The sequence below is a fragment of the Orcinus orca genome, chromosome 21 (genome assembly GCF_937001465.1).
Source record: "Orcinus orca chromosome 21, mOrcOrc1.1, whole genome shotgun sequence".
Taxonomy (NCBI): Eukaryota; Metazoa; Chordata; class Mammalia; order Artiodactyla; family Delphinidae; genus Orcinus; species Orcinus orca.
Genome location: NC_064579.1, coordinates 15,635,680 through 15,707,768, shown reverse-complemented (window position 1 = coordinate 15,707,768; position 72,089 = coordinate 15,635,680). Strand labels below are relative to the sequence as shown.

The window sequence follows — 72,089 nt, the reverse complement described above, 5'->3', positions numbered from 1 at the left end:
GAAGGAGGAATGGAAAGAAACATTCTTGATCTGACATCTTGGAAGGAACTAGTTTACCCCAATGCTGGCTACTTCTCTTCCCAGTCAGTTTGATTTTGAGGGTCTCCTGCAGATATCAGGTGGGACCTTCTTCATTTGTGAAATATGTACCTAAGGTTTGAAACATTGTAATTTGGTAGTGGGGTCAATGATCAAGTGTAGGTAATTTGGTAGGGTCCTTTTCATGAAATTTACTTTCATGCAAAAGCATCAAAGTAAACTTTTAACAGTCTGTAAATAACAGAAGACTTAAAAATGCCCAGTTAAAGATCTGATGAGAGTTCATTATAATGAAATTGACAAGGAAATTTGGCTATTTCTGTGACACAAATTTTAAGTTAATAACTGGAATTATGACCAATAGTATACCGGGATATATAAGATTTTTAGGAATTTCATATAATTTCTGAAACACTTATATTAATAACATATACCTATACAAATACAAACTAAGAAGCTTAAACATCACTTCTTATTTGACAGTGTTTCCTCTGTAATTTGGCATATCAAAAATGCCTAATAAGTTTAATATTTCTCTTTGTATAAAGGTTAGTGAACAAATGATTTGAGATGCTCCAGGGCCCTCTGGAAAATCCCAAATTTAGCTCCAGGTCAAAAAGCTCTCATTTAGAATTTGATTTATGTGAAGTTTCTCAAAAAATATCCATTTAATCAAAGTGACAAGTTAAGATTTTGAAGGCAAATATAGAACATCACATAGTTAATAGAACAAAAACAAAAAAAAACCCTTAGCTCTCTTGATTTTTAGAACAGATTTATTTATTTATTTTTTTAAGTAATGAAAAGCCTGCTAAAGACAAGGTGAAGTACAGTAAATTATTCTGGTAAGACACAAAATCTTTGCTTTCCAGGCAGATTACTTAAAAGATAAAGAAAAAACATTACTTACAATTTTTTATTAAGAGCAGACCAATAATCTAAGAGAACTTTGTCCTTTTAACACAGAGAGACCAACATCTAATTTTGCACCAGTGTCCTTTTGATATTAAAACTCTTTTTTTTGTAAAGTTAAATAATCTTAGCCAGCTTGACCACAGGTAAACTTCCTTTCCCAAGATTCATTCTTCACAAACCTTCTACAATTCTTTTATATCCATTCAGGTTTGTCCTTTTTTTCTTTCTTTCTTTCTTTTCTCATTCTGGAACAGTCATTTCACTGTAGGACAAAAACCACTTTATTTTTTTCCTTCAAAACAGAGCACAACACAACAAAACAAACAAACGAACACTTATTTTCCATGCCTTTCCTACGTAAAACCCACAATCTACTTTCCTTACCTACTTTTCATACACAGTTGTCTTATTTCACCCTTTTTTATTTCTAAGTAGCTTTAAATCATTAGAATTCTTAACCCTTAAGATACTTAATTTCTTTTGAAAACTAAGATATAAGCAATTGTGGACCCTGTTACACTAGCATTCTGTGAACTGAAAAATTTATAAATACCTTTCATAATTTCTAGAAATATATTCTTCCTCATAATAAAATTTTTAATGTGGCACAAAGCATGTTCTTTAGTTCCTCTGTAAAAGGAAGCCAAAAGTGGATAAATCTATGTTCATTAAATAGTGTTTCAGTATTTTATCTTATTTAGAAATAATCTAGATATTCAATCAGTATCTATCATTTAACTTATTTCAGTATAACTTTAAGGTTTTAAGTTATCAAAAAGATTTGGGGAACTATTTTTTTTTTTTTTTTTTTGCGGTACGCGGGCCTCTCACTGTTGTGGCCTCTCCCGCTGCGGGGCACAGGCTCCGGACGCGCAGGCTCAGCGGCCATGGCTCACGGGCCCAGCTGCTCCGCACCATGTGGGATCTTCCCGGACCGGGGCACGAACCTGTGTCCCCTGCATCGGCAGGTGGACTCTCAACCACTGCGCCACCAGGGAAGCCCTGGGGAACTATTTTTAAGTAGACATACCATAGAGTATAATTATTGTTGAAATGTTCATTTGTAAACTTATATCTTACTTACAGCCACTTAATTTACTTGTTTTTAACAATTATGTTTATATTACTCATAAAAATTTCACAAGACATTAAACAGCTAACCATCATCTTAAGTCATCTTCCTTGCTGACAAATTCTGTAACAGAAATAACATGAGCTTATATGACTTTTAATAAACATTGGTAGAATAAAAGTATCATTTGATGCTGATAACTCTAAAGACATGTTTGGTTTAGTTAAACCAACAAACATAGACTAACTTTTATTTACCAAAGATTATCGTAGATCATGTTGATCTCCAGTGGCCTCGGCCGGCAGCGGCTTGAAGTAAGATTTCAGTTCCCTGGCCAGAGATTGAAGTCAGGCCACGGCAGTGAGAATGCTAAATCCTAGCCACGACCAGTGGCCAGTGACAAGGCCCTGGCCCATCAGCTGTGTAGAAACGAATTTCCACAGAGAGAAAGTAGTGAAACAAGTAAAGTGTTTATTAGGAGGAAAAAGGGTATGTGTGGGTAGACACACGGGCATGCTCAGAGAAAGAGTAGTGCCCTTGTGGTAGTTTGAATCACTTATATGGGGCATTACTTCCAGGTTTCCTTTGGCCAGTCATCTTGCTTTGCCTGGTTCTGAGTCCGTATTTGGTTTATCTCAGGGTCCTCCCATGTACGTGCACATCTCTTAGCCAAGATGGATTCTAGCGATGAGGCCTATGGGTAGGTTGACATCGCTCCCTTTTTGACCACCAAGGAACCTTTCTACACATGTATAGTCAGGAAGGTCTCCTTGACCTCAAGAATAAGAAATATGTTGTCTCTTATCTGGGCGGGGCTCAGCTGCTCCCCCTCTTCATCTTGGAGTATCTGTCCACAGGGGACAAACTCCAGCAGCTCAGCCAGGGGCCCATCTGTCTCCTGCCTCAATGTAAGCATTTGAGTTAGATTCTATATTTCTGAGACTTTAAACTCTTTTAAATGTTTGTCTGTCTTTAAGCAAATTAAATACAACTCTTTACACATTAATTTTGGCAATACCATCATGGGGCAGAAAATGGCACACATCTGTAACATACATACATACACATACATAAACATACAGCCATGAGACAGGTACAATAATGCAAAACTAGTCTATAAATAGAAGTGTTGGATCTAAATTGTGTTTCTGACAAATGGAATAAGTTAAGGTTACTTGCCCAGATGGCTTAAACTTTTCACTAATATTTATGTTGAAGATTTTTAAGATTTTTCCTTCACCTAGTTTCCAAATAACTTTTCTTTTTTTCTTTCTTTTTTCCTTCTGATAAGAATTACCTTTGTGGTTTGCATTTCAAAGGGATGCCCCTCAGTTCTTAGAAAAGACAGGATAGATCATTTACATCTCAAAAGACACAGAGAAAGAATGTAAGTTCCACCAAGAAGGACTTTCTTCCCTATATCCAGATCTTTGACAATATCTACAAGCCTTTTGAGATGAACAGGGAAGGTTTTGGAGACTGGTAAAAAAAAAAAAAAAAAAAAAATAGGTGTGCTTCTTCTGTTCTTGTAAAGACTCATTTTGTAAGACAAGTTGTACAAATTGTCCTCAGTTTGTAGGACAGTTATTTTTACTCTCTCAAGGAATTGGGATGCAACCTAAATGATAATCAAGTGGCTGATCTATTGATACTTATCCCACAATATTATCTTCAGTGTGCTTTTTTATATAAGGAGAAGATCTTCAACTAAGATAGAAATCCAAAGATTCCTATGTCTTAGATTAGAGCTGTTTGTCTTTGAAATTTTTACCCTTTTGTGTGCATAGTTTCATTTAGCTTAGGGGAGAAAGCCTAGGAATAGTTGCTGTCAGGCTCTGAATATCAGCTTTCAGTTCGGCCAACTTCCGACCATAGAGCTACTTAAACAAACAAAATCCTTTCAAATATCTTGTCAAGTTTCGGCTGGGACAGACAGTAAATATTCCTGGTAGTATTGACCAACCCCAGAAGTTGCTACCCTCCCAAGATCTAGAGCCACACTCTAAGATAGCCAAAAGAAAGGAGGACTTAGACAATTCCCCTGAGACCTGGCAACAGTTGGTAGGACCCTAACCACAAATGGAGTGAAACCCACCTTTCTGTCCAGCCATACTTTGGGGTCTCCAGCCTGAGAGTTGAGCTGCCTGTGTATACAAATGTCGACAACCTGTGTGTCCCAGGCAGGAAGAAAGCTAAGCCAAGTTCTCAGGACAGAAAAGGAGACAAACAAGAAGGAAAGAGCTGCCCCTGGGAGAGAAAAGATTGACCACCAATGGGTACCCCAAACCAAATTCACAGGAGTCTGAATTCAGAAAGAAAGGGACAATGTGAAATATTACCTTCCTTTCTTGACTGGGCACTGCAGAGATCCAGGAGAGCTGACTCTTGTAAGGATTCTCACCCTTCCCCAGCTTCTGCTGGTTTTACCAGGATCTCATCTTCAAGGTCCTGAGCAAATGGAGTTTAAAGTAGATAATGTAGCTCTGGTATCTACCAGAATTTGGCAAGGCTGAGCTAGTGTGAATCTGACCCACTCTGTGACCAACTTATTTAAGACATGAGAGTCTTAGAGTTAGGTGGTGAGTCCTCTGACAGCTTTTAAGTGCTCTGTCTTTGCCCATCAATTCTGTGGCTTGGATTCCAATTCCCATTAGCAAAAGACCTATTTTTTCATTTCAAGAGATTTCTTTATGGTGGTGGACACCCTAATGGCACCCTCAAGTCCCCCAGTGGTTTATGCTATGGACTTAGCTTGAGGCTTTGTGAGTCCCGTAACAGCTACCACTCATTGGGAACTCTTAATAGAACTACCACAGAAACTTTCTAGAACCCACAACATTTCTGGGAACTTTAACAAAGCACAGAGCCTTTCTAGGATCCCAGAACAGTTCTGGGAACAATTTTTATTTAAAAAATCAAGTTTGCTTGGATCCAAGAACTGTATGCAAAGGAGCAGAGTTGAAATCTGAGCGGCTTACCCTAGGCCCTCCATTATGGGGAGCGGAAGAGTGGAGCAGTGAAGTCAGAGGGTTCAGTTAAGTGTCTCACCTGTGAGTCTCCTTGTCCCAAAGGCCATTAGCCATCAGCTCTTGATCCCATTCCTCATCACCAAGAGCTCAAAAGAATGTTTGAAGAAGACAATTTAGGTGATACAGACAAACTTTGACACTTCGTGAAGCGGACAGTCTTCTTGTGGAGAACTGCAAAATGAGGTAGAAGGTAAGCTTTTATAGGATAATGAATGAAGAACAAGGAAGAGAATAATAGGAAATACCTGATTGGCTGGGTCCACATAGTCAATCTTATTTGGGATGAGAAGAAAGCCCAGCACTGGCTTGGCATTTGGGGATTGGCTGACTGGATATATTGCCTTTCTAGTCAAGCAGAGAATTTACAGGGACATGAAAGTTATTTAAGTTTTTATTTACTGATGTAGTACCCTGAATAGGAGTTGCATCATCTTGGGTCTAGAAAGTTATTTTAAGAAGGTAAATTTCATTATTCTTCCCATCTCTCTACCACCACCTGCCTTCCTGAGGAGCAGACCCTCTTCTTTTCATCAGGAAAAGTGTTTATCTTCTTTGTTACAAGTCTAATAGATACTACAAAATGATAAAAAATAGATGCTAAATGATGGGTAATATTAAATTCTCTCAACCGAATATGTTTCTATCTCAGGGATAACTAGGGCATTATATTTTTTCATGTTCATTTTCCCTTTTTGAATGGCCAACCTCTGATAGATTACATCTTACAAAAATTGGTAAAGCACTCTGACTCTAAGGGTAATATTATTTTCCACCCTGCCATGTCCCTCAAAAACTCTCAGTGGATCTGCAATTCACAGAATTCAAAATACACATAATCCCTGGATGAGAAAACACTGTATTCTTTGGTCCATGCATGACTTTTTAAAATCAAATTAAACGTAATTATTAATAATTCAGTGATCAACTATGAAAGCACTACTCATTAGAACATTGCTGATACATTTCTTCTATTTATGTGCTCCTCAACTGTTCAATCCCATTTCCTTTGCACACAAAAAGTAAACATTATTCTTAATTTTTGATGTTATTAAAACAGTCTTACAGGATATGTATATATGTTTAGCATATATTGTTTAGCAGTTGATTTTGAGCTTTATAAAATTTTACCATAATTTAATTGGCATTAGGTATTTATTTCTGCTTATTGAGTACCTCTAAAACTTAGTGGATTAAAACAATAATTTATTGTTTCCTGGTTTCTGTGGGTCGCGAGTTGGGAAGCAGACGTCATGCCTTGTAAATAGTTTAGTGCATGTTTCTTGTGAACATGGATATGCATGTGTCCTAAGTACCACATTGCAACTATTAAAAGGCTAATGAAGCATTTCAGAATATATAAGATTAAAGATATGTGAGGACTAAATGCAGTACACAATTCTTGACTGGATCTTCAACTAAAAGAAAGAAATTCTTTTAAAGATATTAAGGAAAGTGATTTTAATATTTTTAAATTAAGCTGTGGTAATTTCTCCAATGGATTGCATTAGTCATTTAAAATCAAAGTACTTTTTTCCTCCGTGAACTGTGTAGAAAATACTGACACATTCTTTGTTATCCCAGTGTCTCTTTAAAAAAACTGAATATGTCATTTATTTGATCAGCTGATCATATCTGTAATTATAATATTGCTATATATTATGGCTTCTGAAATAAGGGCATATTTCTTATTTTACTGCTCTAATTCATGTCTTAGTAATGAAATTTTTAGTGAAATGCTCTAGCTTCTATTAGGGTGTATTAATTCTAAATTTAAATTAAATTTATTAATTCTAAATAAACTTCCATGTATTTCAAATGCTACATCCTTAAGCATTTGCTAAATTTAAGTCACAATGACATAATCTGATAGTCTACATTCACTGTGGAGATTCACCACACTTGAGACACATATCTTCCTCCTTGCAGGCCTAATACATGCAAGACTGCATCTGGCTCTCTCCAAAGCTGTCTAAACATTGGGTATTATTTAGTAAAGTGAAAATTGTATTTTATTCCACTGTCTTTTCTCTAAGGTGCACATCAAGTGATTGTGCTTTTCTGAGGCTAATCTACTAGTTACTCTACAACTTGACATTTAATTAATTTCAGTGTTTTAACAAAATGAAGAGTATAGCCATTTTCACTTTCTAGATATTTTCTTTGAAAAGTAAATTAAAAAGCATAAAATAGGCCTTAATCTACCATATTAAAAATTCTGTAAAGTAAGAGTTTGGAGTTCACTTTTTTTCTCCTCCAGTCCCGCTATCTATCAGCTTTTAAATGCTTCAGTTTGTTTCCATATGCATCCCTTTAATGATATCGTTGTATACAAATTATGTTTCTATTTTCCCACGATGGACTTAGTTGGGGAAAGCCCATATGCAAGAGAATCCATCTTCCTTTCTCTCCCACCATCCTGCATCCTTCCATTACTGAAGCTGTAACCAGCTGAGGTCCATTGCCCTTTTTGCACATGTTTAGTGTAATTGTCTTCACAATTTAGTACATTATAGTTGTGAATATTTGTTTACATATTTGAATATTTTCATTGTAAGCATGTTTTTCTTCACGTGGTGTTTGAGTCAAAGTCACTACAGTGATAATTTTCGTAGACTATCGGAATGAAACCTTCAGAGATTCTTAGTATAACCATTACCTACATGTAAGGTAATTAAATGAGTACTTAATAGATAATCATTTGATTAAAGAAGTAATTAGGGAGCAAATCGGTAAGGATAATAAGAGATTAGGGAACCTTTTGAAAGCTTAGTAATACTTGTTCATGTTGGCTTACTTATATCGCCTTCATGCTAACAAGGATCATTGGTTCAGTTAATGACATCTCAGGCTAATGATTTTTAAATACTTTGCACAAAGTCATATCCAGGATGTCCTCCAAACCTGGAGTTGATGAGGGCATCTATGGCAAGGAGAAATAATCATATATTATTCATTTTAATACAGGTATCTTTTTAAAGTTGTGTTCATAGACCATGTGGATTGATTCAGTTAATCAAACACTAAGCTCCTACCATGTGCCAGACATTTTTGTGGAACTAGCCATAAAGGCAGCAAAATGTGGTTCCTATCTTAAAAGATTTATTATTTAGTCAGGGAGGGAGGCATGGGCAACCCTTCACCTTAACTGAAAAGAGTATGAGCTAAGTTCCAGATGGCAATAGCATGTTGTGGGGTGTTTAATCAGGGTTCTCCAGAGGAAAAAAAAACAATAGGTTGTGTATGAGTACATCCACATAAATCTCCTATATACAGATGTATTTTTAAAAATTGGCTTGTAGAATTCTGGTGGTTGGCAAATTCAAACTCTGCTGATTAACCTGGCAGGCTGGAGGCTCAGAGAAGAACCAAATCAAGAGTGCAAGTCTGAACTTGGTCAGGCTGCAGAATTCCTTCTTGCTTGAGGGAGGTCAGTCTTTTGTGCTATTAAGACTTTCAACTGATTGGTTGAGGCCCACCCTCATTTTAGAGGACACTGATTTAAATGTCAATCTCATGCAAAAATACCCTCACAGAAACATCCAGAATAATGTTTGATGATATATCTGGATACTACGGCCCAGACAAGTTGACACATAATATTAAACATCACGTGGAGTGAATGTGAGATGATTGTGTTCTCTCCTCTTCAGGAAGATTGTGACATTTCAATTCAGATTTTAATAATGAAAAGGGTTAAAAAAAACAAGGATGGAGGCATTCTGTGTTGAGAGATGTTACCTGATGAATGAAAGCACAAAGTCAGGGAAGTATCTGTGGGTTGGTAGGTTGTGAGTTGACCAAAGAAGGTTGTTTGGAGGAAAATTCATTAGAAAGTAAACCTAGAGCCAATTTTGCAGCCTGATTACAATGTACAAAACTCGTGCTAAAGAGAATGGACCACAGTGAGGTTTCTGAGAAGGGGAGTGATACTACCTGAGTTTTGGAAGGATCAGTCTGTCTGCATTAAGAGGGCAGAGGTTAAAGTAGATGAGAAAAGGGAGGAAACCAACAAGCTAGTATACAATGGCAACAGTGGAGGTAAAATAAAGTGAGGCTCTGAGCAAGGGCAATAACAAGGGGGGTGGAAGAGAGCAAGGGTATAAGAAGGAGATAGCAATTTTCAGATCTCTGACTTTGACGGGATGTGATGACGTCGTGATGAAGTGTAAGGAAATCCTATGCCAGGATCCTGTGTACCTGTTTCTCATTGAAAACCAGAAGAAACTAGAAGTGGTTTTCAATCAGTTCTTCCTTTCAATTTGTGCAGAATATATAGAAGTTAAAACTAAACAAAAACAACTATAGAAACAAAACACTATTTCATCTGAGTTAAAATGTTGAGCTAGCTCTTTATGTTAACATGTAAAATGTAATCATTTTTACAGACTAATTGGTGGAAATATTCTTAGCTCTGTAGACTACTGTGAAGGTTATATGCTCACCAGGTCCACGCTAATTTAACTTTGGCTACAATAAGAGAGGCAGTCACTTAGGAGAGACAGCCTTCAGTTGCCTGTTTCAATTAATACTGTCAGGTATTTAAAATTAATATTAAATACCTTCTTTCTTTAAACATAACATCCCACTTCCTTTCTTGCCTTTTTCCAATTTTTAGAGAAATTGAGGCAATTGTGTGTGGAGTGTTCTCTTCCTTCTTTGTTTAAGGGGCTCTGCTGTGACTTATGGACCTTCACTCACCTTGTCAGTCTTACAGCTTTATATGGTGTGTGTTGCTTTTCCGCTTTTGTTCAGGAGCAGAAAGGATGCATTGTAGTGTTGGCAATATAGAGGAAGATTAGAAGTAATTTGATTTTTATCATTGTGTCTATTCTAAAAAATGCTTGTGTTACAGTGGAAGGGCATGACCCTTTCTAAAAAGAAAGTGCACTCTGTCCCCTGAATGGCAGGAATTAGGCAGGCAACCAGAAGAGTTTGAAATGTTGATCACATGGCTTAGCTTCTCCCATCTGGATATATAATGGTATCATTAATCTTGATAGAAAACCCAAGAGCAGGAACAACAGGGTTTTGTTGTTCCCTTTGTTTGGGCATAGAGGGCAAATATGAATCAATATTACATATGAAAACTTGCAAGGGGGAATGTGCAAGAAGTTATGGTCCAGAAAAAATTTAGAGCACATTGAAAAGTCCATCTTATTCTTTGAAATATTAGGAGCCACGTGTATTTTTTTTTAATTAAGATTGATGAAAATATGCAAATATTTATGTTCTTTTAAAACAATGTTTATAGTATATTATATGAAATATATATCTAAGATGTTAAAAGTATTCCCAGTTATGACAATATTATGTTGATTCAAGTTGAAACCACTTGCATGAAAATCTCTCTAGAAAAAAATAACTTTTCCCTATGTACTGTTCTAATACAAATAATTCATCATTAATGTATCTTTGGTTTGAATAATGGAAGTCTTTTTCTCCTTAAGTAATGGAATATGAAACTTATGTTTTTCCTGAGCCTGTCTGTCTTGGCAAAAAGAACAGAACATGTCACTGCTTCACAAATGCATTTGATTGCAAACATATTTAGATAACTTGATGAATTAAAATAATATATCTTAACTAATATTTTACAGTGCATCACTTTCAATATATATATACTGATATTGAATCAATATTCTTTTATGTTCTACAGAAGTTAAAAAAAAAGGGTTTAACTCAGAAACTTGGATTGAGTTGACATAGTAAATGTGACATGAAAAACTGAAACATTAATATGGTAATTCTAGAAAATCTAAAATGAGTTCACTTCACTCCATGAACATAAACTTGCCTGGCTTAATTTTCAAATTTCCTATGTGATATTCAATATTATACACATTACTCTAAATTTTAAAAGAAGCATCTCAATCTTCTCCCTCCATAATATATGTAATATATATATATAACATCATATATTATTTTATATTTACATTATATATACTATGTATTATTACATTTATATTTATATAATTTATATTATATGTATCTATTGCATTTTAATATATAATTATATATCATATTGATAATATATATATCATTTAATATTATATTATGTATACACAATATGATATATGCTATTAAACATTGTTTATTATATTATTAAATATAAATATACATTTTAATGTAATTAGATGTATATAATATTGGTAATGACTATGAATATATAGTTTCATTTAGGTTTTTTTCTCTTTGCTGAGAGAAAAAAACATTGCAGTTAACATTTTACTGCATTTCTTTTCAGTGTAAAAACACACATAAACTTTATAGACTTGTATCTATAACTTTTCACTTAAAATTATATTGTCTTTTGCTGACCACTTTCCACTTCAAAATTTTGTCTATTCTATGAATTTTTAAACTGTGTAGTTACTGTCTTATTCAGTTTTACATTGTAATAGTTCTCACCCCAGCATGACCATGAATTTTCTGTAGGTGTACGCCATGCCTCTTCTTTATTCTGTGACTCCCACAGCAGAAAGATAGGCAAAGAGAATGACAGAAATGGAGAATTTATTCTATAATCGGCCCTGCACCAGGCATTTTATAGACACCATCTCACTTATTTTATAATGGCTCAATAAAGCAGGTAGAATCTTTCTTTTATAGATGAAGAAATTAAAGATAAAGGCTACTTCTTAAAAAACAGCCCCAGAGAGGGTCATACCTTGTCCAAGTCACATAGCAATAAGGCCTGGTCTCACTGGCTCCAAAGTGTGTGCTCCTTTTTCATTTACACTACAATTCATTTGTGATTCAACTTAATTTAGAGGTAATTATTAAATCAATATGAAATAAAGAGCAGAGTGCATCTAGGCTGTCCTGTATATGAGCTATGTTATGTCTAAATGATTCACTAGGTGTAAATGTTTTGCGGATGTCCTCTGGTCATTTGAATGTAACACAGTTCTATTGAATACCTTCCCTTTTTCTCATTCACTAGGTTATCTTCTGTTTTTCCCCTCTTTCCTTATCTTTGAGTAGTCCCAGAAGACTACTCAAAGGTACTACTCCTTTGCCGGTTCACCATTGATATGTGATTTAGACTTGCCTGCCTCTCCTTTTGCCCTGAGTCCTTCTTCTTGGGTACCAAAGTGTGTTCTCTTCTGAAAATCCTTATGATTTCTATGTGTCAAATCCTTATCATGAAATACCATACATCCATGATTGGAACTTCCACCTTCAGCTTCATCTTAACCTCTCCCTCACACTTTTTGGTTTTTGTTTTGACTTTTTGGTCTGAAAAAGCAAAGCTGCTGAATGCACTTGTGTTCCTGTAAAAGATGTTCCTCTTCCTGGAAAACTCATCTGTCAGTCTGACACATTCTATTTATCTTCAATACTTCTTTCAATTTTCAACTTACTTATTTACAAAAATATATTTTTTGATGAGTTCCCTGGATTCCCTGGATACACGATGCACATGTTCAATTACTTCTGCCTTTTTTGCCCCCAAAATGGCACTTTTTGCATTTTATTGATATCATTAGTTTATGTGTCTATCTTAACTGCAGAACTGTGAACTTTTTGGGGTAGATACCATGTCTTATTCTTTCTTTTTTTTTTTTTAATAAATCTATTTATTTACTTATTTTTGGCTGCATTGGGTCTTCGTTGCTGCATGCGAGCTTTCTCTGGTTGCGGCGAGCGGGGGTTACTCTTCGTTGCAGTGTGCGGGCTTCTCACTGCGGTGGCTTCTCTTGTTGTGGAGCACGGGCTTTAGGCGCACGGGCTTCAGTAGTTGCAGCACACGGGCTCAGTAGTTGTGGCTCCTGTGCTCTAGAGCGCAGGCTCAGTAGCTGTGGCGCATGGGCTTAGTTGCTCCGTGGCATGTGGCATTTTCCCGGACCAGGGCTCAAACCCATGTCCCCTGCACTGGCAGGCAGATTCTTATCCGCTGCGCCACCGGGGAAGTCCCCATGTCTTACTCTTTATTTTAACAATATATCTGACATAGAATGCACATTCAGTGGAAGTTTCCTGAATTAGTGAACAAATAATGGATATCTGTGCTCATGATGGTCATCTGTGCCTACTCAAACAAATAATGAAAATGCAAAAATACCATGGGTATATTTTTAAAAACCTTTATAATATTTAACTATGTAAATTGTACATGAGTTTACCTCTTGACCATCCCCCTCCCAATATACTGACCACTGGAGGAAAGAATAGAAAATAGTTAAATTTTAAATGCATTCATTCAACACAAAAAGTACTCTGAGCACCACTTATGTATCAGGTTCTATATTAGACAAACTGAAGATAAAATTTTGCCAAGTATAATTTTTCAAAACGTTCTCATTTTCAACTACCAATGTGTTTAGAGCTCTTTTCAAATCTAGGTTAGCGTCATTGAACTATATAAACTACATTTTTAAGCATGCTTCAAAATGATTCTGTTATATATGGACAATTATTGTTTTCATTTTGTTTTTAACAAAGAAAAAAAAAACAAGCTTAAATGTTTTTAAAGGTCACAGTACAGTCACGGTTGGAACTTGCATTCAACCCTAGTAAGTCTGACTCCAGAATCTATGTTCTTAACCACTACGTATTTGTGAGCTGATATTTTCAAGGAATTCAGTTTTGAAGAAATGGTAGCTTGGAGAAAGGCAATATAAACAACAAAGTACTATAAAATAAGGCAAAGGAGTACCTGGCCTTGGAGTGTATTAGGGACAATTTCACAAATCAATATTTGTTTGAATTAGGGATCAGCAAACTGCCCTCCATGGGTCAAATATGGCTAACCATTTGTTCTTGTACTGCCTACTGTCCCAGAATGTTTTTTACACTTTTCAAATGGTTATTAGAAAAACAAAAAAAAAATAATATTTTTTGACATGCAAAATCATATGAAATTTAAACTTTGATGTCTGGAAATAAAGCTTTATTGGAACACAGACACACTCATTTGTTTATGTGTTATGGACAGCTCCCTTCCTGCTACAATAGAGTTGAATGATGGCAACAGAGATCACATGGCCTGTAAGGCCTAAAATATTTACTATCTGGCTCTTTACAGAAAGGTTCTGTTGGTACTGGTCTAGAGACTTGTTATTTTTCAAGTGAACTTTGGGAGGAAGAGTATGAGCAAATACAAAGTCATGGAGACATGAAGGAGTAAGATGTGTTCAGGAAACCACAGGTAGTTGACCATAGTTAATGTGACCAGCCAATTGAGTTGCAGCTTATGGAAAGAAATTTGATTTTTTTTTCAGCAGAGAGTGGGAACTATTGAATTGCTTTAATGGGCCAGTCCTTCCTTTCCTAAGTACATATAAATAAAAGTAGATTTGCTTTTTAAGCTTAACCCATGTTGGTTTTCTATCTTTTTAAAAAGAGTTCTTCCTTTCTTCTCATCTTTCTATCTTATAAACTGTGCTTCCTACCATTATCCACAAAATTTTCCCACATGATGATGGTTTATCTGCAATCTGTTTGTCATATGCTAAGCCCCTTGTGAGTTTCTTAGATGAGACATATCATAAAAAGGTATGTTCATTATTCTCATTATTTTTTTATTTACATAATTGTCATTATCATTACTAGCATAATTTGTCTTTCTCCATCTGTTTTTCCCTGTTCCCTAAGGTTTTTCTGCTATACTTTATTCCTTATTAGGAATTTATTTGGTAGATTTATCTTCTTTATTTTCTTACTGCCTTGTTTCCACCTACCCGGTGAGTGGGGTGTGTGTGTGCATATATATCAGAGGGGGTCCAAGCATGTTAAATAATTCATCCAGTATCTGCATCTGTGTATAATGGTCAGGACTTAAGATCCATTATGCTGCCAGTGAAGTTTCTGGATATTCATCTGATTTATAAGAAATATTTTGGCATTATTCCATCAGTTAAGTGAATGCTCTGTTAATGATCTCCTCACTGGTATCATGAACAATGGCCACAATGGGACAAGCAGAGACTCATTTCAAATGGGAGTTCTGTGAAGGATCAACATAGTTCTGTTCCCTTCCTCCCTCCCCAAGTGTCCTGTGATGCTGTATTACAAAAAGAGTAAATCATATTCAAGGGTCTCTTTATGTAAGGTGAATGAATTTGATGGGACAGCTTGGTTCTGGATCCTGATGGGGAAGGGATACTGGCTGATATGAGGTCATAGTCAAGAAACTACATAATGTTAACTGGCATTTATGATTATTGTTCTTGAACAGATATTTATTTAAATATCAAAACAAAATTTTAGGTTTGGAGAAATACTTTTAGATAGATAAAATATTATTTTCTTTCTTTCTTTTCCCCACAATGCTTAAGTCATTCCTTGGTGTTGGGGTAAGCAATGAAAAGGAAGAATTATTTCAGTTCAGTTTCACTATAGGACACTACACAGGAGCTCAGTCAGTAGAAAAAATTATTGCAATTCACAAAGTCTCTAAATACATTTTTCTGAATAGTTCAGTCTTGGAAGAACACAGCCTCTTCTTCATTCAGTGTTTTCCTTTAGAGAACATTTGAAGGTCACATGTGAAAGCATTTTATAGAATCAGAAATTTCACACAGATGTCATAAATCCCCATAATGTATAGGTAGGCATAGTTAAAAATCATATGGACTTTGTTACTACTATTTTGTTGTTCTCTAGCTTTTTTCTCTGTATTCACTTGTCAGATAGCAACCAAGGATCTGTGTCACACAAAGCATTGTTCTGGTAGTGAGGAAGAATCTAAATATGAATTAGATCATCTCTACTCTCATAGAGCCTTTAGCTGTTTTCACAGTGCCTTGCACAGCATTCAGAACTGCAGAGGTGTCTCAGAAACAGCCCGAGGCTGTGTGCTGCACCAGGACTGCTTGTTGACACCCTTTCCTCTACTGTGACTCTAGACATTCCATTCATGCCTAACTTCTGTATTAAGATGCTGAATAACGTTCATTTGAAATAAGGGTGCAAAAAAAATTCTGCTAGAAAGTAGAGAGGCAGATTTCAGAATTACCTTCATCCCTCTGCTACTGGGGAGCTCATTATACATTCTCAGTCACATTCCTTTGTCTAACTAGTTAAATTATTCAGTTTCTTTCCCCAAAACGCTAGCGTAAATTTGATGGTGAGTGATTGTAAAAGTGAGAAAATGTGATGTTAATGCTACAGTCATGGTGTTGTACTGGCGTTGTTCCTGGGTCCACTAAAACCGTTTCTGCATTGTTGACGATAATAGCTTCCTTATTTAAATTTACTTTGGTCTAGAACTAAGCAGACTATGTATAAACTAAAACACACATCCCACAATACTAGCCTGGGTTTCCTTAAATGGCTGCACCAAGAGGGTACTGCAGGGTCTTGGAGGCCTAAGCTTTAGAACTTGAGCAGTGTCACTTTTGCCATAGCTCATCATCTCATGGGACAGAGTGGTGAAAAGCTAGCCCAGATTCAAGGGTAGGAGTAGCTTCTAAGTATTATGAAGGAAGATTAAGAGAAGTGTTTAAAAATACAACACTATATAATAGAATTTATATAATTCTACACCTTATTGTTAAGCGTAGGGTTTTTTTGTTTGTTTCAAAATTAGCCTCTGCAAGAATTTTATATTCTTCTCAAGATATTTCTTTTCTAATGTGCTTCTCTGTAAAACTCCCTTTGATGTTAAACCAAGTCGAGCTTAATGAAAACTATATTAAAATGGATTATTGTTATTGTCCTAACTAAACATATCTATTGAGTTTATATAAGCCAGGAATTTTCTTATATGCTGGGCTAAAATTGAGAAGATACAGTTCAAACCTTAAGAAGTTCATCATTCAGGAAAAAAGTCCAATACATGAACAAATAAATATATTGTTTTGAATTACAACATTTCTCTAGGTCATATATAACCCTGTTAAACTATACCACAAGTAAGCCTAAGAATAATTTTTATTTTTCCATACTTAATGGGATTTCTTTAAAAATAGGAATATTGTACATGAGTTGGTCGAAAAATAATTGGTGAATATGGCAATGATGATGGTGTACCTAGCATCTTATCTCCTCCAAGATTAAATGCCTCCTTTAAATGTTTCTATTTTATTTTTTACCTTGATTTTACTTTTTGCAGGATAAGTCATGGGCATAATTTGAACCGTCTTATAGCAAAAGAATTTGATGACTGATCTTTACCAAGGCTTTTTCCCCCCACTTTGTCTCACCATTTCTGTTAGCTTTTGTCATGCTATAAAATGCACTTGTTTACTGAGGCTTTTAGATAATTGTAATTTTATGTCTCCTGCTTAATAGTTTTATGTGTAACTAGTACTTTATTGTTGCACAACATTCTTCCCTGCAGTATATATAGTAGGGTGATATATTCATCCTGTCTACATATCTGCCTTTCCATTCTGTGGGAGTTTCTGCCAGAAGACAGTGTGCACTTGTCTATGAATGGATAAAGGGTGAAATTTATTTAGCTTCATAGCAATAGAATTAAATTTTATTTCAGGCTTCCAGTTATGAGTCTGTATAGGCCTCATCTCTATAGCGTATGAGAAAATAAAATGTTTTATATATTAATATTTTATATAACGGAGGCTTGCCCTTTCAAAAAATTTCAAAATATAATCACTTTGATGGAAAATTTTATTTACTTAATTTATATTTCTATCATAAAATAAGGTTATTAAATATATTTGAAACTTCTTTTTTGATGACTCTGGGAGGGTATAGGAGAATATACATCAGGTCTCTAAAATAGGTTAGGGGCATCATTTATTGAGGTTGTAGGGAAGGCTGATTCATAGAAACTTGTCAGAAACTATGAGACCCAGGACATCATACCAGATGTGAAATCTTGTGTACTTGGTATGTATCTAGCACTTTGCTAGGCATTTTACATATTATTTTTATTTCCATCTTGTGTTTTTTTTTCTTTTTTTTATTGAGATATAATGGACATACAACACTGTATAAGTTGAAGGTGTACAGCACAATGGTTTAATTTACATTCATCATGAAATGATAAGATTAGTTAATATCCATCATACCATATAGATACAAAATTAAAGACATAAGAAAACAAAACTTTTTTCTTATGATGAGAACTCTTGGATTTATCTCTTAACAACTTTCATATATAACATACAGCAATGTTAATTACATTTATTATGTTTTACATTACATATCTTTTACTTGTTTATCTTATAACTGGAAGTTTGTACTATTTGACAACCTTCATCCAATTCCCCCTCCCCCATCCCCTCTCCATCTTGTTTTGAAAACATTTTAAAGTTCTAGGAAAATTAAAAGAATAGTATAGTACAATGACCACCCTTCACCAGCTGGCAACATTTTACCACATTTTCTGTTGTCAAACCATTTGAAAGTAATGGTTCATACATTACTACATACATCATGATTCTGCATGCATAAATATTATCCTAAGTATTTCTTAAGAAAAAGGATATTTTCCTATATATTAGTAGCATGATTATCATTCTCCAATATGTAGTAGTGTCTCAATATTACCTAATTTTTAGTCCATGTTCACATTTTTCAAATTGTTCTCAATTTTTTAAAAAATTTGGTCCAGGATCCAATCAAGGGGCAAGCATTACATTTGTTCATGTGTCTTTAGTCTCCTTTAACCTAGAAGAGCTGCCCTTACTCCCATGATGTTTGTCTTTCTTGACAGTGACATTTTTGATGAGTTGAGGCCAGTTGCTGTTTAAAATATCTCGTATTTGGATGTAGCTTATGGTTTCTTCATGTGTAGATTCATTTTGGCAAGAATACTACATTGGTGTTGATTTAGACTTATTTTTGCACCACATCAGGAGAAATTATGTCTGTTTACTCCATTATTGAGGAAACTGTGTGATCACTTGTTTAATGTGTTAACCATTGGATTTCCTCATTTTAAGGATGTGCATTTCCACCTGTAATGAAGAAGTAATCTCTTAGGTAATACTTTGAGATTGTGTATCAGTCTTTTTTCCCAATAATCCATTGGTGTTTTATCTGAGTTCTAGTATTACATCTGTGTTCAGTATCTGAAATTCTTTTGTGAAGAAGTGCTTTACTCCCCCCAAATCTCAAGTTTGGTTAGGGAGAATTCTTTAATGTGGCTCCTGCGTGCTTTATGATATGTTCCATTTTTAAGCATCTACTCACTTTCCCATTTAAGCATTTACTCATTTTCTGGTAAAACAAAATGTTTTTCTTATACTTCCCCTGCACCGACCTGGAATTAGCCATTTCTCCAAGAACACTTGATAAAGGAATGGTATTTAGAAATTAATATCCGGACACTAGATATACTCATTGCTGCTTGAGTGTCATTTCTTCAAGTTACTTTAATGGGTGGTTTTAGGATGACTATATTCTAAGAGTGAAAACAACTTCAAAGAACTCTTGAGCTGTATAGAAATGACTGTGCATTATACTTGCTGAAATTCAAATCCAGCATTTATAGGGTTTTTCTTCACCTTTCCCATGCTGTATTTTTTTCTTCCAAAGTGAAACCCATATTTCCCAGCTATCTTTGTGTATACTCATTTATAATACTCAAAGTATTTTCAGTATTAAATACTTCTTTGCAGGGGCTACATAGAACTAAGGTTATATGGAACTATTAGGTAATTCTCTCCTTTTGTGATTTAAATCTTACTTATTGTGGGTAGGTATTAAGCCATCACCGAATTTTCTTTATACCTGCCCTGTGGTATTAGTACATCTCCAGGTATTTACCAGTGTTCTCCATACTTACGTATTTGGTGAGCAGATATCAACTGGGTTGGGAATTATTCTTCAAAGTTTTTTGGTCTACAACACGGTGTCTCCTCTGTAGACATTAAAAGAGCTAAGAACATCAAGTGCTTACTATCCAGAAGGAAGAGAGTTTCTGAGATAAAAGCGCAGTAGGGGGGCTTCCCTGGTGGCGCAGTGGTTGAGAGTCCGCCTGCCGATGCAGGGGACACGGGTTCGTGCTCCGGTCCGGGAAGATCCCACATGCCGCAGAGCGGCTGGACCCGTGAGCCATGGCCGCTGAGCCTGCGCGTCCGGAGCCTGTGCTCGGCAACGGGAGAGGCCGCAACAGTGAGAGGCCCGCGTACTGCTAAAAAAATAAAAAATAAAAAAGCTCAGTAGGATGCAGAGCTGAACGTTATGAAGGCCTGGAGAAGAAAGGGACAGTGAATTCAGCTGTGCTTGTAAGTGAGCAGATGTGAGGGATTTGGAGGCTCTGTGGCTTGTTTCAGCAACCCTGGAGAATGAACTTTTCCACACTATTAGGTTGGAAAGACACTGAGCTTCTTTTTGGTTCAAAATTTGACTGCATTGAATCATATTTCACAGGCTTGTAATAGCATAAAATGCTTCTAAAAGGCTGAAAGCCAGGGCTTTCCTAAGAACTTGACAAGCAGAGCAGTCTCAGAGACTGTGTTAACCAGTATCTGACTGTAGAGGAGAACCAAACATATAAATGACATTTTGAAGAACTTAGGAAATATCAGTAACTAGCTTAAATAACTTTTTTAAACTAATAAAGGTGGTTATTATTTTTAACATTTACTATGTTGGAGATATGTGATTTTATCTAACCTATATACTAGATTACGAATTAAATGTTATTAATCCTGTTTTGTAAATGTGGATACTGATGATCAGAGAGGTTCAGCAAGTTTTGTAAGGTCACACAGCTAATAATGTCACAGATTAAATCTGAATTTAACATTATCTGACTTCAAACCCCATGACTTCTCCACCATACTCACTGATTGTTCTTTAGAATAGCGAAATATCTCTGTGCAAAACCCACTGATGTTTACTTCCTCTATGATAACTTATACATATAGTTCATTATTTATAAAAGGATCAAAGTAAACTGAGTATCCATTTATCCAGCAAATAAGCATAATGAACTTTAAAAGACAGAGAGAACACAGAGTTCAGTGAATCATAGGGTAGGAAATCCCTGCTTTTTTTTTTCGTATTTTTGGTTTGCCTTGAATTTATCATGATACTAACAACTAGTTATGGAATCTGATTTTAGTTGTATTAAGATAGCTCTCAGATTTTTGTGTGATATTCCTCCTTACTCATTCAGCACTTATACTAGGCACTGTACTAATTACTTTGTATAAATTAACTCATTAACCTCACAGCAAACCTGTAATATGTGAATTATTATTTCCAGTTTACATATGAGGAAACTGAGGCATGGTGAAGTTAAATGACTTTCTATCAAATAGCACTGTAAGTATCTGATCCTGTGCTCTTTACTACTCATTTTATACAGCCCTCCTCTGTGAGATTTTACTGCTTTCTGGTCAATATAATTTTTTAAAAATTGCTATTCTTTTAAAAATGGGAAGTTGCATTGTATAATTAGATGATTCAAAGTACTTATTTTCAAATATATACTCTTAGCTGTGATCTGAATCAAAATATTATGATAATTTGGGAAGATAAAAGAGGCAAAAAATTCATTTTGCTTCTGGACAGTAGTTCAAATCAGATACATTGGTTTATGATATATTACTCTATTGAATCATACTACTCTGTTCTATCAGCAAAGATTCATAATTTGTCTATTCTGTGCCTGGCACTGCTCTAGGCCCTGGAAAGGAGGAAAGCAGATAAAACACCTTCCCTCATGGAGCTTACACACTTGTATGTTGTGTAACACTGATCTATAAGCAAGAAACCTGGAGATTCAGTAGATGTGATTTAGTCTTGATGTGGGTGTTGATGTGGAGCTTTTTAGGTTATAGGTATTGACCCAAAGAAATTACACAACTGACCTCTAAAGAGGACTCTCTTTTAAACTATTTACTCTAATTAGAAAAAAGGATTTAACACCCCTTGGAATACATTGATAAGCTCTGACAATACTTCCTATCACTATATTCAAGGTATCATGGTTGTACCTTGCCAAAAATCGTAAAAAGTCTGAGACTTTGCCTTCTTGCAAGCAAACATGTTGGCCTGCCACAGTTTCATACATGATGGTAGAAGATCAAGACTCCTGGGTTGGAGACAAAGTGCTTTATGACTGGCAAACAGCAAGCAGCATGACCTTTATGTTCACATCCATTCCCTGTGCCTCCCAAGTCCCGTGGGGGCCATAGGGAAGCAGCCCCAGGAGGAGGACTGATGGATTTTCATTACAGTCAAGGGATCTTGAGTTTAAGAAATTCGATGATCCTCTAGAAGAGATAGCAAGCTGCATATGTCCCAGAGGGAATTATTTCTTTATTATACTGGACAGTAAAAAAAATCCTGCCCCAGAGGGGAGGGAGACACTATCTCTATCTTCCAGGGTTGACTGATATACAAATGTCTTTAAATACTTAATCTTCAAGAGAGGACATCAGTGTTTATGCCCACAAAATGAGCAGAAATGAAAGGGATCCATAGAGAATTGTCTTCCAATATTTCCCTCTCTGTATTACCAGTTTGTCATGACTTGAAAATGACCTATCACTAAAAGTAATTACTTGTATATATTACATATAGGCAAGAATGACATATTTAGATCATGTATGTGATGGGATTGGTCATCATGTGTCTAATTTACAGGTGAGGAAAGAGAGGCTCATAGAGATACATTTATGACTCATCCCATGTTTAATAAATCTCAATGCCAGGATTTAATCCCAGATGTTTTCAATAATCAAAAGAACTCAATATCCAGGATGTAAATATATCTCTGCAATCTCTAGCATAAATAGAACGGTTCGGTGCTGCAAAACAAGGCTTTCAAAATTTCATGTCATTGTGACATCCACATCTATTTGACATTCACCAACATCATCAGCTTTCACCTGAGGAAAACTTTCCATTATGTAGTTCAGTCTATTGAAAATGTGCTGGCATGAACCTCCTCTCACAGCTTCTTAGAGAAATTGGTGCAGTTCTGGGCTCTATGCAGCTGGAAAGGTGGTCTCTTCAGGGCAACCCACTGATGGACATTTTAGCCCTAGAGTTGTAAATGTGTTTAGATGAGAAACATCTACAATTCATTCAAGAGTCGTAGATCAAAGCAGGATATAATAACAACTTGTGGGTGTTGTGGAAGAAGAGCTTTTTTTTCCCAACACAATAAGGTTTGTTTTATAGAGTTTAGTAAACGTTTAAGTGTCCTTAGTGAGCATATCAGTGTTACTTTAAATATCAATATGATATATCAACTGGGAGCAATTCAATATAATATTTACGGCCATCACAAATAAACTTTTAGGAATTGGCTTTGTTAGAGTAATTTTTTGTGTGTGAATTCTTTTTTTTTTTTAAATTAATTAATTAATTTTGGCTGCATTGGGTCTTCATTGCTTCGTGTGGGCTTTCTCTAGTTGCCGCGAGCGGGGGGCTACTCTTTGTTGCGGTGTGTGGGCTTCTCATTGCGGTGGCTTCTTTTGCTGTGGAGCACGAGCTCTAGGCGTGTAGGCTTCAGTAGTTGTGGCTGTCAGGCTCCAAAGTGCAGGCTCAGTCGTTGCAGCGTGTGGGTTCAGTATTTGTGGCTCTCGGGCTCTAGAGCACAGGCTTAGTTGCTCTGCAGCATGTGGGATCTTCCCGGATCAGGGATCGAACCCGTGTCCCCTACACTGGCAGGCGGATTCTTAACCACTGCGCCACCAGGGAAGTCCCTGTGTGTGAATTCTTAAATCTCCCTTTTCCAGCTGACCAAATGCAATTATATATTTGAATTAATGAAGACCATGAAAGCACTGTGACAGAATAATTATCTTTAATTATACTAATTACATAAATGGATAAAAATTGATGATTAGGGCATTACTCTGTGAAAATAATAGCTTTATATTAATGATTGGATCTTCCTGCAACTTATCTTCACCATCCCCCTTACTTCTTATAACCTACATTTGACATTTAAAAGTTTAAGAAAAACTTTGAACTAAAAGTCCTCCAAATATACCCTGAGTTTCTATGCTTTTTTGAATTCACTAAGATGACTCAGGTTGCCAGATTTAGCAAATAAGAATACAGAACCCTCAGTTAAACTTGAATTTCAGATGAACAGTGAATGAGCTTTGTAGTATAAATAAGTCCCAAATATTGCAACATTAGAGATGATTCCTGTAAGGCAATACACTCAGTAACTGTTGGTTGGATGTGTTTTTAGAGGATATATATAACTAGTACTGTATCCACTATCCCCACAGAATATAGGAAGTGTTTACAAATTTTATTGAAATTTGAATTAGTCCCACAGGTAAATATTTATTGTTTAACTTTAAGCTATAAAAATAATTTGCCAGTCGCACACTACAAACAGGTTAAATGAGGGTTACATGTCATTCTCTGGTTATGAGATCCACTCCTAACATTTTTTGTTAAATGATGTTTGTATTCTAGTGCATACATTATTAAGGCCAGCAAATGCGTCTGAAGATATATACTTTCCCCCAATCTAGTTTTAAAAGAAGGACAGATATTTTCATGATTTTCATTGATTAACACAAGTTAAATCCCCACAAGTCTTTATCAAACAGCAGTTCTTCCATCGTGTTGTTAATTGACAGTGTCTTTGAATTATTTATCAAATAGTATTATTTAGTGATTTCCTCCTTTATTTACTTACTGAGTATAAATGAATATGCAGGGATTACCTTATTCCTATCATGCTCTGGTTATTCGGTGAAGCTAACAAAGCCACAAGTAATATCACTGTTTCTGGGCATAAGGATGAATTGTTTGCATATGGGGTCTGAAATCTTGAAACACAAAACTATACATCTCCCCCTCAATTTGAGAGCAGTTGTGCTTGTCATGAAAAGAGAAGTTAAACTCGATGCATTGTGCAATGAAAATATACTTGAAACTCTACTGCAGACTTTAAAACGCCACTCAAGAGCTAATGATTTTCTTAGAAAACTGTTTCTAATTACAAGTTTTTAAATAAAAAGGAGATTTGTCCCAGAGTCAAGTCTTCATGACTGCTTTGCTCTTTTGATCCTGGGACCTGGCCCTCATTGTGGAGTTCTAACCTTTCTGCCTTTTAAAATAGCCCTGAAGCAGTTGTATTAAGACGTCTTTGTGGACTTTCACTAATGTGAGTTTAAATACTGTGGTGTCCTTTATGAAGGAGAGTTGACACACTTCCAAAGCTGTCACAACTGGTCCGATTCGTAAGGGATTAATTGGCCATGGATGCTTGTGGGCTGAAATACTGTCACAGTGGCTGTAGATCTGTCACTTTGATACACAAGGTAATCAAGTCCAGTTAACGTTCCGGACTCTCCCAGAATGTTAACAGCTTACCTGTTACCTTCTTAAGCAAGAAGTCCTTAGAGGCTGTTTACTCCATGTCATGTGGAAGAGCATAGTCTGGACTTTTAGTTAAAGATCATTTGATATTTTGTGGGATAAACTTTGTTTCCAAAACTGTACTAAAATATAAAATATACTCTGGTTGTCTTGAGACTGACTCCAAAGGGAAATGAAGCTTTAAGAACCTAAGCTTCAGAAAACAACCTCAAACAGAAAAATAAAATAGAATTTTTTCTAAGTTCTTTTTTACTTTTTTTCTTTTTTTGGTAAGGGTTCAAACAATCAGAAAAAAATAGTTTACTTTTCACTTGTCTCCAGTTTTCTTCCTGGAGGCAACCTGGTTTCTCAGGTATGAAATCCTTCCAGAACACTTACTGTTCATTTACAAATAGAGTTTTACATACACACACACGGAAATAGATCTATGTATTTTTTTATGTGAATGTGATTATAGTATACTTTTTTGGGCAGCATTTTGGTTGTCAGTATATGTAAGTATACAGTCTTCTAACAGATGCATAATATTCCCCAAAGAGGTGTACTTTAATTTTTAAAAATACTAATTGCATTTCAACTGTAAAAATTTTTTCTAAGAAAATAAAGAAATGATAAATAAATTATTTAATGTTTAGGTTAGTTATCTGAAATATTATTTGCCTGTGCACCTATCACATATTTTAATGTGTAAGGCAGAGTTTACTGCAGCATTGCACAATGTCCAAGGCACTGAATTTTTAATATGAAATTTCACACTTTGATTGGTATCCTAGATTTCTCAGGAATGATTAAACTTCTAACTGGATACCACTTGAGAATATTTGTCTGTGGCTTCTGTCCTTAGCAGTAATTGTCTTATGTTAGGAAATTATTGAAGAGAGGGGAGAATGCTAAAACCTATAAAGTGATCAGACAAGAAGCTGACTTGACTGAAAAAGGAATTTCAGCACTTACAATGGAGTTGAAGAATATGGGCAATCCCAAAGTGCAGGGAGGAAGCTGTGAGGACTGCCAAAGGATTCCTGAGACTAACCCCCATGGGTGTCACTCGCTTAAGCACCACACCGTACAGGAAGAACTTATTACAAGACGTTGGCACATATTCTACATACAAGCTTTTGTAAGCCAGGTGAATGACTGTATATGCTTCTGTAAAGTTAGCATATCCGAATATGTGCATAGGGAGAGAAATAAACACAGTTACACTTTATCAGCCATATAAGTAAAAAAAAGTAGCTACAGTAAACAATAATGTAGAAAAAAATTAAAGCTACTGGATTTTAAAATTCTAAAATCTTTAAATGGAACATATAATTGACTTATGAAATTTTGTTATCATTGTATTTAGACTCTTGTTAGTAATGAAGAATCCTAGTAGTTTCTTATTACTCCTAATGTGAAAAATCAGCTGGGCATTCCATATGTTTAAAAACAATTCAATTTGGAACACCTGTACTATAATAAATTGAAGAATTTAAGACAATATATAAAACTGTTGTGTGAAAACAATAACAAAGTTACTGGAAGTGGGCATAATGGGATATATAGAAATATTTCTATATACTCCATAGAAAGAGAACATTCCTAGAGTTACCGGGAGAATCGACACTTTTAAAGCATCTTCACACTTAAATCAAATTTAACACGTTTAAAGCAATTAGTATGGAAAGTTTTAGTTGTATTTGCTTACTAAATTGTGATTTCCATATTACAGTTACCACTCAGTTGGTAGATCCTTATAAATGGGCACATATGTTCATAAAATAATAGTAAAATCAAATCTGTGACCGTTTGCTAGGGATCTTAAGGTTTATTAACAAAATGATATTTATTTTTAGGTTCTGATTATGTTTTGACATGCAGTTGTTTTAGCTGGTTAGTTTTGTTATGGAACCAAAAGTATACTTCATTCTCTCTATTGTACTCAAAACAGAGGTTGGTCTGGAAAGTTATTTCTGCCACATTTTTATGTAACAGGCAATGACTGTTTAATTTTAAAGAAAAGATTTATATTGCAAGAGTCCAGACTACTCTGAGATATATATTCCATGAACCCTCAGGTATAAGTGAGAAGAAGAAAGAATGTCTATACTGGTTCCATCCATACCTCTCTTTCAGAAAGCCAGGCAGCCCTGGAAGTAGCCTTAAAAAATGGTGGCACCTGGATAGAAAGAACTATAGTTGAAAAAGCAGATGACATAATGAATTGGTTGGTGAGTTAAGTGCAGAAGGAGAAAAAGACTTAGATGTGCTTGGGACATGTGGATATTTCCAGAAATAATTCCATTATCTCAAACAGATAAAGTAACTATTCTGCAATTTTACAAGTTTGTAATAGCAACATTTTGTTGGAGTGTTATACTTAACCAGTGTGATACTCTTTATTCTCAGCTTTTTACAACTTGTGAGATTTCATGAAATAGTATTAACATCAGAACAATTCCAGATACATCTCCTGAATGTTGAAAAAGTATATTAGTTATGTTTTCACCCATCTGAGTCAAAGGTTTATTATTTTTGGACACAAAGGATAATTCTTTCCATCATCATTTACTGATCACCTTGCATATGTAGACAATGAAGACAGCTCTGAGAATAAAGAAAATGAATTAGACAAATGACTAGAGTAGAGACATAGGTAGTATTGTGAGAAAGGAGAAAGCAGCATATGGAAGGCCTCTGAAAGTTGGCTCTTCCACTACAATAATTTCTAATAGAATCTTGCATGCCTATCACAACTTAGTCCAGCCTGTATGTCTCTCACAGTGATGCCAGTCTCCACAGATAAATAGTTACTAAAATATGACCATGAGAAACTCCTTTCTGAATAGTTAGGTCAGAGTTTAACTCTTCTTAGTAAAATTATCTTAGAATTTATGTGATGATTTTCCTTGACCTACACATTTATGTGATTATCTTGAGCTTGGTCTTAATGCACTAAAATGGAATTATCCTGAATTTGCCCCCAGTGTAATGTTCATCTCCTTTTTTCTCTCTTATTTATGCCCTATACACTGCAGAGTACCTGTTTTCCATGTCTGTAGAGGACACAGACTGCATCTGTAATTTTGTTTGTAAAGCATTCATCCCAGTTATGTGTAGTCAGGGCCCTTGGCAGAGCTATATTGGAGATGAATTTTACTAACAGAGGTCATGGACCTGATGTAGAAGTTTATGTGAACCTCATTCAATACTAAATTATTCCTTTGTATATATTTTCCTGCATGGTCCTATCACTTACAAATAAGGGCTTATCAAGAGTCATTACTCTTAAAATTGAGGGCTTAAAAATTGCTGTTAAGAGCGTATAACAAGAAGACTCTCACAGACAGTTATAAAATATTGCTCCTTTGCACTTCCTGCTTGTGAGGAGACATGTGAACCTTCCCAAGAGTTTTATGAAAAAAGTAGGGAACACTTAAAAAAGCCAATCAGTAGAGCTACTTAATTGTTCATTTGGATTTATGCCCCCAAGTCAGTTTGTTTGCTAATGTTTTCAATAACAACAAATAGGAAGTGCAGTTTAATGTGAAAATAAATACACAGTAGAGATCACCAAAACCATAGCCACAAATGAACAGCAACCTAGTTTTTTTTTTAATCAGTTCAAACAACAGTTTGAATTCTATTATACTGAATCCATCCAAAGAAAGATTTTGAAAAAAAATGAGTCAATGGTACAAGTGAGACAAGACCAAACAAAAAATGCAGGAAATATATTCTCAAATGTACTTTGAATTGTGAATAAGACATAGAAACATTAAAACTCATTTTGAGATCCAACATAATATTAAGGTTTATAAATGTAAATTTCTTAAATGCAATCTTTGAGTATTCGGCAATTGAAGAACTGTAGCTGAAAAACTCTTGACTAATAATTCTTTCTACAAGTATTTATTGGGCACCTATAACGGGCCAGACATTATTCTAGATTTCTAGAGTGCATCTGTAAATAAAACAAAGAACTCCCCCTCATGGAACTTAGATTTAATGGAAGGAGAGATTAAAAAAATAAGCAATATATATTATATAGCATTATATATATATATAATGTTAATTGTGGTATCTGTTATGAAAAAAAAGTGTGGAGCAGGTTAAAACAATCAGTAATGACAGTGGTGAGAAGGGGAAGGTTGTAATTCTACATGGGGTAACCACTGCAGCCCTCATTGGGACCTGTTGTTTCAAATATTAGAAGTACATGAGGGTCTTCTTAAAGTCATATATTTGTCAAGGCGATATAAGGGTAATCAGATTTAGCTATTGGCCAGAACTGCTTCTTTCTCTCTTTGAGGCCCCTAAGATATAATCAAGGACAGAATGTCAGTTATATTAGCTAGAACTGTGGCTTCAAAATTTAATACAGAACTCTACTGACATGAGCTGATCTCAGAAAAAAAAAACGTTTCCCCTATGTTAGGTCATCCTGAATGGAAAGTGTAGATAAGGTCTGCTTCATCTATTTCTGTTTTGAAGATAACCAGCCTTAGAGCAGCCCATTTGTATGCAAGGACAGTGCACTCACGTGTATGCCTTCCTGTGCCAGAGCAGCACACATACCAGGGGAAGTGATCGCCCCATTGCAGCTGGTACAAGTTGTCTGCCTTGAACCTCTCCATCTGGAACCATAAAGCCAGGCTTAGCTCTCACTCAGGGGCAAGAGAGAGAAAGAGAGACCACTCAGACAATGAGTCCTCTCTACGTTTTCACTTTGGATCATGAGAAGAAGGAAGCCATACAAACGGCACATCCCATTCTGGTGCTCCACTAACTGTGGACTCATTCTGATATTCTGTAATTTTATCAGCCAGACCAGGGAGTGGACTAAGGGAGTGGAGCATCATATTCCAGGAATCTGACTTATTTTAAAATGATATAGTAAGGAGTGAGGGCCTTGAGATTCCTCGAAAGTGAGGAAATAAAAACAATGTACGCAGTGTACAATGTACGTAGTGTATGCATATTTGAAAACAAGTTTTCTTGAAAGCTACTGCAGTGTCTCTCACAAACAATATATAGTAAATCTCTTTACCTTGTTTTTATTCTTTGTGTTTGAATTTTTTATTTTATTTTATTTTTTTTACTTTGGCTCCTCTCCTTGTAGCAAAACACTGACAACCGTTCCACCATATCCTAAAATCCCCTAAGATTTTAAATGCTTGGCCCACCTCAGAACCAGTGCCTCTTCTCAGGCAATACTACACCTGAACTCCTCAAGTGGATCAGACCTTCCCAAACTGCACAGCTACTATTAAGTGGGAAAGGGGGAGGTGGGGGATGGGAATTGAGGAACTAACTGTAGACCAAACTGTCCATCTCTGTAACTAAGGGAAACGAAATAGTCTAGATCCTAACATATGTACTGTGTAAATGTTATGTGTGATTTTTATATCAGTTAGATTACAGTGCTTATTGTGGTCTTTATGATTTTATTACCATTATGTTCAATATATAATAAATAATTGGCTTTACTTTTTACCAGAATATAGATGTCAAAAATACTCCAGATCCCACTGGTAGATGGACTAGTAAATGTTTTTTCTAATGAATCCTACTACTGATTCCATTCTTTTAACTGCATAGTGCTACTTTAGGAAGTAACCGACTTTTAAATTTTCTTTATAAAATACATGTCATGTGAAAATTCACCAAACTACCTGGAGAGAGAAAACGTATCCCTCTCTATCACTCATCTGCTCACACTTTTTATTGATGATTTTAAACAAGGTATACAAAGATATTAAGAACAATATGTTGAAAATGTATTTACTTAAAGATAGGCTCACACCAAGAAAAATATCTTAGAATCTATTAATTTTTCTTACTTTTATGTCCAATTTAAAAAGGAGAATTGCACATTTGATAACAATAGCAGATTTCATATTTAGTAAAGAAATGTCATATTAATTTAGTTTGTGATCATGCTTCAGTAGAAACTCCAGCTATTAACCATGTCAGCTTGATTACTTTCTGACTGCAGTTTTCAATTAGACATAATCTGTTCTATTCATACAAAGGGAGGCAAAGAGAAAAGAATTCAGTTAACAAACCGTGAACTTGAATAGGCACTTATAGTAATACACATTTTGCAAGGCTGTTTTACTTTGTATGGAAGTGATTCTTCTTGATTTAAATAAATGTAGCTAACTTGATTAAAGGTGTTGCCTGGAGATAGAATCTTTTACGGTGCTTTCAGTATTCTAGTGTATAATCAGATGAGCTTTTACTCACGTTGCATCATGGCATCACTAAATCCCTGTCTTCTTTCTTGTTTAATGTGTTTTAAAGTCTTAAAAAAATAAGATTCTTGAAAGCTACGTTGATAAATATTCTACAATGGCAAGAAAATGAATGTCTGAGATCTCCCATAATAATAAGAGTGAGAAATAAAGACAGCTCTCTCCCTAGTTCCTTAGAGAGAAAGATCTTACATTTCTACCTATTGAGGGAGAAATGGGAGGAAAATTGTCCTCTGTTTGCTCCAGCAAAGTAAATCTTAATCAGCTCTCCTACTCCACTAGATTCTAAAGGTATTTTTTTGTATTCTCTCTCCATTAAAATAAACATTTCTGTGGATTTTTAATATGTGAAAACTTTTCGATGACATCACAATATTAAAAATTACTTTTTCACCTGGGCCTAAAAGTAGCACTGCTTTCTCAGGACAGGAAACAAGAAAGCAGTCTTTTTAGTTTATCTTATTTAATGATTTAATCTTATTTAATTATCTTATTTTATTATCTTATCTCTGCTTACCCTTCTTCCTCCCAGATGTAAAATGTCCTCCTTCAATCATACGTCAAAAGGCATTATACATATCAATTTACTCAATTTAATTCACTTGAATTAATAATTTCAACTATTGAGAGTAAGAAACAATCTTAAAGTTTTCTGTCTTCATAATGTAATTCTCCCAATTTGTTGTTTTTTTTCTAATTTATTTTGATTTCCTTTCTAACAAGTAGCTTGAGTGATAAACTTTAATAATACTTATCATACTTAGATTTCACAGATATATTGATTCAACAAAACAATGTGTATCTTGGATTTTTGTATATGATGTTCTTCATTCAGTTTGCCATTTTGGATTTAAATAGTGTTACTTATGTTGAGATTTTAACCGTAAAAATGTGTATAGGTAATATTTAAAGAATTCTTTCTTCCAGTGGAGGCAAATCACAGACTTTGGGCAAAGATAATAAAATCTTAGTTTTTTCATTCTAAATCTTGCCTCTGATTTTGTAAAATACACTTTTTTTTACTTATTTTTTCTGTGTATTTCTTTGCTATGGTGACAATTCTATTAAGCATGGGAGAGATATTTACCCAGTAAATTATCTGAACCTGGACAAATTCCTTTTAAAATCTGTCCTACAAAAGCCATCATCATCCAAAAAAGTTTTGGTATTGCAGTAACACAGAACTGAATTTTCCAAATAAAACACTTCCAGCATGATAGTTCTCTGCGGATAGGAACCCTACATTTGTTATTTGTTATTTGATTGTTATTACATTGATGTACTTTGACCAAAAGCCACACACACATACACACGCATGCACGCACGCGCGCGCACACACACACACACACACACGCACACACATATACTCACCAGTGGAGTGCTCATCCTAGAAGCTGTAGTAGTGAATTTGGGAGTATTTCCATTTGCAATTTAAAAAGTGACTTCTCTTGCTGGTTAACAGTGTGTTGGGAATTATAGTGGCAGAAGTGATATTACAATGTTAACGTAATATTTTTTAAGAAACATTTCAATTAAAAAAATTTCCTTATTTGATGAAACTTTCTGCTCTCACTAGGAACAAAATTAGAGTGAGGAACATATAGGACCATTGGAAGATTTTCATCATATCCACATTTATTGCCGAAGAAATCAGGCAGAGAACACTGTAACCATTTTGACCTGATTGCAGCATGGTTGGTTCATTTTGGTTTTAACATCATCAGTTGGGTAATAGAGTAAATCACATAGTAATACTAAATCAGACAGGTTTAGCTTTCTTATTTTGTAATGATAAATATAATCTAGGTTTTAAAGAGTGTAGGCTTATTGGCAAATTAAATATAATTTAATATTATAAATACAAGATTAATTTAATGACCTGAAATATTATAATAAATTGGATGGAAATTGGATGAAAAGAAGTCAGCCTAATTGTTGTGTATGAAATCCTACCAAAAGTTTTCACTTTTATATGTAAAATGTGGTATATATATTTATATATATATATATATACACACATAAAATTTATTTTCTGGAATTCGGATACATTATTTAACCTACTCCAGCTTCCATTAAATCATTTGTAAAATGGGTAAAATAACACTACGTACCTCATAAACTGCTGTGAAGATCATATAAAATAAAAGCATGTCAGGATCATAACACAGCACCGACACACCATAAATAGATACCACAATCGACTTTATTCCTGGGGTTAAACATGCACCGCTTTAAAATAGTCACTTAATTTTGTTTAGATTTCTTACTCATAGGTTATTCCTTTTCTCGAGGAAGCATCCCTTGCCCCTTTTAGCTTTTGCTAAAGATCTCTTTTGGTGGTCTCTTTTACGTATTTCCAGATAGAGAATCATGCATAAACATTTTAATGCATTTCCAAGGAGTGTATTGAAAAAGCTGAGTCATATTTTCCTGAGGAGTCCTTATGCTTCACAATGAATAAGCCTGGGGCATAGCTGAGCTGAAATTCTCACTCAGCCACTTAAACTTTTTTAGCCAATTTTTCAGAGCCTGAATGGTAGGAGTCAGGTGAACCTCCCAATCTGTTTGCTTGCCAGTCCAAGCCACCATATTGCCGCTGGGGATAAAGAATTTTGAGATTGTGCAATACAATACATAAAAGCTTGGACATTGAATTCAGTTAAACCAGGGTTTGAATTTTGCCGCTGGACCTTCTACTTAAAATTCAGATTCTTCAACTATAAGATGGAGATAATTATTACTACCTCAAAAAGCTGTTATGGAGACTAAATGAAGTAATATGTGTAAAGACTGTAGCTCAGTGATATATTAGAAGATCTTCATACATGCGATTCACTATTCATAGAGCTTGGGGATATGAGAAGCACTTGAAAAATGTATGTAACACCTCCATGCCATGTACTGTTTGGAGACCAGAGTCCTGGAAGGTGTTTGTCATGGGTTTCTATCTTTTTAAACACAATAATAATATATCAGTATTTGAACATCCAAAAAGTGTCATGTGCCCTCTCCCTCTATCATGAACAACACTGCAGATAATTCAGTCTTAATGGGTTTTTTAATTGAAATATATAATTTTTATATTATATATAAATATAATATATAAATATAAATAAATTAATTAATAATATATAATTGATTTACAATGTTGATTGTATTTAATTGAAATTGAAATATTGTATTTAATTGAAATACAGTTGATTTACAATGTTAGTTTCAGGTATACAGAAAATTGAATCAGTTATACATATATGTTATAAATTTTCTCAGTTATAAAAAGAGTAACACAAAAAATGTGTTACTGTTTTTTCAATTGAGAAAATTTGTAACGAATACATTAATTCAAAAACAATTCAAAATTGATTTTTTCTCCTTATTTATCACACACTTCTACCTACATTAGAATAAAAGTAATTACGTGTTCAGGGATAGAGTATATTGTTAGAATTCTCTATGTATGTGTGTGTGTGTGTGTGCGTGCACGCGTGTGTGTTTGCCTCTCTCTGTTTTGTCATGTGTACTAGCTTTGTCACCTGTATTGTTGAAGGCTGCAGAAAATATGGCCAAGGCTACCAATAGCTCTAGAGTTTTAAATCTTAAAGTTTTAGTTGCTGTATAAGGGTGGCTAGATGCACTCACTGAGTTCCAGGTTCTGACATCGTGGGGACAGGGGATAAGTGTTCATCATGGGACTCAGAAGCTCTGGCTGTATTCAGGTACGCAGGTCCTAACAAGGTGGCTCAGTGAGAAAGTAATTCCCAGGTGGAGTATCTTCAGCTGGGCAGAAAGTACCTAAACTACAAAAAGAAACCAAATATATGGTCTTATCCTTATTGAAACAGCACTCATAAAAGAGACATATCAAAAATAAAAATGAGCATCAGTCAGATTCAGTGCATAACTTGTTTCTAGGAAAACTCTTTGGCCCTCTAGGGAATAAATTATATGAGGTATGAACCCTCAAATCGTTGAACTCATTTCATGAAGATTTCTCTAGTGAAGTCACAGCTGAACTTTTGAATCAGTGGTGTAGGATGTAAACTGATGGATACTTATATTGAGAAAAGTATGTCTGGATTCACCTGTCTTCATTTCAAAGGAAGTTGATTTTCTTTAAAAAATTATTCTTTGATATATACAAAAATTCCGTGTACTATTTTAAGTTTAAATGGTTTATGTTTGGGGAGTTAGAATTCACAGTACAATGCTGTTAAATTTTGAAATAAGTGAGAGTGTGTTTTTTTAGCATGTGTGATATCCATTCCATTTACTGTGTAATAAATTGACTATCCTTTATGCTAGAAGTGTTTCTATACTTCTTAATTTTAATTTGAAAGGTAGGCTTATTCATTCCATTTATATTTACCTATGAAGACTACGGTTAAAAGAGGGAAGGAAGTAAAAGACTAAATGAGAGAATATGAATATTTTGATTTTGCCTTCATGTAGGTACCAAGTAACTTTAATTTAGTACTAAACACTGTATTGTTATTCACTACTAATGCAGTATTTGACTTGTCTATTATTATTGGTTAAGCTTATCAGCTATTTTAAATTTTTATTCATGTCATGAAACTTAAGCATAGTAAGTAAAAGATATTTTTAAGGAAAAGTGAGCAATCTACTTACCCTTTGTGAAACTTGAAAAATGTATATCGATAAAATATACTTGGATGTGGGGAAGGTGGGTGTTAAGGCACTTCTAATACTGTGCTTAATGAGATAACTGGTCCTAGTCATCTGCCTATTGCCATAAAAAGAATGCATGAGTAGTCACATCACTAACATGAAATCATTGTATTAATAGAGATTTCTAAATGTCTATCAGAATGTAGAATTTTTCCATCTGCATATACTTTATTAAAATAAGTCTTTGACAGAGAAAAAAATTTGTATATAAAATTTCTGAAGAATCAAAGATGAGAATAGAAAGGCCATGTTTAAAATTCTACTGAAACTAAATTTCCATTACTTTAAAAAATCTCTAAATTTCAATACCTCATTGAATGGAATCTCTATTATGCTGATGACTTTTTAAGGTTTGATACTGTATGAATAACCTTATGGAAAAGATGCATATGGTGGGAGGGGACCTTCAAGATGGCGGAGGATTAAGACATGGAGATCACCCTCCTCCCCACAAATACATCAAAAATACATCTACGTGTGGAACAGCTCCTACAGAACACCTACTGAATGCTGGCAGAGGACCTCAGACTTCCCAAAAGGCAAGAAAATCACCACATACCTGTGTAGGGCAAAAGAAAAAGACAAAAGAATAGGGACAGGACCTGCACCTCTGGGAGGGAGCTGTGAAGGAGGAAAAGTTTCCACACACTAGGAATCCCCTTCAGTAGCAGAGACAGGGGAGTGGGCGGGGGGCAAGCTTCAGAGCCATGGAGGAGAGCATGGCAACAGGGGTGCAGAAGGCAAAGCGGAGAGATTCCCGCACAGAGGATCGGTGCCGACCAGCACTAACCAGCCCGAGAGGCTTGTCTGCTCACCCGCCAGGGCAGGTTGGGGCTGGGAGCAGACACCAGGGAGAGGACTGGGATTGGCTGTGTGAACACAGCCTGAAGGGGGCTAGTGCACCACAGCTAACCAGGAAGGAGTCGGGGAAAGTCTAGACCTGCCGAAGAGGCAAGAGACCATTGTTTCAGGGTGCGTGAGGAGAGGGGATTCCTACCCTGTCTGCCCACAGAAAGCAGAGCACCACCTGGATGAGCTCCAGATATAGGTGCTCATTGGCTATCAGCTCAGACTCCAGAGATGGGCATGAAATGCTAAGGCTGCTGCTGCAGCCACCAGGAATCCTGTATGCAAGCACAGGTCACTATCTACACGCCTGGGAGCCTGTGCAACACACCACTGCCAGGGTCCCATGATCCAGGGATAACTTCCCAGGAGAACAAACAGTGTGCCTCAGGCTGTTTTCACTTCATGCTGGCCTCTGCCAGCACAGGCTGGCCCTGCATTCCAATTATAACTACCTAACCACTCCCACCCCCACCCCCCACACCATGGCATGAGTGAGCCAGAGCCCCCTACTCAGCTGCTGCTTTAACCCTGCCCTGTCTGGGCAGGAATACATGCCTAAGGGTGACCTACACGCAAAGGTGGGACCAAATCCAAAGCTGAACCCATGAACTGTGGAAACAAAGAAGAGAAAGGGAAATCTCTCTCAGCAGCCTCAGGAGCAGTGGATTAAATCTCCACATTCAACTTGATGTACCCTGCATCTGTAGAATACCTGAATAGACAATGAATCAACCCAATATTGAGGTAGTGGACTTTGGGAGCAACTGTAGACTTCGGGTTTGCTGCCTGCGACCGATTTGTTTCTGATTTTTATGCTTATCTTAGTGTATGTTTTAGTGCTTGTTATCATTGGTGGATTTGTTTATTGGTTTGGTTGCTCTTCTGGGTTTTTTTATTTTTTTCTATTTTAATAATTTTTATTTATTTATTTATTTCTCCCTTTTCTTCTGAGACGTGTGGCTGATATGGTCTTGGTGCTCTGCCCTGCTGTCAGGCCTGAGCCTCTGAGGTGGGAGAGCTGAGTTCAGGACATTGGCCCACCAGAGACCTCCCAGCCCAGTGTAATATCAATTGGCGAGAGCTCTCCCAGAGATCTCTGTCTCAATGCTAAGACCCATCTCCACCCAACAGCCAGCAAGCTCCAGTGCTGGGCACCCCATGCCAATCACATAACAAGACAGGAACACAACCTCACCCATTACAGAGGCTGCCTAAAATCATACTAAGTTCACAGACACCACAAATCACATCACCAGATGCGGCCCTGACCCCCAGAAAGACAAGGTCAAGACCCACCCACCAGAACACAGTCACCAGTCCCTTCCACCAGGAAGCCTACACAAGCCACTGAACCACCCTCACCCACTGGGGGCAGACACCAGAAACAATGGGAACTACAAACTTGCAGCCTGCAAAAAGGAGACCCCAGACACAGTAAGGTAAGCAAAGTGAGAAGACAGAGAAATATGCAGCAGATGAAGGAGCAAGGTAAAAACCCACCAGACCTAACAAATGAGGAAGAAATAGGCAGTCTACCTGAAAAAGAATTCAGAGTGATGATAGTAAAGGTGATCCAAAATCTTGGAAATATAATGGAGAAAATACAAGAAACGTTTAACAAGGATCTAGAGAACGAGAGAGCGAACAAACAACGATGAACAACAAAATAAATGAAATTAAAAATTCTCTAGAAGGAATCAGTAGCAGAATAACTGGGGCAGAAGAACAGAGAAGTGACCTGGAAGATAAAATAGTGGAAATAACTACTGCAGAGCAGAATAAAGAAAAAAGAATGAAAATAATTGAGGACAGTCTCAGAGACCTCTGGGACAACATTAAACACACCAACATTCGAATTATAGGGGTTCCAGAAGAAGAAGAGAAAAAGAAAGGGTCTGAGAAAATATTTGAAGAGATTATAGTTGAAAATTTCCCTAACATGGAAAAGGAAATAGTCAATCAAGTCCAGGAAGTGCAAAGAGTCCCATACAGGATAGATCCAAGGAGAAACACACCAAGACACATATTAATCAAACTACCAAAAATTAAATACAAAGAAGAAATATTAAAAGCAGCAAGGGAAAAGCAACAAATAACATACAAGGGAATCCCCATAACAGCTGATCTTTCAGCAGAAACTGCATGCCAGAAGGGTGTGGCAGGACATATTTAAAGAAATGAAAGGGAAAAACCTACAACCAAGATTACTCTACCCAGCAAGGATCTCATTCAGATTTGATGGAGAAATTAAAAGCTTTAAAGACAAGCAAAAGCTAAGAGAATTCAGCACCACCAAACCAGCTTTATAACAAATGCTAAAGGAACTTCTCTAGGCAGAAAACACAAGAGAAGGAAAAGACCTACAATAACGAACCCAAAACAATTAAGAAAATGGTAATAGGAACATACATATCGATAAATACCTTAATTGTAAATGAATTAAATGCTCCAACCAAAAGACATAGACTGGCTGAATGGATACAAAAACAAGACCCATATATATACTGTCTACAAGAGACCCACTTCAGACCTAGGGACACATACAGACTGAAAGTGAGGGGATGGAAAAAGATTTTCCATGCAAATGGAAATCGGAAGAAAGCTGGAGTAGCAAATCTCATATCAGAAAAAATAGACTTTAAAATAAAGACTATTACAAGAGACAAAGAAGGACACTACATAATGATCAAGGGATCAATCCAAGAAGAAGATATAACAATTGTAAATGTTTATGCACCCAACATAGGAGCACCTCAATACATAAGACAAATGCTAACAGCCATAGAAGGGGAAATTGACAGTAACACAGTAATAGTAGGGGACTTTAACACCCCACTTTCACCAATGGACAGAACATGTAAAATGAAAATAAATAAGGAAATACAAGCTTTAAATTACACATTAAACAAGATGGACTTAATTGATATTTATAGGACATTCCATCCAAAAACAACAGAATACACTTTCTTCTCAAGTGCTTGTGGAACATCCTCCAGGATAGATCATATCTTGGGTCACAAATCAAGCCTTGGTAACTGTAAGAAATCGTATCAAGTATCTTTTCTGACCACAATGTTATAAGACTAGATATCAATTACAGGAAACAAATGTAAAATATACAGACATTTGGAGGCTAAACAATATGCTACTAAATAAACAAGAGATCACTGAAGAAATCAAAGAGGATATCGAAAAAAAAAATAGAAACAAATGACAATGAAAACACAATGACCCAAAATCTATGGGATGCAGCAAAAGCAGTTCTAAGAGGGAAGTTTATAGCAATACAGTCCTACCTCAAGAAACAAGAAAAATCTCAAATAAACAATCTAACCTTACACCTAAAGGAACTAGAGAAAGAAGAACAAGCAAAACCCAAAGTTAGCAGAAGGAAAGAAATCATAAAGATCAGAGCAGAAATAAATGAAATAGAAATATAGAAAACAATAGCAAAGATCAATAAAACTAAAAACTGGTTCTTTGAGAAGATAAACAAAATTGATAAACCATTAGCCAGACTCATCAAGAAAAAGAGGGAGAGGACTTAAATCATTAAATTTAGAAATGAAAAAGGAGAAGTTACAACAGACACGGCAGAAATACAAAGTATCCTAAGAGACTGCTACAAGCAACTCTGCCAATAAAATGGACAACATGGACAAATTCTTAGAAAGGTATAATCTTCCAAGACTGGACCAGGAAGAAATAGAAAATATGAACAGACCAATCACAAGTAATGAAATTGAACCTCTGATTAAAAATCTTCCAACAAAGAAAAGTCCAGGACCACATGGCTTCACAGGTGAATTCTGTCAAACATTTAGAGAAGAGTTAACACCCATCTTTCTCAAACTCTTCCAAAAAATTGCAGGGGAAGGAACACTCCCAAACTCACTCTATGAGGCCACCATCACCCTGATACCAAAACCAGACAAAGATACTACAAAAAAAGAAAATTACAGACCAATATTACTGATGAATATAGATGCAAAAATCCTCAACAAAATACTAGCAAACAGAATCCAACAACACTATAAAAGGATCATACACCATGATCAAGTGGGGTTTATCCCAGGGATGCAAGGATTCTTTAATATATGCAAATCAATCAATGTGATACACCATATTAAATAAATGAAGAATAAAAACCATATGGTCATCTCAATATATGCAGAAAAAGCTTGTGACAAAATTCAACACCCATTTATGATAAAAACTCTCCAGAAAGTGGGCATAGAGGGAATCTACCTCAACATAATAAAGGCCATATACGAAAAACCCACAGCAAACATCATTCTCCATGGTGAAAAACTGAAAGCATTTCCTCTAAGATCAGGAACAAGACAAGGATGTCCACTCCCACCACTATTATTCAACATAGTTTTGGAAGTCCTAGCCATGGCAATCAGAGAAGAAAAAGAAATAAAAGGAATACAAATTGGAAAAGAAGGAGTAACACTGTCACTCTTTGCAGATGACATGATACTATACATAGAGAATACTAAACTGCTACCACAAAACTACTAGAGCTAATCAATGAATTTGGTAAAGTAGCAGGATACAAAATTAATGCACAGAAATCTCTTGCATTCCTCTACACTAATGATGAAAAATCTGAAAGGCAAATTAAGGAAACACTCCCATTTACCATTGCAACAAAAATAAAATACCTGGGAATAAATCTACCTAAGTAGACAAATGACCTGTATGCAGAAAGCTATGAAACACTGATGAAAGAAATTAGAGATGATACAAACAGATGGAAAGGTATACCATGTTCTTGGATTGGAAGAATCAACATTGTGAAAATGACTATACTACCCAAAGCAATCTACAGATTCAGTACCATCCCTGTTGAACTACCAGTGGCGTTTTTCACAGAACTAGAACAAAAAAATTCATAATTTGTATGGAAACACAAAAGACCCCGAATAACCAAAGCAAACTTGAGAAGGTAAAATGGAGCTGGTGGAATCAGGCTTCTTGGCTTCAGACTATACTACAAAGCTACAGTAATTAAGACAGTATGGTACTGGCACAAAAACAGAAATATAGATCAATGGAACAGGATAGAAAGCCCTGAGATAAAGCCATGCACATATGGCCACCTTATCTTTAATAAAGGAGGCAAGAATATACAATGGAGAAAACACAGCCTCTTCAATAAGTGGTGCTGGGAAAACTGGTCAGCTACATGTAAAAGAATGTAGAACACTCCCTAACACTGTATACAAAAATATACTGAAAATGGATTAAAGACCTAAATGTAAGGCCAGACACAATAAAACTCTTAGAGGAAAACATAGAACACTCTATAACATAAATCACAGCAAGATCCTTTTTGACCCACCTCCTAGAGAAATGGAAATAAAAACAAAAATAAACAAATGGGACCTAATGAAACTTAAAAGCTTTTGCACAGCAAAGGTAACCATAATCAAGTTGGAAAGATTACCCTCAGAATGGGAGAAAATATTTGCAAATGAAGCAACTGACAAAGGATTAATCTCCAAAATATACAAGCAGCTCATGCAGCTCAATATCAAAAGAACAAACAACCCAATCCAAAAATGGGCAGAAGACCTAAATAGACATTTCTCCAAAGAAGTTATACAGATTGCCAACAAACACATGAAAGGATGCTCAACATCACTAATTGTTACAGAAATGCACATGAAAACTACATGAGGTATCACCTCATACCAGTCAGAATGACCATCATCAAAAAATCTACAAACAATAAATGCTGGAGAGGGTGTGGAGAAAAGGGAACCCTCTTGCACTGTTGATGGGAATGTAAATTGATACAGCCACTATGGAGAACACTATGGAGGTTCCTTAAAAAACTAAAAATAGAACTACCGTATGACCCAGCAATCCCATTACTGGGCGTGCACCCTGAGAAAACCAGAATTCAAAAAGAGTCATGTACCAGAATGTTCACTGCAATATCTAAGCAGCAGTATTTGCAATAGCCAGGACATGGAAACAACCTAAGTGTCCGTCGACAGATGAATCGATAAAGAAGATGTGGCATATATGTACAATGGAATATTACTTAGCCATAAAAAGAAACAAAATTGCACTATTTGTAGTGAGGTGGATGGACCTAGAGTCTGTCATACGGAGTGAAGTAAGGCAGAAAGAGATAAATACCATATGCTAACATACATATATATATGGAATCTAAAAAAGAAAAAAAAATGGTTCTGGTGAACCTAGGGGCAGGACAGGAATAAAGGTGCAGACATAGAGAATGGACTTGAGGACATGGGGAGGGGGAATGGTAAGCTGGGATGAAGTGAGAGAGTGGCATTGACATATATACACTACCAAATGTAAAATAGATAGCTAGTGGGAAGCAGCTGCATAGCACAGGGAGATCTGCTCAGTGCTTTGTGACCACCTAGAGGGCTGGGATAGGGAGGGTGGGAAGGAGATGCAAGAGGGAGGGGATATGGGGATATACGTGTACATATAGCTGATTCACTTTGTTATACAGCAGAAACTAACACAACATTGTAAAGCAATTATAATCCAGTAAAGATGTTTAAAAGAAAAAAGATGCATATGGAAAATTGTTACAGATTTAAACATAAGTAATTTCTAAGCATGCAAATGATGCTTTCATAATGGTTTCCTGGTGCTTTGCATTGTTAAATAGTATTTTTGTCAGTAAATATCTTCACTCATATTAACTAACTTGAAATTTGTGGACTATAATTTTTGCTGAGGATGAATCAGAGTATCCAGACTGTATATGTTTATGGCAAAATATTATTAAAACAGAAATTCAAGTAAATTGAATAATTTAGCTAGCTTACTCTTTATTTCCCTGAATGTCCTATACTGTAAACAGGCAGCGTGATTTGATTTTTCTACATTTTCTTGTTCACTAAATGGATATCATAGTTGCTTAAACTTTCCTCTTAATGCACACAAGTGAGTCTAAGAAAAGGCAACATGAGCAATTAGACTAAGTCATTGTTGCGTTTTAGAAGTTTGATAATTTTGCGAAACTAACATCAGTCACTGGTGTGTGTGTGTGCGTGCGCACGCGCCTGCATACATATGCACGTGGGCTTGTATATTTTAATTCAAGAGGTCTACTGTGACTGTTCACCTGTGCTGTCAGTGTTTAAATATCCCCACAAATGGATCAGCAGGACAACTACAGATGGTATATTTGAATTGCATGTTTAGATTGTTAGTATGCTGAGTAAACTTTAGGCCCGTGTTTCTTCTCTAGAATATATGAATGTTTATAAAGTTAAATCTAGTTCTTCCCTCTAAATGCAGTACTCCAGTCATGATTTTAATACTGTTGCAATCATAGATCAATAAGTAGTTATACTTTTGTATTCTGTTTGTGTAAGACTAAGCAGATGGGAATATTTAACTAGTTATTTTGAACCAAGTGTATGTAGGAGTTGAAACAGCTTCAGAAAAATAGTTTTTTTAAAAAATTGAGCTGTTAAAATAGAAGTTGATATTGATATTATCCTAAGATCATTTAATTAAGCTTTACCAATGTAATTAACTCTTTCTATATCTTTTGCAATGCTTTGAATTTATTTAATGATTCATGTTCAAAGACCACATTTAATTTTCCTTTCAGACGTGCTTTTGGAAAAGCAATTTAGAAAACTATATATCTGCTCACATATTGCTCTAACGTGGTTTATTGCTGACCAATTCTGGCAATATTATAAAAAGCATTTATTTAAGTTAATATAATTTTCTCAAATGATACATTTAACAGATCTTTGAAATAAGAGCATGTTAATATTTTTAATGTAAATATTTATTAGTTATTGCCCATAAAATGTTATGGGGAAGCTAAAGTGCTTAAAATATTTGAAAAATTGTAAATGCTTGTCCATTAAAAAATCTGAAATTATTATAATATCATATATTTAGAAGAGAGGTAGAATAGAATGGAACAATGTATACAAGGGGCTGTTAAAGCTTCCCTTGTGAGGATCTACTATAAATACATAAACTTACAGTTAAATCAGTTGCTAATCTCTTGGTTAATGTGGTCCACAGGATAGGCTTCATTTTAGCACATGTCAGTTGTGTAACAGTGGTTATTTCTCAAAATACAGTGTGAATCAAAGGAAGGGTAGGAAGCAGAATAAGTATATCTCATCTCCCTGGAAAGCAAGGAAACAATTATGAGCCAGAGCTGTTTAACAGTTATAGACCCAAGATTTAGACTTACCCAGAGCTGGGTTTTAATTTTCATTTAGCTGGTTAGCATAGGTACCAGGAAAACTTTTGTTTCCTCATATGTTTTAGAGGTCAAATATTTTAAGGCAAAATAATAAGTACATAATTAAAAGTGCCAGTCATTTTTATGACATATTTAACTGATTGCGTATGTTGTAGTATTAATAGTTTTCATGCTTTATCCCGATTTATCCATGTCATCTGAAGATTACTGGCAAAAGAAACAATATATATTCAGGAAGTGAATGGCTCCCTGACTCAACACATGCCCTTACATCTACGGGTTACTTTTGCAAAGATGATTTTTTTTAAATTTCTTTTGAGAAAGACTTCAGATCAACTCAGGGAAAAGGGGGCAATAATAATGCTCAAATGAAATATGTAGTTTTATTCCCCTATGTGATTCAAAGTATGTGGTAAGCACTCCAGTAACCCAGAATGACAGAGAAAGCACAGAGTTGACGAATATTAACTGTATAGCCCCTGAGGAACCAGAGTTGTGCCTGTGTCAGCTCTCAATTACTGCAGCTCCACACGGAGAAGGAGATTTTAAAACAATGGGACATCATTAGTGGACACTCATAGTACAGTATTTTGCCAGCGTACCAAATGTCTGTTTGTGAGCCATTTGCAGGGTCCCACTAAAAAAGAAAGCAATTTCTTAGCTCCTTTGGTAGTCCTTGAGGTAAAACCTGGGCCACAAAGGTGGGGTTATAAAGGGAAGGGGAGAGAAAAACCACACACCTACCCATTGATGGATCTGTGTTTGTTAGTAAACCTGACACGGTTCAGTGTGAAGTCAATATTAAATCACTTAAGGATATTTCTCTTGAATTAGCAATTTGAAGAATTCCAACTATCTTGATTGAAAGGTAAGCATTTGAATATACCAAGGCTTTGATTTGGAACGCTTTTACGACATCTTCCAGGAGACAGTGACTCAGTCTAGAGTCAAGGCTGAAAGTAGCCTCTTGAAGTTGTGAAATGCCCAATAGCTGCAGTCACTTATCTTTCAATATGCTCTCCAATTTTAACCCCACCCACAAAGGATATAGAAAGAATTTACTTTGCAATAGGGCCTAAGAGTGTGCTTGGAAAAGGAGCCAGGGAGACCATTTCCATATGCTGCTTATTATGTGTGAACTTAGGTATGTCTTTTCTTTTCCCTGGTACCAAAAGATTATGTTGTAATAAAATTAAATATGAAATTGCAATAGCACTTCTGCCGAATAAAAATGGAAGTCTTTAATGACCTAGTATGATAAGCATTCCCCCTGGAATATGCATAGAGATCACATCAGAGAGTGCCCTTTCCTCTTCTTTTTTTATGTTGAGAACCTTTGTTAGTTAGGAGATTAATTGTAAGTAATATCATCATTATCATCTTTGATGCTTCTGTTACGCATTATATGCATGGCGGTACAGAATTGGAACAGTTTTCTAAAAGGAAAACTAATATAAGAAAAAAGGAGTATTTATATGAAAAAATGAATACGACTGGTCAGTTTCAGAGAATAGTTTTAGAATTCTGTGGTGTATAGTATCTCGCCATTGAATAATTTTTGAGTTCACCAACAAGGAGAAATAGAAGTACATGATCTCTATTTTCCTAAATGGTAAGCTGGATAATTAATCTTCCAACCAGTTAGTGTGTGTGTGTGTGTGTTTGTATGTATGTGTGTGTTTTTATGTGTGTGCGTGTGATCTAAAGGTGCTTTTAAATCATATCAAATTTCTAGAGAATTAAGTTCAATTTTATTTTCCTATGTAGACAAACTTACTGAATATAAGTAAGTGCAATTAATCATTTAATCATCACTGGATAATATACTAGAAATCATTTTATGTGTTCATTTTTCTTTTTCACTTTATCTTTCTTTGAAGATGCTAAACTACTTAGATATTAGCTGACCCCTTCTCATCATGGCTTTTACATCCCATTTCCCACCTTAGAAATTAAAAGCTCTGAATACCCGTAAAGGATCTACTCGCACAAAAAACAATAGTGAACAACATATAACTATTGAAGATTTTTCAGGGAGACAGATAAAGATGGGATATATTCTACAATCCACAGCTAACACATTTAAATCCCTCACAATATATGCATATTCTCCGAGGTCCCTTGTCAACCCTTTAGCCACCAATGTTTGTTGTTGTAGTAGTTGTTGGTAGTTACATGTCTAGGTTCTCTCTCCCAGAAGTATCCTACCTGGTGGAGCATCTTATATACATTAGTCAAAACAATTCAATCCAACCTAACTTTTACCTGCCCCCTACACCCACTTTCATTTTTAGACTCCCTTTAGAAAAGCAAACAAATTGTTTTTGTTTTTTAGTTAACAAAACACAGATGCCAGGACGTCTTCAGAAATTACTGACTTTTGTTACCACTTTATGTCCTTGAGATATCTTCACTTCTCTTCATTTTGGCTCTCCACTGAAGGAAGGAATCTTAATGAATGTAATATTTTGTCTATTAAACCCAAAGGGGCTTTAGCAAGTCTTGTAAAAACTCTTTGCAAACCATCAGAGGTGTCAGAGGAAAAGAAAGAGTGTTGTATCAGAGTAGTAAGTGCAGAGGAAATTTTATGAATTAGGTACATGGCTCCCAATGAGGGCTGGCTGAGAAAAAGGCTATTAGTTAAATGATCTGAGTTTCACTGGTGAAGGAAAAGAAAAAGTTATTTCAGTTGGGTGTAGCTGACTAGCTGACATCACTTATTTTTAAAGAGGTATTTGATAGTAAATGGAATGGGAAAGAGAACCTTTGAGAGTACTTTAGATCAAACACTGTGATGGAAAAAGGAGACCATGAAAATCTGGTAAAAAGAAAGATTGAAGCTCTGTAAAAGGGGAATTTGTACCACAAAGCTAAAGTCTTGTCAGTAAGGTAATATCTTTCTACTTTAGAAAGAAGAAAAATGATTCAAAATAATGTTGATAGATACAGAGAGGTTTTTGAGATGTAAAGGAGAGATTCTGAAGAAATTCATATAGGAGAGATTTCATCTAGAAGGTTAGCTAATCTCAATAACAATATTGGGTGGTTGTGAATAACACGGGTACTGAAGTGAGAATGTCAGGATTTATACGTGAGAGCTTCTTCACTTACTGCCTGTGTGAACTTGGGCTAGTTATTAACCATCCCTTTGCTTACTTTTCTCATCTGTAAAATGTATATGAAAATAGTGTCTCACAGGTTGGTTTTTACGATCAAATAAAATCATGTATATAAAGTAGTCTATCTTTTATGGACTGAATTGTGTCCCCCAAAACTTCATATGTTAGAGTCCTAGCCTACAGTACCTCAGAATGTGACTGTATTTGGAGATAGGTCTTTAAAGAGGTAATTAAGTTAAAATAAGGTAATTAGGGTAGGCCCTAATCCAGTATGACTGATGTCCTTATAAGAAGGTGATATCTGTGCACAGACAGGTTCAGGGAGAAGACCCTGTAAAGACACAGGAAGAAGACAACCATTTACCAGCCAAGGAGAGAGACCCCTGAAGAAACCAACTTTTCCTAGACCTTAATTTTGGACTTCCAGCCTCCAGAAAGTAAATTTCTGTTGTTTGAGCCACCCAGTCGGTGGTAATTTTTTATGGCAGCCCTAGAAAATTAATACAGTACCTGAATCAGTGAGCACAAAATGGATGTTTGCTGTTTCTGAAGTTAGGAACCTTGGATTCTCAGTGACAATGGAAAATGTACATCTTAATAGGCTTCTATCAAAAGAGGTCACATTAGCTTGCTTCCAATTGACCATCTATAATTCTGAAGTTTTGGGTTTTGTTAGAACTTCTGGGAATAACTTTCAAACTGACAATACTCTGTACCTCTTTTGAATGAGAATATAAGACTCTGAGAAATCTCTACTATCAAAGAAAAATACCAAAGTCCATTCATTCATTTTGCTTTTATAGCTACTTTGCTTTTGGAATATTTTGAGGCAAGTTACTTTGTTTAACTTAAAATAGAATACAACAACTAAGGACTAAGAAAAATGTAACAGAAGCTACTTAAAGAAAACGTATTCCTCTTGGATATAGTAAGGATTCAATTACATATGTTTGCACTGTACTAACTCTGAGATTTATGAGTTCTCAAAGCCAGAAGAATAAACAGTGGTTTACTTGAACTTCCACAACATATGGACCGTATTTCACACTTCTGGCATGAGGTAGATTCAAGCAAGGGAGGATGGTCTGAAAACATATTAGGTAAAGGTGCTTACAATTAAGGTCTATGATCTGAAGAAATTTAGATGAACGCATAACTTCAGAGTAGACATCACAAACTGAGATGGAATGTTTGTTAAATCTCAGTCTGCTTTCTTTTTCTTTTTTAAATTAATTTATATATTGTTGGCTGCGTTGAGTCTTCGTTGCTGCGTGCAGGCTTTTCTCTAGTTGCAGCGAGCGGGGTCGGTCTACTCTTCGTTGTGGTGCATGAGGTTCTCATTGCAGTGGCTTTTCTTTGTTGCACAGCACGGGCTCTAGGCGTGCGGGCTTCAGGAGCTGTGGTGCACAGGCTCAGTAGTTGTGGCTCACGGGCCCTAGAGTGCAGGCTCAGTAGTTGTGGCACATGGGCTTATTTGCTCTGCGGCATGTGGGATCTTCTTGGACCAGGGCTCAAACCTGTGTCCCCTGCACTGGCAGGCGGATTCTTAACCACTGTGCCACGAGCAAAGTCCTCAGTCTGCTTTTGATCACTGTATTCATCTATACTTATCAAAAGTTCTAGGGTTTATAATGGACTTCGCTGCATGCCTTGGTGCTTTTCCTCATGATTCTCACTCAGGCTGGAATGGCTCTACTCATTCTTGCTGCCTCCACCCATGATAAACTCCTTCTCAGGTTGATTGTCATCAACTAACCCTGCCTCTTTAAGAGCACAAAGTAAAAATTTCTGTCATTTGTGTTTCCATGACATGTTGCAGTGATATATGTAATTAATATCATTCAATAATTCAGAAAAAATTTGGATCATCTACTTTGGGTTAGGCATTCTGCTAGGTACTAGGTCTACTTCTGAGAAAGCATCAAAATCAATGTTTCACCTTCATTTCTTCTCAAATCTTTTTGTGAGGTACTTTAGAGTGAAAAATTTATACGCCTGGCTTCAGTCTTTATATCTTCTATGACGAATGCTTGTTTGGATAAACTAAGTTTATTTTTTGTAGTCTTACTGTTCTGAAGTTGATGCTCTATTTACTGTATAGACAAGGTATTATTCAGTATTTGATGGACAAGAACTCCCATTCCCATACCAAGTTGAGCAAGATAAAAGTAGCTTTATCACATTTTATGTAATTATTGAATGTTTTTATATTTTTAATCATGGTAAAATACATATAAATTTCTGTTATAACAATGAATGATGAGGAAATACCAGACTTTAAGTAGGACTGCTTATCAGCATTAAATAGAATAGTAGACAGTTTTTCTTATTAAATACTGTATTTTCCAACATAGTTTATATTGTGGAGGAGGGTGTTTGGAGAAGGTGGTGGTACAGAAACAACACATTTGAATTGTCTCTTCATATATCAGTGTATGTGAATGTGGTTATAATATCCCTTCGATATTCTATTCATACATTAGGTATTTAGAAAAAGAATGTTGGGTAAATACTTATGGACTATGGCAACAATACTAAGTTCCCTGGGGTGTCAGACCTTCATTATGCCTCTTGGAAGATTTAAAAAGATGCACTTTGTTGTAAAATTTCTGGGCAAATGCATATATATTCTTTATTATAGCATTTCTTTGTACTTTGTTTAGATTAAGAGAGTCAAGTCCTCTGACTTCTTATTGCTGGACTTTTCTTACCATTTATTATTCAGTGGTAGATTCCTAGTATTTTATTATATTTTTACAGATACCTGTCTTCTGTTCTTATTTTTTACCTCAACTCACATGCTTGGGAATTCAATCTTGATAACATAACATAACCTTGTCATAGCCTTTTTTTAAGCCAGCTACTGCAGTAGCAATGCATTTAGACATTTCCTGTTTTATTTCATAAATTTATGTTCAAAACCTGTGACACTCTCCTCTGACTTCTTCATCTGTAACAGAATCCATGATTGCTCCTTCTGTTATTATGTCAAAGTCCTTTCAAGGTACATAAATGGTAAACACAATGGTTTAGAAAACTAGTTCAGTTTCTCCATTAACTGATTTATGGACTGAAGATAGAAGAGGATAAAAAAAATCTTTCCAGTGTAGGTTTATTCTCTGCTTTGATTCACTATTCAGACAAGTGTCTAGTCAAAGGAAGAGAAAAATAAGAAATTCATGGGTATATAATTAACAAATATGATTCCAAAGCCTTGAAATTACTTTTCACTCATTCTATTTTACATCAAGTTTTCACAACTAAGTTAAAATTAATCCTATGGTCCTCTGTGGATTCTTACAGATATGTTTTAATGTTATGATTATTATTTAAATTCTCCATGTTTCCTTCATCTGAACATATCTGCATTTATACAGATTCATTTAAAATATTTTTGTAAACAAGTTGGAATTACAAAAAAAGTGATCAATAGTCCCTATTTAAAGAATTAAACTCCTGTAAAACAAGAAAATACTGGACAGAAAATGTTCAAAGAGCATAATTATTCTTTTAAGATTACCCAGGACTTGTTTGCTAACAGGTGTGGTAAAATATACAGACACTGTCATGGAAGGAGAAGTTTTTATAGTCAGAGGTTCTTAGAAACAGGGAAGAACAGCATGCCACTCAAGGCCACACAGGGAAGCACCAGGGTCATGAGGAAAGGAGTAAGGGGAAAACATGGGCCAAAGACTTAATTGTGGTTACAATGGGAAGGAATGGGCAAGGGTAGCAGGCTTAGCAGGTTTAGGATTGGATAGTTAGAGTAATTTTGGCAGATTCTGGGCTGTAAGGACTGACACTAATTGGCTGATCTCTGTCTCTGGGATGATAGAATAGGTGGGTAGTGGCCCAGAGTATAAGCCTTCCGAGAGCCAAAGGATCTGTTGCGGGTATGGGCTCCTGACTGACTGGTTTGCATATCAAAGATATGCTTACAAGTGAGTTGTTTAGTACCTCTAGGAATTAGCTAGCCTTGTGTGGGGCATTCTCTCCAGGGCCAGTAAGTCATCAGATGTCAAATAATCTGAAATACATGGTTAATATGTGTTTAACATTGGAAACCTATGTACAATCCATGAAATTTGTAGATAAGATTTAAAAAATGTATTTTAGAGCATGATATCCAAGACATCATTGCTAGACCATTAGTTATACTGCCAGTATAAGGAAAATACAGTGCTTAGTTTCTTGTGCCTGAACTATAAAAAAAAATGTATATATTACAGTTTAGAGTGAGTTCTAGTTTATAAAGACTTGCACAAAGTATTTTGTTTGTCGCGCCTCAAATCTTGCATGTGTGGTTTTTTCCCCATTATAGAGAGGAAGAGATATGTTTAAAGAGGTTAAATAATAGTGGTGAGAGTGGACAACCTTGTCTTGTTTCTGATCTTAGAGGAAATGGTTTCAGTTTTTCACCATTGAAAACGATGTTGGCTGTGGGTTTGTCATATATGGCCTGTATTATGTTGAGGTAAGTTCCCTCTATGCCTACTTTCTGGAGGGTTTTTATCGTAAATCGGTGTTGAATTTTGTGGAAAGCTTTTTCTGCATCTATGGAGATGATCATATGGTTTTTCTCCTTCAATTTGTTAATATGATGTATCACATTGATTGATTTGTGTATATTGAAGAATCCTTGCATTCCTGGGATAAACCCCACTTGATCATGGTGTATGATCCTTTTAATGTGCTGTTGGATTCTGTCTGCTAGTATTTTGTTGAGGATTTTTGCATCTATGTTCATCAGTGATATTGGCCTGTGGTTTTCTTTTTTTTGTTACATCTTTGTCTGGTTTTGGTATCAGGGTGATGGTGGCCTCGTAGAATGAGTTTGGGAGTGTTCCTCCCTCTGCTGTATTTTGGAAGAGTTTGAGAAGGATAGGTGTTAGCTCTTCTCTAAATGTTTGATAGAATTCGCCTGTGAAGCCATCTGGTCCTGGTCATTTGTCTGTTGGAAGATTTTTAATCACAGTCTCAATTTCAGTGCTTGTGATTGGTCTGTTTATATTTTCTATTTCTTTGTAAGAGGGAGGAGATATGGTGATATATGTATTTGTATAGCTGAGTCACTTTGTTATAAAGCAGAAACTAACACACCATTGAAAAGCAATTATACTCCAATAAAGATGTTAAAAAATAAATACATAGGGGCTTCCCTGGTGGCGCAGTGGTTGAGAGTCCTCCTGCCGATGCAGGAGACGCGGGTTTGTGCCCCGGTCCGGGAAGATCCCACGTGCTGCGGAGCGGCTGGGTCCGTGAGCCACGGCCGCTGAGCCTGCGCGTCCAGAGCCTGTGCTGCACAACGGGAGAGGCCACAACAGTGAGAGCCCCGCGTACCGCAAAAATAAATAAATAAATATATAAATAAAAAATAAAGAGGTTAAGTTACCAATTAGAATCACCCTATCAGTAAATGGCAATAGAAGCCCAGTCATCTGCTTCTAAATCTCACTGTCTGACCCCACTGCTTTGCTGACTACTCCTCCGGTGAGTGTGAGGGGCTTAGCCTGCAAACTTTGATAGCTGTGGGTCTGACTGAACTTTAGCAGCTTCCTGATCGTAAAAAAGGCTTAAAGAAATTGAAACCATTTTGAACTATTTTCCCCACTACTGTTTTATCTCTTCCATACAGCATCAGTCATCCATTTTTTATCTCTTTATCTATTTTTTGTTAGCTGCTATACTGAGAGAAGAAACAGCGGGTGATGAAGTTGGAGCTGAGAAGGGCGTAGAATCAGGGAGTCTACACTCATAATACTGTTCTCAGCAGGGCTGGCGATATCCCAACTTACTTTAATTAGAGTGAGGGCTGCGGGCAAGGATGGGCTTACAGGCTGTGAGGAGAGAGTTACAGAGAGTGAGAAAGCAAGGAAGAAAGGACCTGGATTCTGTTATCACTTAAATAACCTGAGTATAGTGTGGCTCCGTTGGCATTAAGACTGAGTTCAGAAGTAATATTACTTCTAAAGTAAAGGCTTAACAAGTTCTACTGGAATCATAGTTATGCTTGAGATTCATTTTAATTTTTGGTTTCATTAAGCATACTTCATTTTAGTATCATAGGACACATTAATGTTATCAAGAATGGAAAAGGCATGTGATTTGATACAACAGACATTTAAACGTATTAGCATGATAATGAGTTGGAGATGGTCTAGATATACTGGGGAGAAAGATTCAGACTATCCAGTGGAGGAATACATTGCAGTAAAAACAGAACTCAGATTGGCTAAGCATTTTAGCTTTTAAAATTTTATATTGATTTTGGAGATTTTGTGAGAAGTAGAATTTAATAACAGACTGGCCCAGAAGGGAAAGAAAGTGAAAATATGTAATATTTACAAGTATGTCATATGTACACTAAAATGGAGAAGTAAAGATAGACGGAGTCATCCACACAGAGCAAAGAGAGGGTAGAGAAGACATGGTAAAAAAAAATGAGTAGTGAAATACCATTCCTGCAAGTGTTGTTGAATTGAACAGGAACACCATATTTATCCATTTTGTTAATTGGAAAATACAATTGTTAATTGCTTTTAACAACTATTCAGTTCTAATTCAACAAATATTTGTTGACCTTCCTGAGATAAACATAAATCCTAAATAATGGAGATGCAATGATGAACATGCTGACCACAGTTCCTGGTGTCAGAGGGATGACATGCAAAAAAGGGTCTTAGTGATGCTTTCCAGAATGTATTATCAGTGGATCAAATGTTTACTTAGAATTGTTTCCAGCTGAATGTTGTTCCAGATTCCCTTACTCTAACCATGTCGTGTATCGAAAAAATACTAGCCAAGGCGTCAGGTATCTTCAAACATAACATTTAGGGCTTCCCTGGTGGCACAGTGGTCGAGAGTCTGCCTGCCGATGCAGGGGACATGGGTTCGTGACCCGGTCCGGGAAGATCCCACATGCCGTGGAGCGGCTGGGCCCGTGAGCCGTGGCTGCTGAGCCTGTGCGTCCGGAGCCTGTGCTCCACAACGGGAGAGGCCACAGCAGTGAGAGTCCCGCGTACTGCAAAAAACAAAAACAAAAAACCCCATAACATTTAATAGGGGAAAAGGAACAAATTGGAACATGCAAGGAGTAATTACAGTTTAATATTCTAATTGATTTTACTAATTTTTGCTTATTCTTACAGTTTCTCACCCCATCGCCCCACTCCTGTATGCACATGAACATATACTGCCACTTTTTTTTTCCCCCCAGAACTTTGTTTTTGCCATTTGGACTTACATTTTGTAATCAGTCTATCTTTATACTTTTTGTATTTATCTCCATATCTATATCTTTTTTCAAATGAATATACATTAATACATCAAAAAAAGAAGAGAACATGCCAGTTGGAGCATAAAGCTTCTTGTGGCACTGCAGATCCCTCATCCAGTGATGATGTCTAATAAGATTTTCTTCATGTGATTTTGATCAGGGATCCAAACTTGTCGAAAAGCTAAAGAGGTACCATTTATTTCAACCAGAATGGCAGGTGTTTTTAAAAAAATCTTTTTATTTTGAAATAATTATGCACTCACAGGAAATTAAAAAGATAGTACAGAGAGAATCTGTGTATTCTTTACTTAGTTTCCCATAATGTTACTTTTTTTTTTTTTTTTTTTTTTGCGGTACGCGGGCCTCTCACTGTTGTGGCCTGTCCCGTTGTGGAGCACAGGCTCCGGACACACAGGCTCAGCGGCCATGGCTCACGGGCCCAGCCGCTCTGCGGCATGTGGGATATTCCCAGACCGGGGCGCGAACCCGTGTCCTCTGCATTGGCAGGTGGACTCTCAACCACTGCACCACCAGGGAAGCCCATAATGTTACATCTTATATAACCATAGTAAAATGTCAAAACCAGGAATTTGACATTGGTCCAATGAGTGTGTATTGTTCTATAACATTTTATAGCGTGTGTAGAAAGGTGTAACCACCACTACAATCAAGATGCAGAATGATTCCATCCCCTGCAAGATCTCCCTCATACTGTTCTTTAGTCACACTCATTCCTTCCCCTCCCCCATCCTTAATTTCTAGAAAAAACTAGTCTGATCTCCACATCTATAATTTGTCATTCTAAGAATGGTATATAAAGGAAATCATACAATATGTGACACTTAGAGTTTTTTTTTTATTCATAGAACGGCAGGTTTTATAGCAATGTTTTGTATATAAAATGTATTAGTTTGCTAGGGCTACCATAACAAAATACTACAGACCAGGTGACTTAAACAACAAGAATTTATTTTCTCACAGTTCGGGAGGCTGAAAGTCCGAGATCCAGGTTCCTACAGGCTTCATTTCATCCACTTGCAGATGGCCACCTTCTTGCTGTATCCTCACATGGCCTTTTCTGGTGTCTCTTCCTCTTCTAAAAGGATATCAGTCCTACTGGATTAAAGTCTGACTCTTATAACTTCATTTAGCTTTAATTACCTCTTTAAGGCCCTATCTCCAAGTTAGGGCTTCAACATATGAATTTTGAGGGTACAAAAGTCAGTCTTTCTTGATTTGCCTAGTGACAAAGTTACACAGTCTGGTTTACAAACTAGATTACTCAGAAAAATTGACTTAGCATGAATGAACATATCAAGCAAGTTTATGTGATAGGTAACATTCAAATACTTTCTATAAAATTAGTTCAAAAATTATAATGGCTCAAATTTGAAGCATGTTCTGTTGCTTCAGAATTTACAGTATATTTGCTCCTCTGAGGAATTCTGTTTACCACTATAATTCAGTTTCTTTCTGTCTACTCTTTTGCCTGATGAGCATTTAATTTTTTAGATCTTGTTGTCTCTTTTGGTAGATTTATGTTTAATTTTATAAGACACAGCCAAACAATTTTCCAACATATTTGTGCTGTTTAACTTCTCAACAGCAATGAATAATAGTTTCAATTTTTACAAATCTTCTCCAACATTTGGTATTGTGAAAAGTTCTTAATTTTTACTCTTCTAATGAGTATTTAAATGGAACATAATCGTGGTTTTAATTTTTATAACCCTGATGAGTAAAGATGTTGAGCATTTTTTAATGTGGTTTTGACCATTTATATTTCTTCCTTGGTAAAGAGTCTGTTCAGCTATTTTTCTAACTTATTATTTGAGTCATATGTCTTTTTATTATTTTGTGTGTGTGAGTTCTTTATATATTCTGGTTAAACGTCATTTGCCAGATAAGTGTCTTATAAATATTTTTTCCCAGGTTGTGGCTTAAGTACATAAACTCTTAAAGATGTCTTTGGGTGAAAAACAAATTTTAATTTTGATGAAGTCAGTTTATCAGACTTTTCCTTTATGGTTAGTGAATCCCATAAGTTTTGAAGTCTAGTATTTCTTTGTTATTTATTAGTTAATATTTATAATATTCACCAATTTTTCTTCTTCATTGTGTGGCAGAGTATACTTTTCAGTTTACACAAAAAGTTTGCTTTTTTATCGTATTTTTTATTGTTGATATCTGAATTAGTTTACTTCATGCAAAAATCATACTAGTGCAGGGTTACATATTAAGTTAAATTTTCTAATTTTATTGTTGTTCATATCTTCTATACCCTTGTTAATCTTTTGTATGCTTAATCTTTCAATTACTGATAGATGTGTATTATAATCTCATACTAGTATTAGGAATATATTTTTTTCTTTTTTAATTTTCTGGGTTTATGGCTGGGAGGAAGCAGGTATATAATGGTTATATTTTCTCAGTCAAGTACCGCAGTGCCTCTCTATCATGAAAGCATTTTCAGTCTTAAATTTATTTCTTTTTGACATGAATATTAACTGATTAATAACTTTTAAAATAAATTGTACAAAGTACATGCTTATCTACTCTTTTATTTTCATTCTTCCTGTATGACTTCTTAATAACATGTACGGATTGTGTATCTGAAATTTAAAAATACAATGTGCTAATTTCTTACTTTAATGAAATATTACTTTATTTATATATTTTTCCTTTGCTGATTTCCAAGCTCTATATGATGTTTCTAATTTTTCAGCAATTGCCTTTACATCTTTAAATAGATCCTTAACTGTGAATTATTCTTATTAATGTAAATCTTTTGTATAACTCATTCTTCCTTTTAAGTAAGACAAGGGGTGATTTAGGGGTAAGTAATAATTACAGTGTGTGTAGAAAACCCCTTCTCTATTTTCCTTGGAATCATTATCTAGAATTTTAGTTCTCTTTTTAACTTAATACAGAAATAGATATTATTAATATTGAAATGAGAAAAAATGTACATTAAATTGGTATTCACACTTTTATACCAATTTTTTGTGCTCCTCATACCTCTGTCTTCTATTTTTTTGGATTCACTTTTCTGTTTGTTAAGTTAAATCATTTCGTTGTAATTCTTTCAATCATGGCATGTAAGTGGTAAAGAAACTCTTAGTCTTTATTTCATCCTTACTCTGAATTTACAGATCATGTGTGAACATTGAATTAAAAGATGCAAACTAAATTCAGAGTAGTGGTTGCCTCTCAGACATAGAAGGCAAATGTGATTTTTGGAGGAGCAAAATGTGGATTTCAGCTCTAGCTAATGCTTCATTTTATTTAAAATAATTTTTGTAAACATAGTAAATCATTAGCCTTTATTAAGTTTTAATGATATCTACCTGGGTTTTTGTTATACATCTCTCTGAATTTTTATTTTTGGAAGATTTTATAAAAGAAAAGGAAAATAAAGTAAATATATATATATTTTCATCCTGCCTTCTCTTCAGTACTGTTTCCAATCCCTTATATCTCTAAAGTAGTATAGAGCAGAAGAAAGTATTTAGGGTCAAATACTGGAAACCTTTGCCCTTCACTTATTTAGCCTTAGAATGATTACTAAAGATGAAGTACATTTTTCTCAATCTGTCATTTTATGTCATAATTTAGTTGATATAGCTCTTTAGAGATTTTACAGACTTTCAGCAATTGTTTTTTAACACCAAGAACGTGAATAAAATAGTCATTGCACGAAGCTATTCATTTTTCTTAAACATCAGTCCATCAATACAGTCAGAACTCGTCCCTATCATGTTATGCTTCAGTGACCATTCTGTTGCTATAAAGGCAATGAAAACCTTTTGAAAGAGAGTAAGGAAACACTAAAATTTTATTGACATAATTTTGGAGATCCTTTTTACTGAATAATTTTTGTTGCATTTAAAACATTAAATATTGGGCTTCCCTGGTGGCGCAGTGGACACGGGTTCGTGCCCCGGTCTGGGAAGATCTCACATGCCGCGGAGCGGCTGGGCCCGTGAGCCATGGCCGCTGAGCCTGCGCGTCCGGAGCCTGTGCTACGCAACGGGAGAGGCCACAACAACGAGAGGCCCGCATACTGCAAAAAAATAAATAAATAAAAAATTAAATATTATATATATATATATATATACACACACACACATATGTATGTATAATATACATTCAGGTGTGTATATATTATATATATATAAATATATTGTAGATATGTGTGCATGCATACTTAGATGCACTGTTTATATATATACACATATATAAAATTACATATATATAATACACATATAAAATAAATAAAATTTTATATGATTTAAACCTGTTTTTTGTATCTGGTTTTAAATTTCTAGCTCTATGCCTTGTTTTATAGAGATTAAGAATTCATCTTTGTTTGACTCAGAAGGTTAATTAATAGTTTTAACATGTGTTTTCACGATTGCAGTCAAGTTCTTTTGAAAACATGCTCCATTAGAAGTAGGATCACCTGTTATTTTTTTAAACCTATATTGACTGGTTCGTATGCTGTCATATTTCTGAGATGATGACCAACATCATCATCATTATACTAGTTAGTATACCTCCATGATGCCAACCACCTTACCAACTATCCTCACATCATTAACTTTGTCTTCAGTGAAGCAGGTGTTTGAGAATGTGACACGCTTTGTGTAGAAGCAGTTTTAGAATAGGGAGAAAGAGAAAATTAGGGAATGTATTTCTTTCTCTTTTCCTCTACTTTTTCCACTTTTTCCTGACTGTTGCTGATAGAATGAACACATGACTAAAACCATTCAATAACATTTATCACTTCATTTTATTAGCTTGGAATTAAATCATTTAAACATAATGATAAAGTAAACATACATATGCAAAGAAACCATGCCTCATTCTGGTGATTAGCTACTGTTTGTAAATTAACATTTATGTATTTCATCAAAACCTAGCCGGCAAAATAGACATACAAAAGAAACAAATAAAAGTGAGGAACTTGAAATTTGGGGTCTGAATGACTTGAGTTGAATTCTGGTCCTGCTTTCTATTGAATTGGTACTTGGATTATTCAGAGATTAAATCGTAGTTGGGTCTGTGTTTAGCAGTGTAAAACTACAACAAATGTTAGTTCCTGCTTTTATACACATAAATACATGTGTACAGACTCATATGAATATGCATAAAAGCACAAATAAATATGCATATAGAGCTCCCATTTCAGGGAGAAAGGTAATGAATATATAGTATACCCACAAAAATACATAATCAGTATGCACAAATACATGTATAAAAGTGTTTCAACATATTGAGAAAATTCTATGTAGTTTATCAAATATTTATCAAATAATAATTATTATTTGATTATGCTTAGAAAGTCTTCAGTAATAAGCTTCCACATCTATTTTTATTTTATTCCACTTCTAAATCATGGCTGAAGTATCAGTTATTATTAGAGAAATACACACTTTTGAAAATGATTTCATTGTTCTAAATGAAGACAATAATTTCATTTTTTTCAAGAAACATTTTTTGGTCTCTACTGCCTATCAGATTATGTTCTAGTTAGTGGATTTAACAGTGGTTAACAAAATAATCATAAATATCAGCCCTTGTAGGAGTTAATTTTAATGGTGGAAAAAGATAAAATAATAAAATACATTAATGAAATAAATGACATGTTAGATATTTATAAGTGCAAAGCAGGAAAAATAAAGAAGGAAAGGGGAATAAGAAAAAGCAAGAGGAATAGAGTTGACATAGATAGATTAACCAGGAAAGATAACTGAGAAAACAGCTGGGAAAAGATGAGAAGGAAGTGAAGGAGAGAATCATGGAAACACATGAGGGAGAATATTCTAGGCAGAGGGAAAATAAAATTAAAATATGAAATTCATTGAAAAGGAATTGCTTTTATATCATTATCCAAAAATGTCACTTCTATGCAGATTTCCTGCCTCAACATTCACTCTTTTTTGACCTTTATCAACCCAGGACTGATGAAACCTTTTCATGCATTATTGATAATGTGGAATGTAACTGCACTTATATAAGATGGACATTTTGAAAGTAATATAGTATTGCAGAGATTAGGCTTTATAAAAAGTTTAAGAACATTAAATATAAATACAGGAGCAATAAGAGTAGAATGATCATAAAATCTTCTGCTCTTTCCATCTAGAGTGCCAGAAAGTAAATGGAATTAAAGGTAAAACATCAGATATAAAGCTACATTTTCCTTAATAACCTGTGCATTCAGAGACTTGTAATGAGTTAACAGTGTTTTATCTATTTTACCTATATGTAATGATGAGCTACAAAAATGTGTGAAGAAAGAAATATAAAATGGTTTGGTTTTAACTTTTCAATTACAAGCAAAGGACATTTTGAGTATAAAAAGAACTCAAAAGAAATTACTTTTAGTTTCCTATGATAGATGTAAATGATGTAATTTTAATTTAAATTATAATTCCAGTATGTTATAAACCAAACTCACTGTTGAGGATCCCCCAAAATAACTATAATTGTGTATTCAATTTTGGAAGATGTAAATCCTTACAGCATGAGTAGTCAATTTACTATAAAATATCATTTCAAACATAACATTTGACAGTTTTTAAAATATACATAAAAACTGCAAGGTATTTTTTTTTTAATTCATGATTTTTCTCTCAGGCAGTTCAAGAAAAAAAATCTGGGCTCTTATTTTTCTCTTTCTAGTCTTTGTTTTCTATTTCATTTATTTCTATTACTAACTATTTTTTCCTCTTCTGTGTGTATTCTGTTATATTTTTACTATATTCTAAAGTTTGGCTTAGCTCAGTTATTTTATTCTTCCCATTTTTTTTAACATAAGAAAATTATAAATTTCTTTCTATGTACCACTTTATCTGCCTCTCACGTTTTGCTAGGTGATATTTTCCTTAGCATTTTTAAATGATTGAGAAATGTATTTGAGTTATCTTTTCATTATCCTTTGATACTGCCTTCTGATTTGTATAATATACAAAGCATGTGATCTCCATCATAATGATTTTCAAAACATTCATTGTGACTTACTACCCATGATTTTGTCATTTTTGTAGTTGTTTCATGTAGATACAGTTCTCTCTCTCTCCCTCTATATATATATATACACACATATCTATACATGTATATACTATTCAAATCGCATATATCCATCTTGATTTGTTTAATGGATAAATTACTAAGAGAAATGGTTAAAATACACTATAATGATGGAGATTAGTGACTTTCTCCTATAGCTTCATCAGTTTAGCTTTTGGAGTTGGTAATTGGGAGCCATCAGCTTTGCAATTGTTATCCTCTCTGGTGAGTTGAATATCTTAACAGCATATAGTGATGTCTTTATATCAAATTTTTGTGTTCATGCGTCTCACTGATGATGATGTGTTTCCCAATATATTTTGTGACCATTTTTTAAATTGTGAACTCCTCTTGATTAGATTTTTCCTTTGAAAATACATTCAGGCCAGTTTTAAAGTATAAACTTATAGAATGGCTCCTAACAAGCCCATGTGTGTTGAGAGCTTCTGTGACTATCCTTCTGTGGGCTATTTTGCTATTCGTGACATGAGATAGACAGTTGCTGTGGGTGTCATCAAATCAGTGCAGCCGGCAGAGCTGGAGCTGGCAAGGTCACCAAGTCTGCCCAGAAAGCTCAGAAGGCTAAATAAACATTATCCCCAATTTCTGCCACCCCAGTCTGAGCCAGTGGTGGAAAAACTGTCTCAGAACTGTTTGTCTCAATTGGCCATTTCAGTTTAATAGTGAAAGGCTGATTAGTGGTTAACAATGCATTCTGAAACCTTCAAAAAAAAGGAGAATGTTATATAGACCATTTGTTTTCTGTGTTGCAATTTTAAGTTATTAGTTTTTAAAATTAGGACTTTTTAAATGGAAACAATTTGACCAAAAATCTGTCACAGAAATTTGAACCCATTAAAACAAAGTTTAATGAGGAAGATAAAAATAGCCATGGGCACTACCAAAACAAGATGACATTAATCTAAATTTTCTGCTTAGCGCTTTTTTGCAATTGAGATATAATTGCATATAACATTGTGTGAGTCTGTGGTGTAGTGTGTTGCTTTGGTACATTTATATATTATGCTATGATTACTACAGTAGAGTTAGCTTACACCTTTATCATATCACGTAATTACCATTTTTTTGTGTGTGTTGGGAAGAGTTAAGATCTGGTGTCTTAGCAACTTTGATGTTTATAATACAGTATTGTTGACTGTAATCACTGTTGTGCATTAGATTTCCAGAACTTATTTATCTGCTAGCTGCAAGTTTGTACCCTTAAATGACATCTCCGCAATTCTGCCATACACCCCCCAGCCATATAGAGCTTTTCTAAGTTGTAGGAGTGGCAGGCTTATCTTTAAAAAATATCTGGAAAGATATTTCTCCCCACTGTCATTAATCATGTTTTTCTACAGAGTCCTGAGTTTTGTAGTGGTAGAAGACGTCTTTCTAACCTTCCCATGCTTAAAGCCCTAGTTTCTGTTACAGTTTTTTGTATGCAGGCTTTAGAGCATAGATGGATGAACAGGTACCTTTGTGAGTTTACATATTGCAGTCCTTGCTTAGGTAAGCTCTTTCCTGTTCTTTCTGGCCTCTAAGGAGTTACCTTACTCTTCTTTAGCTGACCCATGCATTAAAAGACTACTTGTGTGTGTGTGTGTGTGTGTGTGTGTGTGTGTTTTTCCAAAAGTTGTCAGTATACACTAGTAAGAGGAGTTTTCTCTGAACATTTGGAGAAGGACCAAACCATATATGTTGATTTGATTTCTATTTTCATATACTTACCCTCAACCAAAAGCTCAATATTTTTGAGGTTTTAAGCTCTCAACTATTTACTTGCCAGTTTCATTGAATATACAACACAGAGAAGTGTTCTTTTCCTGTTTAAAAATTTTTTAAAGAAAGCAGCCTGAAGCATACGAATTTAAAAAAATAAATCCATGTGTTCAGATGTTATCCTTAGGCCACACCAGACTATCAAAAGGCTACAATCTAAGAGCACCTTACAATGGCCCTTGAAAAATATCAGCTTTATTTATATCCTTGGCTTTACAGCAGGAAGCTACAAGGTTCGGCAACATTAAACCACTACATTTGATATAGTAATATCACTAAGGACATTTGCCACTTGTGTCTGTTTCTCACTTCTATAATGTAAAACCTCACATTGATTTAATTTTAAAATTTAGCACTAAGAAAATCTGCATTTCCTGGTGAGTCTTCCAGTTTCTGACAGTGAGGATTGTGAAACTGACTATTTTTGCCCGCTAAGATGTTCAATTCCATTTGAAATTTAACTGTCCTTAAATATGAAAGCCCTATGACTTACTTTTTTTTTCTTTTTCTTAATGTTTCATTTCTATTTCTGGGTTCATTTTCCTGATCCTAATGCTTTGTTTATTTTTAATCACAATTTTATTCTAGGTATTTCATTTGAATTCTTTTTTAATCGTATGCAAATTGAGGCACAGTATAAAGTAAAACAAAAACATGTGTGTGCCGTTAGAAAACAAAGTTATTATTGGCCAAGACAAATGAAGTGATTTAATAGGAAAACATTTTAGGAAACCTTTCTGGATATAAGACATATTATTTATTGCAAAAAATAAAAACTATATTGCTTTTTTTAGAGGTATACTTAGTTTTTAATATCTGTTTATGTTGTATGAAAATAAATCATGTTATTAAATCTTTGACTCAAAGTAATTATGAGCTTGAAATGAATATTGTACTTCAGCTGCAGCGTGGCACTGTTTCTTTCTTTAACCTTCACAAACTTTTTCAAACTTTTAAAACCTCAGCAAATGGTAAAGAAAATTTCAGTTGTTTTACTTATACCATAAAAAATAGTCTTTCAAAATAAACTATATGCACCAATTAAAAGAGTGATTTTCCTCAAACAACCCCCAGAATTATACATAAAGTGTTAGTATAACAAATTAACATGCATTACATTGCTATATTGAATGTTTCTACTAGTACATGAATATTTTTGAATATGTTTTACTGTCCTTTAAAAAAAATTTTATTATTACTATTTTTCAAATGTTGGATTTTTCTTCTCTCTTTGATACACTTGGACATTTATTTAACTTCCTCCAGATTTCTAATACACATTACTAGGTATCTTATCTGAACCACTTTTGGAATTAAATCTGGTACTCTTGGAGATTTCATTAGTTCTAATCATAGCTAATTTATTTAAGTTCCCAAGAAACTTTCCTAATAAGCTTGGAACTCTTACATGGTGCTTAGATAATTACTTTTTAGTAAAAATGGGCAACTAGGGGCTCACACAGTAGTTTAGCAAATGAATACATTTGTCACCCAGATGTCCTAGTCTTGAGGAGAAAGTGTTTTATGTCTTGGCAGTGCAGGTCAATCTCCTAATTGGCTTATTCTTAAAGAACCAGGTCATAATTTGGAACAGCCATTCTTCTATATGCTCTTTTGGCAGCACAATGGAGAATCCAGTGACTCATTCCCTTTACAAAAGTAACAGTAAGGTCATGTTTTGAATATGGTTTCTGCAGCTTGTAGGAAGGCATTGTTGAGTCTGAGTTTAGAATTTGTAAAATGCAAAAACAAAAAATATATGTGCTAAGTAATAAAATAAATGAATCATCAGGTAAATAAAAGTATTCTCAGGGCTACCTCATACAGTTGTGTAGTATGGTAATGCTCAAAGGCACCCAGCTAAGGGGATGAATGGGGGCTAGAATCCAAGAGATGTTTCCCTTGCCAAGTCATGGGCTTGTTTCTGTTTTAGAGGTTCCATTTGTCTCCCCAGGAGGAGTTCATTTTTCTAATATTTCTGCCCAAAACAGGAACTTTTAAAAATTAGTTCATAGGCACCCTACAAGCTTGAAGCAATCCTGTATAACCTTACATGCTGCATACTTGTACCTTTATGAACAGCTTTGAAATAAGCTAAATGTCTCTAATGATGCCTGGATAAAAAAGGTCTCTGTGAGATTTAAGTGAAGGAATATTAATAGAAATGTCTTCCATAAGTATCTAGTTCCCTGTCCATCTCCTGTCATAGCACACCAAATAAGATAGACTAGTGTTACTGTGTATGGTTTACTGTATTAGTAATGAAACCAGTATGACAGGCTCACTAACATTATTGCTACGTGGTAAATATTACTCATTATATGTGTTCTCATTGTTTTCTACTAGTACAGTTGCCATATGCCATACATACTAATTTAATAACAATAAAAGTTTAAATGTTGGAATGAATTAAGATGAAAAAGTTAAATCTTTTTTATGTAAACTAAATTATCTCTATGATGTTCTATTTGTATTTTTTATTTTAAGATATTTTCGATAAATAATAAATAAGGAGCACATATAGTTAATATGCTAACTGAAAATAATTTTACAAAATCATTAAAGCAGTAAAAAGGTTTGTAAAAACAGCATTTTCTAAATTCTTGAACATGGACCAAGGATTGGTTACATCAGAAGCACAGGACATTTTCTTAAACTGTAAATTCACATTATCCTAGTGAATTCTAAGGTCTACTCCAGAGACAGTGTGCACTAATTTATTTTTAAGAAGTTTCTTCAGGATTGGAAATTTCTCACTGGCTGTGACAAATGGTAGTGGAATAGGATTCTAGTGTAAATACTGTGACTATTACCTGGTTGAGTCCTAGTTCCTCTATTATTTTGTTATAAAGACTTCACCAAGTAATTAATATAAAGATTAACATTTGTCTTCTCATAAAATGGGGACACTATTTGCTTCATAAAAGTCTAGTGTGAATGTCAGACACCCATGGAAAAATTCCTTGCACATAGTAATCAGTAAGTGATATAGTCATCAATAAAGATTAGTGGCATTTGAATATAGCCCAATGTACTAATTTCCAGTCAATTCAATAAATTATTTCAGCATTGCCATTTTTACTTCATAAAGAGTTAGTTCCAAATAGTTTGTCTCTCTCTTTCTCTCTTTTTTTTTTCTTGCAAACCTGGGTCACAGTAAATGAAATAGTTTTGTATATCATTGTGAATTTGATTTTTAAACCACTGTGAAAGATTAATTTTAACAATGATTTAACTCTGCATTCCTGCTTATGTAGTAAGGCCATGAATTAGCAAAAGTGTTTATTGAGGGCTACACAATTAAAAAGGGCACCATTTCCACACAGAGCTGGATTTAGTAAATGATGTCCCTCCATTTCTTTCCCTGTCAATTATTATCCTAAGAATAACTGAGAATTCAGTCAATGATTAAATTACATGTTTGTGGTATTATACAGAAAGAATATGCATTTATAGTTCACTATTTCAGCTAAATTAATAAGGTGTGGCTTATAGCTTTCACTTGGGCAGAGGGACTATCTATGCATTCTTTAAGGCATTCAGCATTTCTTGAGGATCAAATTTCTTATTTGAGGGTTTGATAGAAGTTAGATCAGTTCAAGGTGATGTACAGATAATCTCTGCAGTTGACTGGTAATAGCGCAGTATGCTTTTAGATAAGATTCTTTTAGATCTTGACAAAATATTTATAATATCTGGTAAGAACACAAAAAAAGAGAAGGAATAAAATTCAACTTTTCATTTTTCTCTGCATTTAATCACAATTTGGTTTAAATATTTGGACTTTGAATCTGTTGAATTAGAGTGTTTAGCCACAATTAAGGACTTATAAATCAGATTAAGGTTCATAAAATTCTGGGCATAAAATTTCTTTTCTTTTCCAATAGGCTGTTGTTGAAGCAGCACCAAATGGGAAGAATTTGAGAGTATTAACTGTGAAAAAATTATTGTAGGGTTATAAAACTGATGAAAACATAATTTCAAATAAGTGGAAAGCATGTCAAATTTACCCTTACAGAAGCCTTTTCCTGTAGGACCTTGTCCAGTTTTTAAAAACAACCCAATACTCTTCTATTATTATAGAAAGCTAACATATTTTTAAAAGTAGGAAGTTTATAAATACCTGGATATAAGATGTTTGTGTGTTGTCTCTGTGTATTCTATTATTCTTTTTGACAAAATGCCAAGTTTTCTGTTCAGTTCCTGCGTAACATTTTCAAGAAGTTGATCAGGCACAGACTCAGGAATGTCAGAAATCTCATATATTCTATACACAGAATAATCAATAATAAATAGCAAATAGCTACTATTTAAATGCTTTTTGCTGCAAGTTAAAACCTAGTGCACAAATGTCCAACTTTTACAAAACAGATAGCAAATATAGGGATGATTGCTTGTTTTTAAAATATCTTCACCTAGGGTTGCTTTAAATGATTAAATCTCCTAATATATGTAAAATATTTATAATGATCAAACTGATAGGTATTTAATGCATTGAGAGATTCTTGGCACATAAATTAGTATTCTGTGAAATATTCACAATTGCATAAGTGTTTTAAAGAAGTTGAATATGTTGATATTTTGCTGAAAAAATCTGCCTTGTGGTTTTATAATTTCATTTTTTAATTTTAAAATATTGTAGACAAAATTAAGATTTATTATAATTTAATAAAATTAGTTAATTTAAACGTAATTTAAAATTACTACAGAAAATTTTAAATTATTATAGAAAAAGCATTGTAGAAAATTTGAACTTGGGGTTTTTTTAAAGTGCTCATATTCCTACATACACAACAGATATTCTGTTTCATTTCCTTCCAGTTCTTTTCTTACCTCTGCCTTTTCTTATGTTGTTGGTAATTACATGTATTTGTGTTTTTACCTACTTAACACTACATTATAACCGTTTTCCACTCACATTATTTTAGTGGCTGCATCCTATGTTAATATAATTGAGAGTTAATAAAAGCTGGAGTTAAATCCAGTTGCAACAAAGATTAATTGTGATTTATTCCGCCTCAGGAAAATGGCAATAAGAAAGACACCGTGGGTGTGTTCTTATGGTCCAACGCTACTCAGATGGATTGGTTCGTTCCTTCAGCATGTGTTCTAAAAGTTGTTGATTTTAGTTTCCTATTAAATAAATGCTGTGATCATGGTTAGAGTTTTAGAAATGTTGCTATGATTTGAAATAAGAAAATTGTAATCAGGTAGAAAGCAATCTTTTTCTCCTTATTCTCAGGATGAAAAAAAAAATCACAAAGGAAGGCATTTGTGAAGTTTCTAATTTTTCAGTCTTTTATAGGAGCAGGTTTGAGGTTCTCTAGTTTTTTTTCCCTGATAGACTTCTGAGCAGTAACTGGAGCTGAAACTGAAATTTTAAAGACTAGTTTTGTTGGTTTTTCTCCTTGTTCTGGGAAATGTCAATCTTGTTTATATGTCCTACAACTATTTCTATAACATTTTCCATTATTAATCTTGCTCATCAAGTCTTCTAATCACTGAAACATATATGGATAAATGAAAATCCTTTATTTAAAAAACAAAAAACTCTGACCAAATGACAAAATAATTTCGTCAATAATTTTGAGAACTTTTCTCTAGATGATAAGAATATCTGGTTATATTTTACATTTATCATGAAACCACTTTCATAAACTTAGGGAAAAATTTAACACCAACTCAGTGTCGTCTGGCTCTAACATAAGCACATGAGCCTTACATACAGACAAAAGTATAGTATTGTGATATTAATAATCCTATAATTTAAAATATTTGAAATAACTTAAATCTTCTTAATGCATTTGCATTAGCATTGTAAGAATAATTCATTTTAACTGATCAGTAGCTTTGGTTTCTCCATTGCTGGCTAATGCCTGGTTTCTAATGTAGTAGACTCACAAGCTGGCTATGGCTATGGGATATAATCAGAGGGTTAGAACTTGAAATTCCAATGCATAATTGCTAAACTTGATAAACTCTAGGAAATTTTTCAACTTTGGTTATTAAGAATAAGAAATGGAACAACAACTGGAATACTTGGAAAAGATTTGTAGATATGTCTTTAGTTACGAAGGCAAAACAGTAGAGTCTCTGAATGTAATTTAATTCCTACAGAGCTTAAGAACACCCTTAAGTAAAATTAAATATGACATTTGGTAAAATGTTGGCTTTTACAAACATCCCAGAGATTTCACCTAAAATATACTTGTCAAAAGGGAATCCTTATAGTGAGTTAGGATTTTGATTACTCTAAAGAGGGTGAATAAGACTTTATTTTATTCTGGTTTAAAAAATGGCAGTTGACATGGATTCCTCTAATTTTTAATTCAGAAACTCATTTAGAACAAATGATTATGTTCTTAATGTAAAGCTAATATTTCAATAAAGACTGGTCATTAAGCCATGACAAAAGAAAAAAAAAAACAACTAGGTTTTGGAGGAAAGGGTTTTTGAATAGGAAATCATGATACTTTTTATTTTAATTTTTGAATACATCTTAATTGGAGTATAATTGCTTCACAATGCCATGTTAGTTTCTGCTGTACAGCACAGTGAATCAGCCATATGCATACATATATCCCCATATCCCCTCCCACTTGACCCTGCCTCCCATCCTCCCTATCACACCCCTCTAGGTCATCGCAAAGCACTGAGCTGATCTCCCTGTGCTATACTGCTGCTTCCCACTAGCTATCTGTTTTACATTTGGTAGAGTATATATGTCGATACTACTCTCACTTCGCCCCTGCTTCCCCCTCCCACCCCGTATCCTCAAGTCCATTCTCAATGTTTACATCTTTATTCCTGCCCTGCCACTAGGTTCATCAGTACCATTTTTCTTTTTTTTTTTTAGATTCCATATATATGCGTTAGCATACAGTATTTGTTTTTCTCTTTCTGACTTACTTCACTCTGTATAACAGACTCTAGGTCCATGCACCTCACTACAAATAGCTCAATTTCGTTTCTTTTTATGGCTGACTAATATTCCATTGTATACATGCGCCACATCTTCTTTATCCATTCATCTGATGATGGGCGTTTAGGTTGCTTCCATGTTCTGGCTATTGTAAATAGTGCTGCAGTGAACACTGTGGTACATGACTCTTTTTGAGTTATGGTTTTCTCAGGGTATATGCCCAGTAGTGGGATTTCTGGGTCATATGGTAGTTCTATTTTTAGTTTTTTAAGGGACCTCCATACTGTTCTCCATAGTGGCTGTATCAATTTGCATCCCCACCAACAGTGCAAGAGGATTGCCTTTTCTCCACACACTCTCTAGCATTTATTTGTAGATTTTTTTGATAATGGCCATTCTGACCAGTGTGAGGTGATACCTCATTGTAGTTTTGATTTGCATTGCTCTAATAATTAGTGATGTTGAGCATCATTTCATGTGCCTTTTGACCATCTCTATGTCTTCTTTGGTAAAATATCTATTTAGGTCTTCTGTCCAATTTTTAATTGGGTTGTTTGTTTTTTTGATATTGAGCTCCAGGTGCTGTTTGTATATTTTGGAGATTAATCTTTTGTCTGTTGTTTCA

The 72,089-nt window shown here is 35.0% G+C and overlaps 1 long non-coding RNA gene across 1 annotated transcript; it reads left to right on the top strand.

The window, feature by feature from the left end:
• Positions 1–21,184: 21,184 nt before the first annotated feature.
• Positions 21,185–48,841, top strand: LOC125962828 (uncharacterized). The gene is made up of 4 exons (XR_007474592.1): positions 21,185–21,243; positions 25,097–25,220; positions 33,094–33,211; positions 48,722–48,841. It is a non-coding gene; the product is annotated as an uncharacterized LOC125962828 (long non-coding RNA).
• Positions 48,842–72,089: the final 23,248 nt, after the last annotated feature.